The following is a 72,089-nucleotide window of genomic DNA, read 5'->3' as shown; positions in this document are numbered from 1 at the left end:
GATGTGAGGGGGAGAGGTCAGGACCAGGTGTTGGTAGTTGTCAGGTTAGTTACTAACAGCCTGTGTGACCTTGAAGATGCCTGTGCATTTTTCTGAATTTCACTTCTGTCAGGTGTCAAGTAAACAAAGTAGACTATGTTACAGACAAAAAGCCCCTTACAGAATTAAAAGTCTATACTTTCTGGGTTTTATTTAAAATAGGAAAAATGTTTTATAGTTATTTTTAAACAAAGCAAAATAAAAGTAGTATTTGTGAACACACTGTTCTTCCTCCTGTCTGGAATATCGTTACACCCTTGTTTATCTGGCTAGCCTTTATTCATCTTGAAGAATCATCTCAGAGACCTGCTTTTTCAGAATCATTTATTGACAACTTCATGTTTCCCTCGTTGATCCCATCTTTGTGCTCGCAATCCTCCTTTTTATGTCTCATCCTAGACTGTTAAATGAGGTCAGGGACTATGTCTTTTGTTACTTTGATAACTCTGATACATTGTATAGAATCATCTACATAGTAGATAGACAATAAATGTGTGTAAATAATTGTAGGAATAAATGAATGCTAAGTAGGAACAATAAGGAGTAGAAACTGAAAATGTCTAACATTTTTAGAGTGTTTTTAATTTTCATATATTGTCAAATGGCTTTGTTTTGTTTTGTTTTGTTTTGTTTGGAGGAGGAGTTGTTTGTTTCTTTTCTTGGCCCCTTTTACAGATAAGGACATGGAGGATCAAAGACACTGAAAGTCACTCAAGATGGTGGAAGATCAAACCCAGGTTACTGGCAAAGCCTTCTGCCAACTCCAGTCATCTGGGGCAGAATCTGTTCGCTTTCTCAACACCAGGCCATTCACAGTAGTTCTCAGCTTACTAGCTTCACAAGAATGTATATAGTATATTACTGCAAAGTGGAATGGCATCTGTCTCACGAGGTTGTGGAGGGCAAAGGATGTGCTGGACAAGTTTCTAATCTGGTTGTGGAAAACCGGGAAGATCAGAGTTGACGTTGGAGGATGAGGTCAAATGCCTGAATACTTAAGCAAGCCCACAAGCCAGGAATGTTGAGGGCTGCCACCAGGGCTGCCAAGTGCCTAAGGTATGATGTGGATATGAATGCCTTCCCCTTTTACAAATGCTTCCAGAGACAGCAGGGCATGCATGTAGAGGGCATTTTCAGTGACCTATAAAGTAAGAGCATGGCAATGAAGATCTTATTAAAAAAAAAAAATAGGTACTTTCCCTCTCACACCCTTAAGAATGAAGTTCTAGGCAAGAGAATCAGAGTAAAAAATTATTTAAATCAAAATAGAAAAATCAAATATTGATCTGACGCCACATGTGAACTGCTTATATTTGTTCATAAAAATATTTTTTATACCACTAAGCTTTCGGTGATTTGGAAGGAACTAGACTAGCTAATCATTCAATGAATCATTCATTCTGTTATTATTTCAACACGCATTATTGAACATCTATTATGTGCTGTCTTGGCAAGGGCTGGAGATTTCTTCATGTGTAAGACATGCTCTTTTTGAGGACAGGACAGCAAAACCATGATTTAATAAGCTTATATGGATGTTCTGTGCTGTGCTAAGCACTTTATAAGCATTTCATTTTAAAAAATCACAATGACCTTGTGAGGCAAGTTTTGTTACACAATTTTTAGAGATGGGGAAACTGAGACCTAACTTAAGGGAGTTGCCTAACTAACAGTTGATTAATGATAGAGTCAGGCAAGGAATCCAGGTCCTTTAGATAGTGAACCTTTATGCAAAACCATGAGCTATATGCTGAGCAATTGAAATCCTATTAAAATACAGATTATGATTCATTTGATCTGATATAGGGCCTAAGGTTCTGCTTTTCTAGCAAACGACCAGCTGATATCTATGCTTCTGATCTATGGAACATACTTTGAGCAGCAGCAAGACAGAGGATGTGCCTGTCCAATCAGAGCCCAGTTCCTCTCTGTTCCCTCCTGAGCAGAACCTAAATTTCACTCGTGTCTCCCCTTTGCCTGCTACAGCCCATGTCACTCAGGAGAATCTGACTATCTCCAGCTCCAGGCTGTACTTGATCACTCTCCTGTTTGGTCCAATGTGGTAGCCACTAGCTATTCACATTAATTAAAATTAATTAAAATAAAACCTTAATTTTCTCGATTGTGCCTACAGGCTTCCAATACCTAAGAGCCACATGAGGCCTGTGACTGCTGTGCTGACCAGTGAAGAACAGTGTGTTTTTTCATTACAGAAAATCCTATTAGACATTACTGAAAGTCCAAATCAAACACAGTAATTCTTTTTTTAAGATTTATTTATTTGAGAGAGAAAGAGAGAGTGGGGAAGCAGGGAGGGGGACAGCAAAGAGGGAGAGAGAGAATCTTTAAGCAGACTTCCTGCTGAGCCGGGAGCCATACACGGGGCTCAATCCCAGGACCCTGAGATCATGACCTGAGCCAAAATCAAGAGTTGGCTTCTTAACCGACGAGCCACGAAGAGGCTCCAATCACAGCAATTCTATTCCCATTTTTCAGAATTCTCTTTCAAGAGCATGACATTTTTGTGGCAACTGCTATTGGTCCATACATGCATAGTTCAGCTAAACTGACACAACCTGGTTGAAGGACAGGACAATAATCCTTGTTTAGGAGAGAGATTTCCTTTTTATTTCTGCATGTGCTAAGTTAAACAAGGAAATGTATGTATCTAGTTTCTGTTGGCCAGCTCAGTGGTCTTCCATGACAGGCCTTCACTAGGGACCTTCCTTACATTCTGCTTCTGCTTGCACGAGATAATAAGTCTCTTTATGATTTAAACCAATTTGAGCTAGTTTGTTACTTAAAGCTAAAAGATTATTGAAAGACGTCTATAATCTAAGTATTTGTGAGTCAATGGTGAAGAATAAGGCCAAAGAAAAAGACAAAAAAGGTGCAATTATTGCTTTCAAGTGCTATCCAGTTTCACGAACAAGATACCTCATGCAGAGAAGTACCTTGTAACTGAAGGGTTGGGAAGACAGAAGAAAATTGGTGCCAAGGGTGCTTGGAGCAGGAAAAGTCTCTTCTCTGTAACTGAATATCCAGGAAGGCTTCCCAAAGGAAGTGATATTTCAGCCTGATGTTGAAATAAGTAGATTTTGAGACAAAGATAAGATTAAAGGCATTTCAGAAGAGTGAATGGCATAAGAAATCATGAAAAGGTGGGAAAGGCCAGGGATTTCTATGAAAATGGCAAAGGCCTAGCCACTGTGCTTGACATTATAGAATATATTAAAGTAGAATCAGGCTGTCTTGCTGATTAATGCATGAATATCCATAGACAAGCCTCCTTAACATTTGTTTAGCCTTTTACACTGTTCAATATATGGTAACATGTATGTTTTTTTGTTTGCTTTGTTGTGTTTTCAACACAGCAACACTGCAGAGAAACTAGGCCTAATGTGGCCAGGGTCACAAACTAACACATGGCAGAGTTAAACCTTGAACCCACACATCTCCTGGCTCCTGACCCTACCGCTTTGTGGCCTCAGAAATTGCTGTGATCTGAGGGTGATATTACTTCTCCATTAACCAGGGACAATCTTGTTCAGTATTCACTTTTAAAAGTGTCCCAGTGTGGGTGACAAATTATTTTCTCACCCAACTACTTCTGCAGATGTTACTTTTGTGAATTTCCCTTAAATTTTAGGAGGAGTGATGGAGACAGTCAGACTGGCTTATAGACACAGGCCCCAAACTACAGGAAGCAGTTCCCAGTCACTTTCCCTGAGCAAAAGGGCCAGGAAAACATGTTCACATCATGTTATACAAATGGCTTTATGGGCGCTTGGGTGGCTCAGTCGTTGAGTGTCTGCCTGGCTCAGGTCATGATCCCAGGGTCCTGGGATTGAGCCCCACATCAGGCTCCCTGCTCTGTGGGAAGCCTGCTTCTCTGTCTCCCATTTCTCCTGCTTGTATTTCTTCTCTTGCTCTCTCTCTATCAAATAAATAAATAAAATCTTTTAAAAAAATGGTTTTATTTGTGTAGCTAAAGGTTTACTTCTGTAGTCAAGTAAAGGTTTCAGAGGAGGGGGTTAATCTAATCTGAACTCTACAACTTCTTTCAAATTGTTCAGAAGAATTTTTTTGATAAGTGTATTTTTGTATGTGTGTGTTCATGTGGCCTGGAGAGAGAGAGAGAGAGAGAGAGAGAGAGAGACTGAGAGATGTTTAAACCCAATATGTCAAGATGTTCATGATTGGTGAAACCAGGTTAAAAAAAAGGAAGAAAGAAAAAGAAAGGTGGGCGCCTGGGTGGCTCAGTCTTTAAGCATCTGCCTTTGGTTCAGGTCATGATTCCAGGGTCAGGGGATCGAGTCCTGCAACAGGCGTTCTGCTCTGTGGGAGGCCTCCTTCTCCTTCTGCCACTGGTTTTATTCCCTCTCTCACTGTTTCTATCAAGTAAATAAAATCCTTAAGAAAAAAAAAAGAGAAGTACTGTTGTGTTTTCAACTTTTTTTTAGATTTGAATGCTTTCAAAATACAAATAAAAAATTAACAACTAAAAATATAATCTAGACCAAATTACTTGGGGTTGGGCCATGGAGCCAGTGAGGCTCACCCACTCTAAGGTGGACAATTAAAAGTTAATGAGACAACTCTTGATACTTACAGACTGGTAGGCCTGCATGCAAATCTTACCTGTAAAGTGTTTGACCCAACAGAGCTGTGCAAGTAATTCTGGGCACTAGAGCCTCTACGAACACTGCCGTCTCTACTTTGCAGGCTTGAATCCAAATCTCCACTTTCTCAACCCGTTGCACCTAACATATTTAACATTGAAACTCATTTTGTCTGACTCCAAAGTTCATTGCATACCACTAGATTAAAGCTTTCTGATAAGGACACACTGGCCAGAATTTTATCTCAGCCTGAGTAACTACTTGGGGGTTGGGGTGGGGAAATAAAGCTAAATGGTAGACACAGAATACAGATACTGGTGTTTGAAAAGTCTGGGAGGAGATTTAGGTTGGCTGGGTTTTGAGAGTCAAGTGAGCTCCCAAAGTTCAGCTCTGGGGTCACTGACTCCTGACCTGGCTGCAACAGCTGAAACCTGGGGTAGGTGTCAGGGAGCCACATAAGACAAACATGTAGGTTGGGAGCCCCAGCTGAGTGAATTCTTGCTCATAAGAAACAGGAGAGCTGAACCTTCTTGTGGCTGGGGATAAGTGAGGAGCAAGTGGGTTCAGGACCACCATAGGCCCCAGTAAGGGAATGCACAGGAGCAGAAGGTGGAAGACTGGCTGATGCTAGCTGTGTGAATACAGAAACCATCCTCAATGAGGCAGTTGGCCTTATTAGCAAACAACATTTGGGTTGAGATTCTTCAGTCCTCTCTATCTTACTCCATTATGAGGGAATGGAGCACAGAATAATACAGAACAGGGAACAGCCAACTTATCTAAATGTTAATGACAATAATTACTGGCCTGGAGAAAATCTTTTAGTTCAACTGAAATATTTCACAAACATCATTGGGAGGATTTGTGTGGGGTTAGCAGTTCTTCCAGCAATGAGCAGCCTTTATTAAGGCTAGCACAACTTCCCAGAGGAGAATTAACACTCTGCAGGCTGACTGGGAAGTAACTGTGGGACTCTCCAATCATGGTGGCAAAGGAGAGAAGGAAGAATGTAGGTGAAGGTCATGGTGGCAAAGGCTGAAATTGGGGAGGCTGGGTGTCTACGTGTGGTGCGATTAACCTAGACTATGTGTTCTTGACTTTCATCAGCCCGTCTCCCCCTGACAATGCAAGGCTCGCTCAGCCAACAAACTATCAACTTATTTGGGATGATTTTACTGAGAGGAAAAAGGTCAGAATGCAGAGAAGAGGAAATGATGCAGACTGTGGGGAAGGAGGGAGATATACAGCCAGCCAGCCGGGGACTTTCTTAGTGGTGAGAGAGAAGACGGGGCAGCAGATCCCTACAACAAAGATTCCCAAAGTGTGAGATCTGGCCCAGCAGCAGCGTCACTTGGGAACTTGTTAGAAATGTATCATCTCAGGCCATGGACCAAGACTGAGATGAGGCCCAACCATCTGTAATTTTTTAAAAAAAGATTTGATTTATTTATTAGAAAGAAAGAGAGAGAGAGAGAAAGCATGAGCAAGGGGAGGAACAGAGGGAGAATGAGGCTCCCCGCTGAGCCTGATGTGGGGCTTGATTCCAAGACCCCAGGATCATGACCTGAGCTGAAAGCAGATACTTACCCAACTGAACCACTCAGGAGCCCCAACCAATCATCTGTACTTTTATAAGCCCTCCAGGTGATTTTGACATCCTAAAGAAAAAGCACCATGGGTTACACTTCATTTCTCCTGAGTTCCTACAAGGGACCAGGGGTGGTGTCCGACACTGAGGTTCAGAGAGATCAAAAGACAACACAGGACTAATAAAAAATGGATCTTACTCACCATGAGCTGGCAAAAATGAGCCAAGTGAGTGAGGAAGGATAAGACAGGTATAACACAAATAAGTGCTGAGCAGAAGGCAATATGCCTGCTCCAGAAGAGAATAGCTGGTTTGGCCAAAGGGCAATTTCAAGAACTTTTCAAGGATCTGGTGGTGGATTTGAAACTTGTTCTACCGAGGAATCACAAAATGTGGGATTTCATACTACAGAGACTGCTGTTCTGTATACATTTTCTTCTTTCTTTTAAAGAAAAACGGTGACCCTTTGCATTTGGGAGGGGCAGCAATATATCATAGGAAAAGACTAGATTTCCTTTCCTAGTCACCTTACATCTAGAGATGGTCAATGAGACATGCAGGTGAGCTGTTAGGTATGTCACTGGGGAAGCCTTCTTAAATGGATCCAGTTACACAGTATGTCGATTATTACATTTGTATCTCTCCCCCTTCTTCTTTCTGCCTGAAATGTATATGTGATGACTGGAACTCCACCAGCCACTCTGCATCCTTGAGGATAGAAGCTTCTTGCTAAGAATATGGATACAAAGATAGGAAAGTTGGCGTTCCTGGTAAATCTGTGAGATCAGAAACAATCTCTGGCCTGTCCATCACCTGGACTTCTATTTTTTAACATGAAACAATAAATTCTTACATTTTTAAACCACTGTATTGAGCCTCTGTTACTACCAATTGAAGATGATCCCTAACTCATAAGGTCAGGAAGGTCACTGTGGACAGAGAGAGCAATGGAATCAAATGCACAAGTCATGAACATGCACGGCATGCTTGGAGAATGAGCTCAGGACAGCAGGAGAGTGAGGCGTGGAGAGCAATGTGGAAAGAGATGAGGCACAGTGAGCTTTCTGGGCTGACCAGGGGGAAAATGGGGAATTTTCTTAGAAAGTTGAAAGGTTCTTCGCATTCCAGTATGTCTTTTTCTATAGGCACCTTTAACTCAGAGAGCCTCGAGGTGAATCTGACATCTCCCATCATCCTCCTCTCCACACCCACAGCTCATTCTGTGAAATGGCACCATCGCTCACCCATTTCACAAACCAGGACATGAGAGGCACACACGTCCCTCTTCATGTCACCAAAGCCTGTAAGTGGTCAGATCGCAACACATCATCTCCTAAAACTTGCCCATATGCCCCTTTACCCACTTCTGTCACCAGCACCCAAATCCCACTTCAATTCTCCAGTTAAAGTGCTATGACAGCTTCTCTGTCATCTCCTTGTTTCCAAATTGAAGGCTTCCTCTCCACGTCCCACACTGTAGCCAGAGTGGCACAAATGATCTCTACAAAGGCACAAACAATCTTGCTACAGCCTAAAGCTTGTTTGCACCCGTCCATTCCAAACAATTTGCTGCAGTGATATTCTATAGGAGTCAGATGCTGAAAGGGGAAGAAAGAAATATTTGTGTGTTTTAAGGATTTTTGGAAAATGCTGGAATTAAAGTAAGTTAAACAACTTCCTTACTTTTCAGCCCATTTAATATGCTGATGTACAATATGTCCCAAGACAAAGGCTTTTTCAGTTACTTGTTGTTGGCTCCTTGTGAGAACTGGGGACTGCAGTCCAACCACATGAAGGCCAGGTTCCTTAGCCTCTGAGGCCTCTGTAGTCTTGCCCCTGCCGGCACTGCCAAGCTCCTCCCACAGCCCTGCTAGGATCCTCGGCTTTCCTGAAAGCATACTCAGGCCTGTCCTTTGATTCTGCCGTTCCTCTGCTTGAAATGTCCATCTTTCATCTCCATATGTTGAAGCCTTCCCCATAAAAGACCGAACCCGAAAGTCATTTTCTTTAGCAAAACTTCCTAGATCCATTCTTCACAGTTTCAAGCAGAAATGTGGAGCCCCCTCCTTTACTCTTAAGTATTATGTGTATCTTTACTAGAGAACTACCATATTATAGGGGAGTTAGGTGTAGACTAGTATGTTTGTTTCTATGACTAGGGTGGGGACATCCTGAAGCTAAGGAGTGTTCATCATCTATTTGTTTATCCACCCATGCTCCATCCACCCATCTACCTAACTACCTACTATTTGAAATCTTTCCTTTCATCCATCCATCCATCCATCCACAAGGATGGGTATAAATAGTATTCAAATCAAACCTTCAAATTAAAAAAAAAAAGTGGTATACATCTTAACCTAGCAAAAACCCATTTGTATTACAAATTTAGTTTATTCAGTTTAGGGTGGATTTGTACCCAAGTGTAATAGCTACATGTCAATATATAAAATTAGGTCAACATTTTAGGAAGAATGAAGAAAAAAGTTTTTACAGGATCAAAATACATCACCCTTTCTTTTCTCTAATATCTCCATCTCAATACTCAAATGTTCATTTAGCAAATGTCCACTTTAGATGTCACATTCCTTGTGTTAAGGACTGTCATATGTTCATGTTTGTACCTCCATGCCTATTCACTGTGTCTGGGAACAAAAGGCACTTGTACAATGCAGTTCTCTGGCCTTCTGACCTTAATCTTTCTTCTCTTTCTAAGCCATGTCTATAAGCCAAATGGTCTAGAATCCCTTTCCTGCTTTATAGTCCAAATTTCCACTTTCTGAGGACCCTTTATATGCACTACCATCTTTAACCTATATTTAGATTCTATCTTTGCCATCTGGTAAGCAATACAGGATATCAGTAAAGACTCTGCTCTAGGGAACCTGGATGGCTCAGTCGTTAAAGCATTTGCTTTCTGCCAAAGTTGTGATCCCAGAGTCCTGGGATCTAGCCCTGCATCAGGCTCTCTGCTCTGTGGGGAGTTTGCTTCTCCCTCTCCTGTTGCCTGTGTTCCCTCTTTGTCTCTCTGTCAAATAAATAAAATAAAATCTTATAAAAAAAAAAAGGTTCAGTCTAAAAGGGGCACCTGGGTGGTTCAGTGGGTTGGGCTTCTGCCTTTGGCCCAGGTCACGATCTCAGGGTCCTGGGATCGAGCCTGCTTCCCCCCCACCCCCCGCTCTGCCTACTTGTGATCTCTCTCTTTGTCAGATAAATAAATAAAATCTTAAAAAAAAAAGACTCTGCTATAGACTAAATATTTGTGCCCCAGTCCCAAAATTCATAGATTGAAATTTTTACCCCCAATGTGATGGTATTTGGAGGGACCTTTGGGAGGTAACTTGGTTTAAGTAAGGACATGAGGGTAGAATTCCCACGATGGGATTAATGATCTTCTAAAGAGAGGAAGATCTCTCTCTCTCTCTGCACCCACAGCAAGGAAAATGGGGAAGATATAGAGGGAAATTTTATCAGAGATCTGTGGCCAGGTTAGGAGTAAGTCCTATGGAAAGCAGTGAACTCAGTTCCCTGATGTAGAAGTAGCCCAAGCAGACCCGTGTGGATGAAACAGAATAAAGAGGGAGAGGAGGACAAGATAGGGCATTACAGGTGACAAAGTAGAGGCCTCACAGACTTTTATAAGGAATTGGCTTTTGCTCTAAAAGAAGTGGAAACCCACTGGGGAAATTTGGGCAGAAAACTGCCATGATTAAATTTACATTTTAAGGAATTACTATGTTGTGTTAAAAACAGACAGAAAGAGGCAAAGTGGGAAGCAGCGAACCAGGTTAAGAAACTTTAACATTGATCAAGGTTAAAGGTGACAGTGGCTTTGTCCAGAGTGGTAGAGATAAATCTGGTGAGGAGTGGATTTGTTTTGTAGATGGGAACACAATAATAACTGATGGATTGGATGCAGAGTGTGTGAGAAAGAGAAGAAGAATCAAGGATGACTTCAAAGATTTTGCTTGAGCTGCTGGAATGACAGACTTGAAATTTTCTAAAAGGGGATAGATTGTGGAAAGAGTCAGATTATGAAATGGTGGGAATAAGATGTTCAATGTTGGATCTCTGTCAGACAGCTGAGTAGTGAGGTCGGATAAGCAACTGGATGCACACAGACGTCTGAAGTTCTGAGGGCAGACCTGACCTGGAAATATAAAAATGACAGAGTGCTACAGGTAGTATTTAAAACTGCATAACTGAATGACATCAGCTAGGGAACCATGGATGGAAAGTAGATGAAATGGAAAGTAGATGAAATCTTCCAACTTTTGGGGATCTAGGGGATGATGATGAGCCAGCAAGAAAGAAAGTGAGTGAAGAGGAGAAGAAAGATTGGTGTCCTAACAAGATAAGTGAAGGAGATGTTCCAAGGAACAGAGAATTATGACCTGTGTCAAATGCTGCTGACAGAACAAGTAAGGCAAAGACCAAAGACTGATCTCTGAGTCTATCAACTTTGCAGTTATTGGCGATATTGGTCGGACCTACTTTAACGGAAGGGTGGACATGGATATCTGAATGAAATGAGTCCAGAGGGAATGAGAGGAGGGGATTACTGACCACATCTTAATTACCTCTTTTTTCTTAGGGTTATAGTTACATTATATGAAATGAATTATATGGACTATGAGTTATGTGTGACCACACATTCATCTTAGAGACCAGGGGTTTCTCTCCAAGACAGCATGTTTCCCTCCATTGTTTTCTGAACTATAAAGTAATCTGGAACCCCAAAATAATGTTTTTATCACTATCATCTCAGTAATCATTCATTTGGTGGCCTTTCAATTTTTAACACAACCCCATAATGAATGCACTATCTGTATGCTCATTTTCATAGAGGGGAAAACTCAGACACCAAAAGCTTAAGTAATTTGCCTGAAGTCACATAACCTAGAAGTACCACTACCTTCTAAGGGAAGGATGGATACTTGGGCAAAGTCAGGGCTCCCACTTCTCAATCCCTTGGAGCCACAGTTTCCCCTTCATCAGCCTTCCTCTGACAGTGGCCTCAGCAGTGGGAATGCTTTCATTAGAAATGAGGGGAATTTCTTAACAGATCCCTGCCGAGATGAAAACCTTGGCTATTGCTACAAAATAAAAGGTATAGTGTGTATTCCTGCATCAGTCTACTCCTGGGCTTCCTGTATGTTGGCAAATAATTTTTTTTCTCAGTCTTTCATCTTCACTTTTCTTTTAAAAACTGCAAAAGAAAGCTTTCTTTTAGTAGAAAAAAATGGTATCTCTTTTATGAAGAATCTGGGTGTACATATAATGTGTCATGGTAAAGTAAACACAGCAGCAAAGAAAAAAAACTATTGAATGCAAAATATCTTGTCTTTTGAATTTGAATTCAACATTTTCTGTCCCCGGAGATAATTTTTTTTTTCTTTCCTTCTTGATTCACTGTTGTTACACACTGTGCTCTCTGACTTGCCCTTTCACTGGCTCCTTATCATCCTATGATAATAAATAATAACATGGCCATTATCTCAGGCATGTCTTGTCCAAGAGGATGGGATCAAACTTGGAATCAAGTGACCAGCTCAACTTTTGCTCCTGTATCTTGGTGGCTTTTCCTTGGCCTATCATAATGAGCTATGCCCATAAAGTAAAATTAGAATAAAGAAGATAGTCTGGGGGCACCTGGGTGGCATCTGCCTTCGGCTCAGGTCATGATCCCAGAGTCCTGGGATTGAGCCTCGCATCAGGCTTCCTGCTTACAGGAAGCTTGCTTCTCCCACTCCCCGTGCTTCTGTTTTCTCTCTCGCTGTATCTCTCTCTCTCTCTGTCAAATAAATAAATAAAATCTTAAAAAAAAAAAGAAGCTAGTCTGTTATTTTGTCTCCTTACTACTCATTCCTATTGTCTCAGCTCCCATTTTTCTCCTGGGCCACTGAAATAGTCTCTGAATTATTTCCCTACATCTACTCACATCCTCTTTCAATCCATTTTCCCCACAGTAGACAAAGTGACTTTATAGAACATAAAATTTCATCATGTTACTCTTCTGATTTAAATATTTAAAGGTTCTCAATTGCACTAAAGAACACATTTCTTAAACTACTCATGTTTCTGCCCTTGCATACCTCAACTACTAATTGTTTATCATTCCTTCCATCTTCTCTTTAGGACTCTGCCTACACTGGCTGTGTTGCATTTTCTGACTTTTCATGCTGTTCCATCTGCCTGGAATTTTCCCTGGCCCATCCTTTATTCGTTAACTAACTGCTACTCATCTTGTAGAGCTCAACTCAAATTCACTTCCATAGGGTGATATTCTTTCATGCTCCCTCAGCACCAGGATAGGCCCATTTCCTCTGCTATATGTTCTCATAGGTCCTATTAAAAATAAATTGTGTATGTGTTATATAACAATGTATCTGATGACTGTAATCCCTGATAAAAAGTAATCTTAAAAATTAAAAACTGTTATTTTCTACCACTTAGCTCCATGCCTGGCATTCAGTCAGCATTCAATATGTATTTGTTGAAGGGTTGAATTCAAGACTCTCATTTTACATGTCTGTGAAATGGGAAATGACTTCTACCTTTCTAACTTGCAGGGATCTTGTGGGGCCTAGACAAACCATATAACCTTTCTAGATATATACTCTGTTCACAATGTCACATCCTTCTACTCTGGAAATTATAACTTTGTTTCTTGATAAAATTGCTTTTGCAGAGGTACAATTTCAGTGTTTACATGTGTACCCAGACCACTGTTGGGTGGATCCCAAACTGGCCAAACAGGAGAGCATCATTAGAAGTTTGGACTTAGGGGCGCCTGGGTGGCTCAGTGGGTTAAAGCCTCTGCCTTCGGCTCAGGTCATGATCCCAGGGTTCTGGGATCGGGCCCCGCATCGGGCTCTCTGCTCAGCGGGGAGCCTGCTTCCTTCTCTCTCTCTCTGCCTGCCTCTCTGCCTACTTGTGATTTCTGTCTGTCAAATAAATGAATAAAATCTTAAAAAAAAAAAAGTTTGGACTTAACCCTGCCATACATTCATTCATTCTAGACTTATCTTCGAATGGAGGGATATATGAAAAACAAAAGCAAAAACAAAAACAGAAAAACACAGAAAATAAAAACTTTGCCATAAACAACAGCAGCAGCAACAAAAACCAAACTAAAATTAAACAGGTGGAGAGTGGACATTTAACAAGATTTAGAGCAAGTAGCAGAGAAAGTGGATATGCAGGAAAATAAAACAGTAGTGCCGATGTGCAGAGAGAAACTGAGACAGAATTAGAGAGTAAAGTCCCTGAGTTCCTTATAACTTTTTCTACTTCTGACTCTGCTTCCTTTGTGAGGCTTGGCTGTCTGCCTGCCCTTGAGCTGGTTCCACAAGATAGGTCTGTATCCTTTATGATAAGTTCTCCCTTTCCCTGCATAAGCCAGCTCATTGGTGTCTATTGCTTGCAATGAAAGGATTCTAATGAAAAGAATATTTAAAAACACTGATAGAACACAGTAGACACTCTATAAATAACAATTGATAAAATTATGCTTACTTCAAATGCCACTGCTCAAATGATACTTATACTGGTTGACATTTATTGAATTTCTGCTACTTGACCTATACAAGGGCTTTTTACTACACCTCAGATTTTTGCAAAATACCCATGAGGTAGGATGCTTGATGGTTTTTGTATTGCATTAGACAATGTTCTATATACCTGTGTCTTTTTAAAAAGACTTTATTTATATATAGAGAGAGAACGTGAGCATGGGTTTGGGGGTAGGGCAGAAGGATAAGCAGATTCCCCACTGAGCAGGGAGCCCAATGTGGGGCTTGATACCAGGATCCTGAGATCATGACCTGAGCTGAAGTGAGATGCTTAACCGATTGAGCCACACAGGCATCCTTGTACCTGTGTCTTTTACCATAGGTAAACATGGCAGTTGCAGTGCCTCTGCCATTATTCCTTGTCACTGGCACCTGGAATAGCTCTTAGTCTATTAATATGTAAGAAGCACATGTATGTTGACTGAACAACTGAATGGCCTTCTGTAAGTTCCTAAAACTCTCTGAGTTATTGTTTTCTAACTTTTAAGTAGGAATTTATACCTATCACATAGAATTAAAGTGAAAGTCAACTGATGTATGTGAAATCATCTGAAAATATTGAAATACAGCATCATTTGCTACTACCACTTGCAGTACACTGGTAGGGCAGGTGCCATCAGCCCCATCTTACAAATGAGAACCCTAAGGCCAGATAGTTCAAATGGCATGTACAAAGTTAACCAATGTTAAATAGTAAATGGATCATTAAAAAAAAAAAACCCTCTTTGTCCTCCAAATTTAAATATATCAAGTATGGTTTAGGCAAAATAGATCTGAAGGAAAATTTTAGAAAAGAGAAAAGATCTATGTCAGTAAAAGCAGAATGTGTTAAGTCTGTGACACATAAACAGATAAAATGGAAGAGCATATGACAAAGTGAACTAAGCCAAAAACAGAGGACAAATTCAACTTATGAAGCTGAGCTATATCAGTAGCACTACAGATGCCCCAGCTATGGGACTCCACCTCATTACATTATCACAAGACCAGCCAGGGAGCAGCATGTCTCAGTAGGTTTACCTTGAGGGACAGTCTGGAAAGAAATGGGTGGATTTTACAAACAAGGAAAATGATGCTGAAGAAGAAGGGATGGACTTGGGTTTCTTGAACCTGGGGTAGAAGGAACATTCTGGCTCCAAAGATCTATTCAGTGGCCCACTAATCAGTTCTCAGTCAGTATAAATAAATTACTTGATCTCTTCTACCTGATGACCACCCACTGATCGATGATTATCTCTTCTTGAATATAAGGTCTCAAATTTAACATGACACACGCATATTTCTTGGTGATCACTACCCCCTACCAACACAAAACAAACAAAACTCTCCTTCACCTGTAGTCTGCCCCATGTCAGCAGCTGACCTCCTTGTCTTTCTAGTAAATAAGGTCAAAGTTTTCCTTGATTTTATTTCTCTCATATCCATAGTCAATCTATCAGTAAATCCTACCGATCTTTAAACTATGGCCTTGTCTCCATAATCCACTGCTATGACTCTGCCCATGCAACTATCATCTCTTGGCTAGAGGCAATAGCCCCCTCGCAGTCGTCTGGCTGCTTCCCTTCAGTTTATTCAAAATATAAGAGCCAGATTGATCTTTAAATGTTAGGGAACTCTCCTTCCCCAGTAGTTTTTCATCTCATTTAGAGAAAATGTCAAAAGTCTTACAATGCCTTACAGAACATGACACAATCTACCTAAATACAGCCTACATATATACATTGGAATTACAGTTTAGGGCTTTATTTATTGGTTTGAAAGAGTATCTTCAACCTACTTATTTTTATTTAAGAAATAGCAGATTATGACAAAAGCAGGGAATTGTACATAAGCGCTATACTCCAGTTGATTAAGTTTCTTTTGCATGTGGCTGGGGGTTAACAGTTCTGAAACCATTCTGCATGTATACTGGAATTGAACAATTAATAAAATGGATGGAAGGAAGTGAGAGTTGGGTTTCTCACAGTTAGAGTGGAAGGACAACAAATGAGAAAGAGGAGGAGACTATGAAGATCTATGTGGTTACAGATTATAGTGGAGACATCGGTATGAACTCATGTTTAGCTTAATATCGCTAATACAGATGATTATGTATAAAAGTATTTACTGGGGCACCTGGGTGGCTCAGTGGGTTAAGCCGCTGCCTTCGGCTCAGGTCATGATCTCAGGGTCCTGGGATCGAGTCCCGCATCGGGCACTCTGCTCAGCAGGGAGCCTGCTTCTCTCTCTCTCTCTCTCTGCCTCTCTGCCTACTTGTGATCTCTGTCTGTCAAATAAACAAATAAAATCTTTAAAAAAATAAAATAAAAGTATTTACTGGATATGTGCCTTTAGCTGGGTTTTTATATGCACATATATTTCTTAGCTCTGTTAGCTGGGAGGGCCCGGAAACAATGATAACCCAGTAGCACCAGGTACACACACTGTTCAGAACTTAGTTTATAACATCGTTCTCCCATAAAGGAAACCAGGGCTCTTTGGGGAAAGAATTAATTCTAGGACTAGGGCTAGAAATATACGACATGAGCCTGGAGCATCTTGTAATGCCAGAAAGTAAGAAAGTGCCAAAACACATGCACATACACACACACACTCACACACAAACACACTGACAGGTATGGGTCAAAAGGACAGGGGAACCAAGTGACAGAGTTTTCAAAGGCCAAAGCTGGAACAATCTGAGCAAAAAAACCCCTAAAATAAAGTAGCATTGGATATATAAAATAAATATCCATAAGTATATACTAATGAAAGAGGTGATTAATGAGAAAGAAAAAGTAAATTTACCATTTAGAAGAATTTCAAATAATTTATGTGGATATTCTATCTCATGGAGGTGGAGCATATCTCTTCATTCTTTAACCATGTGGGGCTTTGCAAATAACTTTGTCTGAAGACTACAATATGGATTGGGGATGAGAGGCATGGGGGAGGGACAGTAACTTTATAATGGAGAAACTTGAAGAATACGGTTTTCAAGCAAGTGATCTAATTTAACATTAACAGTATTAAACCATGTTGTTAGTATGATAGGATGGGATGAAAATGGCATTTTACTTTTATGCTCTTCCTCCTCACAACCCCAAAGTCCAGTGTAATTATTAGAAAAGGAATCAGACAAATCCTGATCGAGGGGTACTCCACAAAATACCTTACCAGAACCCCTCAAAACTATCAAGGTTTCCCAAATCTGAGAAACCATTGTAGCCAAAAGGAGCCTAAAGAAGCATGATGAATATAAACACAATGTACTTTGGATGGCATTCAGAAATAGGACAAGGAAATTAGGTAAACCAACAAAAAAGAACCATATTAGTCAACCTGAAAAAAGTATGGACTGCAGTTAATAATGTATCTTATTGGTACATTAATTGTGACAATGCACCATATTAAAAATCAGATATAATAATAAGGACAACTAAATATGGGGTATATGGGAACTCTCTGTAAGATTTTTATACTTTTTCTGTAACTCTAAAACTATGTCATTGTTTAGATATACAAAGATATCTTTAAGGATGCTCTTTCATATTTTGAATGATATGATTTGGGAAAATGCTTTCCTTAAATTATTTTTTATTCTATTTTGATTACTTTAAAATGTTAGTGAAGTATATGCTATTATATTGAAAAGTCTATCTATCTACCAACCTACCTAGCATCTATCTACCAAATTCTTAAAGGCATCCTGCCACTTTATTCCTAAAGTGTATTTTTCTTGATTGCTAAGAAGAACCAATCCCTTTTCTCTTTGCAGGAAAGTATATAGGCAACCCCAGAAAACTGCATTTTTTTTGGTCTGAAAACATGCCCCAACTTTAACTTTTTTTCCCTTCTACTGGGACAGCTTCTAACAGTCTGAAAAAGCTCATCAAAATAATTGGTGAATCTTGATGACCAGAGCTTCACATGTCAAGCATTTTCTCCCAAACTGGGTTATTTAGAGTCCAATGAGGCCAGGAATAAATATAAAAAGCTAAGTAATTTGGGGAGATTGGAGAATTTTCGGAAAATGTCTTTGACTTGGAAGCATGAAATTACATGCACTACAGTAGAATGAAATCAAATCAATCAGCAGCTTGGAATCTCCCAGGCTCTATAATCAGCAGGGGTTCAGAAGCTTCTCACTAAGAAGGAAGCTGAGGTTTGGTAGAAAAATCCTTGACACTGGAATGCAAAGAGACTGAACCCTTGTCCTCTGGGAGATCCAGCTTTGATAGCTGATGATAGGTACGGATGGGTAAATACAGGTTGACTGGAGGTAAGATAGAGAAGCCGGAGTGACTGACTGCCCTAATGCCCAGCTCTATGCTGTACTTTCCTGCAGAGTAATTCAGTGGCTCCTCATTTCCTTTTGGATAAAACCCAAACTCCTTAGGGTGGAATATAATTTTCATGAGGGTCTCATTCTTATCTCCCTCTTGAGCCTATTTTTATCCCTATCTCTATTATACCCTAGGTCAGCCTTACTGGCCAGAACTTTCTTGTGAATTTCTGAATGACAAGCTCTCTTGGGCCTGTGGCTTTGTACCAGCAAGACCAAAACACTCAGAATGCCCATCCCCTGACTCATCACCTGACAAACTTTAAGATTTTACCTCCTCCAAAGCAATTTCCTCAGTGCCTTCATTCTAAGATACGTGCCTATGTCTGTGCTTTCAAACACTTTGCACCAGATCTATTATAGCACATACAAGTCTCACGTCCCACAATACTGTAGAACTTCTGAAAATGCTCTATCTTTTGTCAGGGTTGTCAGGGTTTCCTGAGCATATCAGAGAATCCAGAACTTAGTAAGCACTCAAAATCTGCCTGCGGAATGGTGAATGGACAAATGAATGTGGTTAGATTACAATTTGGAACAGAGGACTTGGTTTTTAAAAACACAGAGTGAGGATTTCAAATAGTGAGGATACTTTGCTGAAAGTCATCTACAAAAGCATAGAACACTGCAGCCTGAAATGAATGCAAAACAAACTCTAAAGGAAAAACAAGAGATGTTTCTAAGATGAACCTATTACAAATGTCAGTTTTTCTAATACTTTTCTTATGATTTGCAAAAGAAAAAAAAAAGTCCCAAATGTATCAGGGAAGAAATGGAAGCAGAGGACATTCACAAACACTGTAAATCAGCACAGTCTCCCATAATCAGGCAGTTATCTGTCTAAGAGAATGCCTCTTGGATTGCATCAGTAATTAGGGAGCTAATGGAAAATTACCAACCAACAAAATCTATGACCGTTCCGAGGACAATGGAATCACAGGCTGAGAGTACCACAGGTTTATTAAAAACAAATCATGCCCGAACATTTTGATAGCTTTTTTGATAGTGGCTGCCCAATTCCTGTCACATTTGCTCCACTGGCTCTCCATTGCCTTCTAAATCAATTTAAAATGACTTCTTTTGAGTTGACCTTCAAGGCTGTCCAATACTCAGTTTATTACTTTTCTTTTTCTTTTCTCTCCCTAATTCTCTCCTGTTGGTCCCTTTCTCTTCTTGGTTACCTCTCCTGGCTCCTTGTCCTTGATCACCTGCTTTGACTTTGTGTAGACTCTCAAGTAATTGTGACCTCATGCATGCTACTTGCTCTACTCCAGAACGGGCCTGCCCCCTCTCTAGGCTATGTAGTGAACTTCTACACACCCTTCAAAGCTCCTATGGCACCTTTTCAGGAACCAATTCTCTCAAAGTCTTTTTCCAACAATAAAGTAAATCTCTCACTCCTTGGTATTGTTTTATACATGCATCTATTGCTAAATGATAATTAATTTATTTCTTACTTGAATCTTTCCCCTATTTGATTGTGAGCCTAGATCTAGAATGAGAATTCCAGCATAGCAGGGATTTTTGCCTGTTGTGTTCACTCATGTACCCAAGCACCAAGAACACACCCTCCCAAATACACACCTTGGTAAATGCCTAAAGCTCCCCATACAAGATGGTGTCCTATGTAACATCACAATACATGATATAAAATAAAAGAGCTACTCAATAATTGTTTCATTGATGCCATGGTGTATAGTGGAAGAGAACAAAAGGGAATAAACTGATTCAGATATCTGAGCATTTACCAGCTCTTCTTACAATGCAAGTCTCCACCCCCCACTCAAAAAACCCCCATGTGAATAATTACTGTTTCTAGGAAATATTTTGAACACTATTAATTTCTTTCATTTTTCTTTTCATTGATTTACTAAACAGGATGAAAATAAGGATAGCTGACAGTTCTGAGAGTTATGTGTCTAAGTATTGAGATTACATGATTAATTTATTAATAAAGGGGAAGTTCCTCTGAGATAGATTTATTTTAATCATTTTTATTATTATTAATCTAATTTCAAAGATGAGGAACCTAAGGTATAGAGAGGATAAATATCTCGTCCACAGTCAGTTATTCATGGTGGAATCAAGAGTTGAACTCAGGCCATTTGGTGAAGCATGGATTCAAAAACTGAGCTGAATGCATAGGTGAAGCCAACAGTCCTAATCCTATTAAGACTAGAAGTACTGGTCTGAATAGTAGTGTAGGTGGATTATCAGACCCTCCAGCACTTGGGGGCCAGAATTCCTTGCTTGTTGGTATTAGTAAGTTATTCAGAATTATCCAGGATTCCATTTTTTCACTAATACTTCCACTCTGGCTCTTCTATAGATTGACTTTGTATCACAGACTCTGATCAGTTTTTCAGTTCTTTCAAACAAGCCCTGGGACCTAGCTTACCTTTGACAGTCTTTATTCCCCAGGGATGAAATTCTAGCAACTGGGTCTCTGGTAACCACCTGTGATCCAGCTCCAAGCCAGACAGGTTATCCAGAACCTCATGCACTATGTTGAAGATCAAGATGGGGCTTCCTTGGGGATGGGGTGCTGGCCTAGCTCAGGTCTTTTTTGATAAGCTCTTTTCATACAAATGTTTGACTTGCTGGTCCCACCATACTTCCCCATGTGGGCCTCCATTCAGATTCCACTTGACTGCCCTCATCCTCTTGTTCCACAATTCCTGCAGATGAAGGCCAAGGGTACTGCACAGCCAAGCCCACTGCGGTAAAAACCCTGATACCAATCACTTCAAACTATGCATTCTTGTTGTTACTTATTTATTTATTTATTTATTTATTTTGTTGTTGTTTTTAAAATAGAATCATACATCGTTAGTGCTAGAATCTCTCTCATATATATATATATATATATATAAAACAAACAAACAGCTCAGGTTGATTGGTTTGGGGGTTGGTAGGTTAATCCACTAAGCAACATGCCCAAGGTTACCCATGAAGTTAGTTGTAACCGTAACTAGAAATGAGGGTTCCTGATACTGGCCTTTGATTTTGCACTGTGGCCTCATTAGCAGACTGCTTTATCTTGTTCTCAACTCCTGTCCACACTAGCCTGAAGAACTCCTACCACAAAGAAAGAATGTTCTAATGTCACTTTTGTGTAGTTATGTTAATATCATTTATTCCAAATGGTTTTTCTTTTACATAGGTCAGGATAATGGAGTGATAAAGAGTACAAGATGAAATGACATAGGCCTGAGTTCACTTATCAAATTAGTGGGACAGAGGAAGCATGTACTAACAGGCAGATTGTAAGACTTGAATGACACTTTCTAAAGTACTTGGCATATCATCTGCAACTTATTAACTATTAAATAAAAAGAAGCCAGTAGCAATATTGTCATGTATATATATGTTTTATCCTAACCATTAACTTGCAAGGTAGCTTGAGAAAATGAATTTCTCTCTATATTACAGATCAGAAAACACATATGTTATGCTTGAATGACACTTTACAAGTGTGTATGGAGGCTTTACACATGGCTGTCTTCAGAGACTATTCAAAAGCTCCATACAGTCAATTGTATTATTCCCATTTTAAGGATGTCAATAACAAGTGAAGTGATAAGTTTATAAAGTGCTAAAATATAAATTCTGTGAAGACAGGGACTTTAAGAGTGTGTGTGTGTGTGTGTGTGTGTGTGCTTATTTCCATTACATAGAACACTATCTAACATGTAGTAAGCACTAAGAAATATTTATTGAATCAAAGAGCAAAGAAATAAAATTATTCTCAAACAATACTGAGCATTACATGAGCATAAATATGTGTCACTGCCTATGATTTGCCTTCAATATTCTTTCTCTAACAGTTTTCTCCCACTGATGTTGCATATTACTGAGAGATTCCTTTATCCAAAAGGAATGCTTATAATTTCTAATTTGCTCTAATAAATTTTTGGCCTTTAACAGATGCATGCAATTGTACCATACTGTGTTGTGAATTCCAATTATGTATAAGACGATGCCTGCCCTTTCCCGTAAAGCTCTCAGCTTTGTGAACTTTTTTTGTAAATCGCATTTCAGATTCAAAAGTGGACATTTTTACTTGTGTGAGTGTGTGCGTGCGTGTTTAAGTCACTCAGTGAATTACATGTTATTTAGACTTCTGAGTTGAAGTACATAGCAAAACGACAAGTTTATAACTCTATTATGTGGCAATCATCAAAGAAATAAACAACAATAATAGAATTTGGATTTTGTCATTGCTGATGACCACCAAATGTGAGCCATTTATTGCCCAGGAAGCCAATTCTTTAAGATGAGGCTTTGTGAAAAGGTAATTTAACCACATATTCAGGATTAAATCCTGGCTCTACCCTCATCACTGATTGTGTAATCTTGAAGAAGTTACTTAGCTTGTTTTCCCTTGTTCATATGAAAATTTAGAATAATGATGATGTGTTTACCATGCCAGTCAATGCCTGCCTCCTTTTGATATAGAAAATTATTTAATATTAACAACTCTGAGGTAGATATTGTTTCCTTCCTAATTTATAGGTCTTCCTAACATGTAGAATTAAATGATTAAGCATCTATAGAAGAAGCTATGCAATCACAGATGTTATACATTATTAATTTAATATCTTCTTTGTAACAGTGGGGGAAAGCAGGCTCCCCATGGAGCAGAGAGCCTGATGTGGGGCTCAATTCCCAGACCCTGAGATCATGACCTGAGCCAAAGGCAGAGGCTTAACCCACTGAACCACCCAGTTTCCTCAGAGTTCATGGAGAAAGAGAAGCCCTCTGATGGGAGCCACTGTACAATTCTACAGAATACTGGTAACGGATCACAAAATCAAGAAGAGAATCATTAGAAGTTATCAGTATATTAAAAAAAAATCAGCTCAGGTTATGCCCTCAGGGTTGTAAGATGGAGCACAGTGTTGGGCATGGAGCTTGCTTAAGATTCTCTCTCTCCCTCCCTCAAAAAAAAGGTGTCAATATGTGGCTTCATTTTAGGGTGGACATTAAATATGTACACAGATTTAATGAAGCTACTTGTAATTATTGTCTGAGTAACTTACTTTATGGTCAAAGTTCTAAACAGTATTTCTATAGTCTTAAGCTAACAAAATGAGTTTAGGCCCAATTATAAGACTTTCTATATCCCTAAATTACTGTGATGAGTTTAGATCTGTAAAAAACTCTGAAAATAAATCCTCCATCCTTGTCTATGCTTGGTGAAAAAAAAAAAAAGACTGTGCCTAGTAGGGAATACAGAAAGAGGGGGCTCGCGCTGCCCCTCTTGCACATGGCCACAGCCCATTTACATGGGCTATGACAATTTTAATACAAAACAATATAGATAAACCTAATATAGGTTCAGATGCCACAACTTACTATCTTATTTAATATGCATTATAAAATAATCCCTACAATAAGTCTAGTTACCACCTGTCACCATACACCACTTTTTATCTTTGACCTTTTATAATATACTTGTACTTTCCAAGTCTCAGATTTCTCTTCTTTAAAGTGGGTATGACATAGTGCCTACTTGTAAGACTATTTTGACGATTTACAGAGATAATGCATAATGCCAAACATATTTGCTCAGTAATTGTTAGTTACCATGATGATAGAGATAATGGCAAAGATGAATGCATTCCCTGGGAAAATAGAGTAGAATATCTGAAATGGTGGTAACTAGCTCCTTAATTTACTTGCTTGATAGTAAGGCAGTATTTGGGTACATGCCCCACTATCCTTAACTACAGTACTGCTAGGTGTTTAAATTGTGCTTTACGTGTACTTCTTCTAGCCCCAAATTTCATCATCTCTGTTTTTATTTTATTTTACGTTAGGTCTTTGAAGGCTAACAAGGCTAGGGCTCTTGTTGGTATAATATATTATCAATTGGTTTAACTAATAAGCTTCTAAATTCCAAGAGAGCTCAAATATTCACTGGAAATGTCTGCAAATAAAGAAGTTAGTATTTATTCAGTGCACTAATGATACAAGTTTATGCACAGAGGAAGATAAGTTCAAGACACAAGGCAACTACATCTTCAACATAAACAATGTAATAATTTGTAACTGGAGAGAAAAACTAGAGATATGTAGACCATTTTCTTTTGGAGGTCTTACATGAATGTCAGAACATCCTCTTCCTACCCAAACTAACCTGTCCTCCGGTGTTTTGCACCTTAATAAATGATTCTTATTAATTCAACCAGAAATGCTGGTGGCTTTTGTAATCCCTGTCTCTTTCTTGTGCCACCATTGTGCCTCTTTTTCTCAGACACATTTGCTTCTCTCCATTTGCACCACTACTCTCCTCAGTGTGGCCGTCATTGTTTCTCTCCTGTACTGTTAAAACAGTATCTCATTGAACATTATCCCTTCCAGTCCATTTGACATCTTATAACTAAAAAATAAATCTTAGCTTTTTTTTAAAAAAGCAAGTCTTATCAAGTCATTCCCTAAAATTCTTCAATGATTTCTACTATTCCTGCAAAAACGTTAGATTCACCAATATAGTCCATCTGGCCTACATATCAACCAATCTGAAAGTTCTTCCTTTGCCTCACTTTCTTTCCCCTTAAAACACAACATTCTAGCCACACTGAGCACCTTTCAACTCTTTAAAAGTGCCAGTACTCCCATTCCTTCTCTGACTCTGTGAACTTGGTCTTCATTCTGCCTCAGGTATTGTTGTCCTCATCTTCTTCACTGAGGTAGTTCCTACCCAACCTTAAAGTGTCAATTTAGTGACCACTCCCTCAAGATGCCTTCTCCAAACCACTGGCCAGACACTGGGGCTCACTTCTTGTTCCCACAGCACTCTTTGTGCACCCCATTGTAGCTTTTAAATCACTGAAACATCGTGTCCTTTCTTTTCTGTATTCCCTACTAGACACAGTTCTTTGAGGACAGATTCTGCCTCTCATCTGCTTATTGTTGCATCCACAGGACTCCTCTCAAAACAAGGCAAAGATTAGCCACTCAACACAGATTTGTTAAATGCACGCATGCATTGGATGAATGGATAAATCCCGAACAGAAAGGATTCATGAATAAAAATAGAGTTGTGTAAAGGGGTAAAGTGGGAGCAATTATAGACAAAGTGGTCAAGGAACAGAATTTTAGGAGGTGTCATCTGAGCAAAGATCTCAAAAATGGAAAAAGGGAGTCATGTGGAGATCTGGTGATACAATCGTTTAAGCAGAACAGATTAGGCAGAGTTGGTGAGGTTGGAAAGAACAACAGGCATACTGGTACAGCTGCGGAACACTGAACAGAGGGGAGAGTGGTAGCATCAGGGTTAGATCATGCACCGATTTGTAAGCTAAGATATGAACTTGGATTTTATTCTTCGTGCATAAGAAAAACAATTGGAGAGTTTTAAGCAAAAAATGTCAAGATAGAACCTAATATTTATTTCTTGAATATGCATTATAATAAAACACATTGGGAAAGCATTCTGAGATATCTAAGTGAAGGCATTTGAAATGAATGACATTTACAAAGACTAAAGATAAAAAGTAGCCAATTGTTTTAGATATAAATAATTTAATCCAAGGGAAGCTGATTATTTTACCAAAGGTTATACAGCAAATATATGGCTATTAGAGATGAGAAGCCATGCCTTTTATTCCCTTCCTGGTTTACTTTTATATGGAAGAAGAGATAAATGTGTTACTTGAACTCACACATATGAGCTCCTAAACAGCAACTGTAGATATGGAAAGTATCTTAACGTTGAACTTTTACACATTTTAGTGATCTCTTTCCTTGATAGCTTCCAATTAAAGAATATAAGCATTTTCAAGGCAAGTACATAGTTAGATTCAATCTTTCTGTATCTCACAGCTTGTGACACAGAGATGGAGGTACTACAGAGCATCAGCAACAAAGGTTAAAGTGCAGTGAATGTGTCATTTCACTCACTCTGAATCCTTCATAAAATGATCCAAAAATCCTTTATTTATTTACCAAGTATTTCTAAGCCCCTACTTTGTGCAAGACACCATGCTGGATACCATCATGACAAAGATGAATATGAATGGCATCTGTCTTCAAGGAACTTGTTATCTAGCTAGTATGCCAAACATGGAGGCAAGTCATCATTTAGTATGATATGAGGAGGGTCATAATGAAGACAATATGGTTTATCAAAACAATTACAGCCATACTTCATATTTATTGCCTACTTAGTGGAAGTGTTTTAAATACCTAATGTGTATTATCTCACTTAGACCCCTTAACAATCTTTTAATATCTCATGGATCATAAAGCTTGTCCCGCCACCCCGCGCCTTTACTTCTTTCATATGAAGAAACTGACTACAGAGAAGTTCGGGAGCTTGCTCACTGAAGCAGAGAGTCAAACACTAGCTGTTGGACTCCAGAGCTGCACTTCACAACCACCTGCATCACTGCGAGAGACACTGGCTTACTTTTAATTCTCACAGCAAATCTATAAACCAGCTTTTATTTTCTCACCCTATCATAGGCAAAGAAACTGGCTTAAAGGGGTTCAAGAACTACCAAGGTTATTCTCCAGCCCAAAGTCTTACAGTTCTAAATCCTACCTTACCCGCCTCAGAATATGTTCCCTCTGTTCACCTTCCTGCATCTTTCAGAGACCTGAAAGAACATGTTAATTCTGACTTGACATTTTGGAGTGGAGGTGAGGGGCTTAATTAGGAGGTGATACATTCCAAATAGGACCACCCACGCTTTTGTAAAATGTCACCAAAGTAGGATATTTTGCCAATGTGAAATAGCAAACTGTTTCTAGATAAATACTACTCTGGAAAAGGAAAATAAACTTTTCATTTAGCTACTATATTCTGAATCGTGATTCCAATTGATTTGATTTGAGCATTCTTTTTCCAGCATTGCCAAGCTATACATTTTTAAAAAAAATGTACTCAGAGTTTCTCAAAAGGAGAATTTTCTACCATTTACCCAAAAATTTAACTAAATATTGAATATAATCCTAACTGAAACAGGCAAAAATAATTTCAATAAACTTACTACCTCATCTTTTTTTTTTTTTTTTTTTTACTACCTCATCTTATTGACAAAAATAACAACAGCAGTATTGTTATCTGCAGGCTCATTACCATACCACTCATTTTATAAACATTAAAAATGCTAATCCTTATAATAATCTAGGAGATAACTATTGCCATTTTGCATAGGAGGACATCGAGGATGTGAGATATTAGATCACAAAGAAGTGGGGAAGATAAGAAATAATTCAGATCCACATAAAACCAAAGTCATTACTGTTTCACTGTTTCCTATGCCATGCTGAGTCCACAAAGCAAAGCAATCCACTACACTGGACAAAGTTGTGGCAGGGTATTAACTCGGTACCTGGTATGGAGTCATGGGCTCTTCCGTCAGACTTATAAATTTAGTTACATATTCCTGTGTTATAAAGATATGTTACAGGTAGGCTTCTTTGCCTCCCACAGAAAGCATACAGATGAAATTTTTCCCATTAACCCTAACCTTGCAAACTTCTAAGACTTAGTAAATGAAGCTAGAAATTGCTTCCCAATTTACAAGTTCCAATTTATAAGCTGTCTCAATTTACAAATTCAACAAAGTGTAGGCAGGTGGGCTGGCTTTTGGAAGTTCCCACCAATAGACATATTGGAAATTTGTTGTTCAAATCTACTGTCTAGTTGATAACTGCCCACTTTCTCTCCAAGTTACTTAAATTATTTGATAGGCTCAAAGTGAACCCTCAGGTAGATCAAGCATGTCTGACCCTCATGCCCTGAACACCTTAGTTTAACAAAGAGTATTTTTTTCTTTATGGATGGATGTCCCAACAACAGCCAGCATTCAATCTGAATGTTCTTTGTTTGCAGTCATATGCTTATTATTTTTTTAAAGATTTTATTTATTTGACAGACAGAGATCACAAGTAGGCAGAGAGGCAGGCAGAGAGAGAGATGAAAGCAGGCTTCCTGCTGAGCAGAGAGCCCAAGGCGGGGCTCGATCCCAGGACTCTAGGATCATGACCAGAGCCGAAGGCAGAGGCTTTAACCCACTGAGCCACCCAGGTGACCCTCATATGCTTATTTATGATGTGAGTTACCCCAAAATGTTATAAGGAGTGTCGAGTATTCCGGAAATTGCTGTGACTTCTGTTACCTTCACATAAGAGTACTTATTTGCTTAAACCAAATGAAAATAGGACCTAACTCAGAGAAGATTAAATGAAATAAGGTAAATAAAGTATTTAGAATAAATCCTGAAACATACTTTGGGGGAGAGGGAGATCCTGAAACATAATTTTTCCCAAAATAATTCAATCCATAATTTCAACACATATTTTTACTGAGCACTTACTATATACAACATACTGTGTTAAGTTCTGTATATGTATTATATTGTATATAAAGTTACCATCTATCGAGGAAATATGATATGCCAAGCTCTGTGTTTGGTAATTTATATATAATCCCATATCACCTCCACAATAAAAACTCTGGAATCTAATTCTTCATTAGAAATGAGTAACCTATGGTCAGTTAAATGATATCACTTTCACAATATCATGTGGTAATTCCTCCATATGAATATTATAAACCTGGCTCTGGTCCAGAAAAGGGCCATTCACCTACAGTAAGGCATTGAGGATGTGGATATTCACTCAACCTCCATCCCAAATTTATTTATTTATTACTTCTTTAAAATTTAATTAATTATCTCTAATTAATTTTTTTAAAGTAGGCTCCATGCCCAACATGGGGCTTGGACTCGTACCCCTGAGATCAAGAGTTGCATCCTCTACCAAATGAGCCAGCCAGATGCCCCTCTTAGAACTTTAAAAACTAAGTCCCAAACTACACTTGTTATGTTTCTTAATTTGTAGTATTCTGGTTGTAAAGTTGTACTGGATGTATTTGCCTGAAATCTGAAGACAGAATTGAGACAGGAGGCATTTGTCCTTCTCTCGTATGGCTGTCTCTAAAAGTGTACACTGGGAGCATGAAGTTTCTCTGCAGCAGCAACCTCATGCTCAGCTCTCTGGGTGGCTGGGAAAAGCAATGGCAGCCATGATGGGAGACGTCCTTGACCCGACTTCTCCTTCCTTGGTGTGTAGATAAAGGTTTACTTTCTCCATCCTGTGGGTGTCTGCAGTGGAGATGGCAGTGATGGCAAGTTTGAGGTGTGGTAGAACTCTAAAGGTAGCCCAGAGGTGGTAGCTTCCTTCTGGGTGAGGTGTATTAGTTGGGATCTTTCTTGGGAGTCCCAGGTTAGATTTTTTCCTTTAAACTATGTAATGAATTTGTAAGCCTCTGATTATCTATTAAAAAAAAAAAGAAAATCCATTCTCACTTAAAATATCTAGTGCAACATCTGTCTTCTATACTTAATCTTGAGTGATACATTGAGTAATAGACCCTACTTGTTAAAACATGTTTGCCTGAGAACCTGTTTTGCAATTCTCTTTCAGTGAGAGAGGGAAGTATTTTCAAAATCTTGCCTTGTTCGTCCACAAAATAAATGTGAATTATGGGAGAAATAGGAAGGGACCTATGGTGAGATCCCACTACTACCGTACTTATCATCAATAAGCAAATGAATGAATGAAGCCTCCATCACCAAGAGTGCATTCATATTATTTCTAACTTCCCTTTCACTTAAATTAAACATGGAAGAAGCTCCTATTTTTTGAGTGTCTATTATATACCAGAAATACGGATAAAAATTTTGATAAACCACTGCCAATCCCCATCAGGACTTTACAAGTATTTTTATCCCTGTTTTATTTACAAGTATTTTTATCCCTGTTTTATTTATCTGTTTCTTAAGAGGAAGAAACCCTGGTTCAGAGTGGTAAATGTGGCTGACTCAAAATTAATCCATGTTCCTTCTAACATATGCATCCTAGTCATGAATCTTCTCTTTACCTTTCACTTAGAAAAACTTTGAAAGTTCCACTGGCTATAACAGGTGAAAAATGCACTTGGAAACAGAAGACTTGGTGTGAATTCAGCTCCAAGACTTCCTAGCAGTGAAATCTGGGGCAAGTCACTTGCATATCTATAATTTCAGTCTCCTCCTCATGGAACAGGTAAATATCAGCATCTGCCTTGAGGCTTGTATAGGGTTCTTATAAAATTCCACAGCTTTCCAGCATCTACCAGAATGCTACAACAATTTAGAAATTTACACATCATCTAAGAGTAAACACAAAGGCAACTCATTTCACCTCTTTAAGACTATCTTCCAAATAATGGGTATGTTAATTATAGCACCCTCATTATTAGGAGAATTAAACAGGATACAGTAACTGAAGTGCTCAGCACCAGTGCACTGCACGGTAAGCACCTAATAATTTTAGCTATTAATTTTTTAAAATATAAATAACACAAGCACAAGTGTATCTGAGACATTTAATCCAAGTAATGCCTCTACTACACTGTTCAAGATATTTTAAAAGAAGGAAAAAAAATGCTGTTAGTTTTAGCAGTGCTCTGAGAACTGTTCACAGTTCAACCATACCAGGTATGGCTTGGTATCCTAAAGAGGAGAAGTGAAGCCTTCTGCCAGCTGGTGGCATACTCTGGTTGGAAGGCTGCTCTCACCCTGTCCTCTTGGATGCCAAGGCAGAAGGGTGGATTTTCCATCCTTCAGTCATTGCCAATGACTCAGGCCAGAGGAACAGATGTGAAGGGCAGCACCACCCCAAGAGATGAGTCTGATCAGATGTAAACCTTTTCATGGGACCTCTCCCTTCATGTCTGGCCCCACTAGAAAGCAGAATGGATGAAAGGCAGCAGCCATATGCCTGAACCGATGGGAGATACTCCAATAATTACAAATGTACCACAAGGTTACTTTGTGTTTGATTGCCTCCTTTAAGTTGGAAAGGGTTCTGAAGTCTATACAGAATCATAATAAAACTCATGCCTAACTGGGCATGAAATAGATTCTTGAGTGGGTATTTGGGGAGAATGTCTGATTGAACTAGTTTGTGAGTTATTCATTTATTCGCCAAGTGAAAGCCTTTTATAGGTAGTAGTGAGCACAGAACTCATCTTTTTCATGCCAATCTCTCTCTCAATAACCAAACTACTGCAAAGAGACAAGTCTATTCCTGGAAAAGGCAGCAAGCATGTATGTGGAGTATATACTAGGGAAGGATCTTTCTTGAGTCCCAGCCCTGCACAAACAGAAAAACAAGTAAGCCACAGCAGGAGCTAGCACTGTAGAAATGCAATCACCAAGGATTTATATTTCAAGTCTGAAGCTTGAGTAATTGTAGATAAAGAAATTAAGATTTCTTTGTAAATTAGTTTATCAACACAGTTAAAAGGAGTCCAGTGAAAGGCACTGTAGGACACAGAAAGTGATCATAGACTTTAGAATCAGTGCTATAAAAGAGCTTCTGAGTTGGAACAACACAGTAACCTTTTCTCTTAGATACTCTGGGCTGTGAAATTCACCAACTCTTCCATAAATAGGGAGTAGGGTGAAGAAACAAATCAGAGGGTTGGGTGGTTGCTGGCTTTTTCATTTTGTGTGTATGCATGTACTGAATTTGCATCAAGTCACCTGGTGACATTATCTGACATTATTACTAGGCCTTTGGAGACTCTACATAATTTTTACACTAAATAGGATTTTATAATCTTTCTTGATTTCATAAGAAAGCACTTCAACCAGTTCTATTGGAAGACTAATTTAGAATCAGGATTCTTATGCTCAGAGTGTAAGATCTCAAAGGACAAAGTTTTTACATAATACTCATTTTCTGTTTGGGTGGTATACAAATTACAGCAATCTTCTGATATCTAATTTTCCTTTAGGGTTCCTGGTTTCTTAAACTTTGATGTACTTCACTGAAACATTGTCCAAAGACCCCAGAAAATATGAAACTAAAATTCAATTTATTTTAAAAATTCAATTTATTATTTATTAAGTATATATAAAGTTCTAGGTGCTTTTAATGGAACACAGACTCAGCCATGCCAAAAAGCAAGGCTTCCTGAGAAATTCCTTGAGGGAATGAGCTAGTCAAGTCCAGTCTCAGTTCCTTGCTGCCCTCTATTGATTTGGAAAGGAACCAATGAGCAACTGGGTGATGGAAAGGTTGATCATCTCCTATGTAGACAACGGCAGTAGGAAAAGAAAGTAATAGTGTATTTGCAGTTATTGAGAAGCTGCTTGTATGTAAGGGCTATCCGACTTAAGTGTTCCACTTTTTTTCTCAACACATCACTGGAGCTATGCATGACCCTTTTTACTTGACACAAGAAGAAGCTGGCACTCAAAGTGTAGGTCACACAGGCAGCAAGAAGCAGAATAAAGATTTGGGTCCAACTGGAGTGCTAAGTTTCTTCAAGGCTGTGTCCTCCCAGGTTGAAAGTTACATTTGATCCTTCTCTGTTTCTTGTCCCCCACCTCCAGTTAGCAATTCCAACAACCAAGAGAGTTGACTCTTAGGATCGTTCCTACTAACTTCTCAGGATTACTTTTATCTAGAGTTACTTCTCCATTTCCACTAACTGTAGCTAACTCGCTATATCTCAAACCAGCTGAGGCACCTCTCAACTACTCTTCCATTTCTGGTCCTTCCCTAACAAACACTGTTTGTGGTGCTGTAAAATTAATCTTCTTAAAGCCAATGTGATCATACTTCTCTATAAATAATTCATTATCACATTATCATCATCATAATAGTGGTTCCCAATTACAGTCATGATTAATATATTGCATACTCTGACTTTTAAAGTCTTCTATAACATGGTCACAGTATGTGCTCCAAGTCTAATCTTGGACTTCCAAGTCTAGAAATCCAAGTCTAAGAAATTACATCAAACTATATACCACTCAAAGTAGAGTTGTACACTTCCTAAATAATCTTACACTTGGATTTTACTCATAGTATTATCTCCAGAAGCGTTACTTTGCTACCGTCTTTATCTATTCAGATAATTCCACTCTTTTGAGGTTCATCTCAAATGTGACTTTCTCTGTGAGTCATTCTACATACTCCCAACCAAATAATATTTTACTTGTTTGGATCTATATTTCTCTAGTTTGGATGATGGAAGAGAAAAAAAACCTGTCAAATGTGTGCTAAACTTGTATTATCAGCTTTACCTATTTTATCTAATTTAATCTTCTCCATAAACTTAACAGATTTAATTACACTCTCTACATTTGGCAAATGAGGAAACTGGCACGCAGAGACTGAGTTATCCCAATTTCCTAATGCTAGTAAGTGGTGATGTGGAAATAAAATCCAGGCCAATCTAATTTCAGGTACACAATATTTTCTCTATTCCACATGTATTTACTAGAAAACCAATAGCTTAATCTGTCTCATAGACATACTTATTTTCACATGTATAATACTTTATGATAGATATATAGACAAACAGACTGATAATTATTTCTCAACTGGAAAAATCACATAAAAATCTGGATTTTTAGCTGCTTTTGAATAAAATCAGAAAATACAGACACTGTGGATCTGCATTCCTTCACAACACCAGTTGATTTAATTTGCATATTGATACCTCTCTTTCCACAGGCCAATGTCCTCTTATTTGCTATGGTCCCACTCTTCTCACTCCACACTGTACCACTCTGATGTATATACATTTGTTATAGTTTCCCATAACAATTTATTTTCAGGATCTCTCTCTTATTTCATTTTTTATTCCACATACTAGCATAGTAAGTACGTATAGCAGAGATGAGTGAGGATTTTTTTTTTAAAGCAGCATTTAAAACCATAGATTTTTGATTTCAGAGATATGTGAGTCTGAATTTCAATTTTATTCCTAAATTTTGGGCTGATTACTTATACTCCCTTTGTTTTAATTTCTTCCCAGAGTTAGTGTATTAATTAGATAATGCCTATGGAGTGGTTACTAATGCAACTGGCACACAGTAAGTGCTCAATAAATATTAGGAGAATCATGATGGCTATTATTTCTGAGGTTTAAGTAAATTGAAGTTCTCTTCCATTAGCATTAATAGAAGTAGCAAAATTAGAAAAAAAACTATTAATGGTCTGCCCTCTTACTGAATAGATCATATAGAGCAATCTTTTTCTCTCTTTTTCTTCATCTTTCACAGGAGAAAAAAGTCAATCAGAATCTGCTAGAGCAGAGAAAAGCAAATCACTTTGGCACCTGAACAACAAAGCAATGTTAGTTTATTTTCTTTGTAAAAAGTCATCTGTTCGCAAACCTCTTTTATGAAATACCTGTCATAGTCCATTTTATTGAACGTTACTCACTCCGCATTTTTTGGCCTCAAGGTCATTCCATTATCAGTTCCTACATCACCTTCAGTATTGGAAATGGACTGGGGGAGATGGAAAGGAAAACACAAACACAAATACACAGCACACTCACCAGATAGACAGCTCAGATAATAAAGGTGATTTCAATCCATGGCAGGCGGAACTCAGATATGTCCCTACTTCAGATGAAACCAGCCCCAGTGACACTTACTGACAGATCAGGAAAGACAGCTCGCTATTGAAGGGGCCTGAAGCCAGGAGCAGCTTTCAATCTGATCACCAGGTCTTACACAAGATAACCCAAATATTATGTTGTTATTTTATTTCCTTAACACATTTGTTTCATTTCTTTTCCAAATAAGTAAAAAAATAAAACAATAACAACAACAGAAATATTCAAATATCCCTCTCCACCCTGAAGAACACTCCAGGATCCCAGCACATGGTTCAAGATTGCTGCCACGCTTTGCTACTTTCAGGTCTTAAAAGGCTGGCCCGATTTCCCAATGTTTTATGTGGAGCTCTGATCTTTATATGGGGTGTCTAAAACAAATTTGGAGATGGACGAGTTTTAGAGTTTGTCCCTAGTTCTTCATACTTCTCTTTTCCTCTTGTCCGACAAGTAGGGAGTGACTTTCAAAGCATGCACAGAGACCTGCAAACATGTTACACATAAAAATCTCCTTCTGTCATTTAAGAGGAAGGAAAAGGAGCCAGCCAGCCTCCTGTGTTGTAGGCATCAGGCTTAACTATTATATGTATCCTCTCAATGACATTGTAAAAATCCTGTGATAATGATGGCAATAACCACACAGGTAACAGCAATGAAAATGATGGTGGTAAAGGTACTATTGGCGATGGATGTTTTATAAATTGGGAAGTTTGAGCTTACAAGGAAAAAATAACTATGGTCAAGATTATGCAGCTTGTAAGGGTTAACCCAGCATCTCAGTCCAGGTCTTTCTCACATTCTCTGATGCTCTCCAGTCTTTTCCCCACCTGCCTGTCCAGTCATTTCTCAGGACTCTCCATTGGAAGCTTCTGCACAGCCACTGATCCCCAAGCATCCTTTGCACTTTCCCATTTCTGCCTATCAATCACCCCTGTTAGTTGAGATTTTATGACAATAGCTTTTTTAGTAGTTTAGGATCTGGTGCAAAAAGGGAATTGATGCATGCAGGTAGAATTGAATTAAATTCAGGAAAGAGATTGACTTTCCGAGCCTTTTGACTCTGTACATATATGAATGAATTACCATCCAAGCTGCACAAACAGAACCAAGTTATGGAGATAGAACCTGCATCTTAAGGTTGCAATAAGGTTTGGGACCTATAGGAATAATATTCTGAAATAATGGATAATCATTATAGGCCAGGTAAGACAGATGTATGTTAAGTTATTCCTTTAAAAAAAAAAATATATATATAATAATGACTTGATACACACATCTGAATGATTTAAACACATGCCCATGGTTATAGACAACCCAAGAATATCCTTTTTTATATTGGAGTTGTCTATTTATTGTTACAAAATAGGAGGGACCATGATAGATAACTGATCCTACTGCCTGATTAGTGTTTAAAAGATGGGCTTCAGACTAAGTATTCTATAGTGACAAGCTTTAGTTTTGGCAGATATCTTCCAACATTTAATAGTTTTGATTACTAATGTTAACAGCAAATCAGTTCTCTTAGTTACCGGAAGTATATTATCACAATGAAGATGTCCAAGAAAGAGAATATTTTCTTTTCAATCACCAATCCTGGCAAATGCCAGTTCTCTTATCACATCAACATGAAACTGTAATCTTTTTCTTTTTTTAAATAAAGCTGCCTCGGTGTGCCTGCAATATTAGTTTTTTTTTTTCAATTTATTTATTTTCAGAAAAACAGTAGTTTTTATTTAGAAAATAGTACAAAGTAACTCATTAGTTACCTTTACCTTTTATCTACTTTGCCCTAATCTGGCTGTTAAAAATACTAGAATAACTCCAAATAATAAAATAGGAAAATAAACACAAAAAACAAACCTCCCAACAATTCTTAGTAGGATACAGAGACTTGAGCAGCTGTGGAAGATTTGCTCCAACCAGCTGCTAATGACAATGTGACTAAAAATTTTTTCATTTAACTAGCGCTCTAAAGCTTACAAATTATTTACACGTTATATAATTAAACTTTTATCAGAATTCATTTGACAGTGTAAGTCACATTATTTTTCTTATTTAAAAGATGAAGAAATTGGCATTCAGAAGGGTCAAATGCTTTACTGAAGCACATACGACTTGGTATATTTTCTGAACTGGCTTTTTAGTTATCCTAAATAAAGATTACTTCCAGCTCTATAACTCTAACTCAAATGTCTATCTTGGGATTGAGATTTTATCCAACTGCCTTTCAAACCTCTCCATCTGGACACATCACAATGACTTCCCTCTCAATATGTCACAAAACAAACTTGTTATTATCCTTTAAACCTGTTTTCCCTCTTGGGGGCCCAAATTCAGTGAACATTACCTCCAAACACTGAGGGGATTAAGTCACAATCTCCTCCTTTATGCTTCATACTATTCTAACATCCAATCAGTCACCAAATTCAGCCAATTTTATATTTGAAATGTCCTAGAATCTGTTTACCTCCCTCTACCTCTAGGTGACATCATAATTTCCTCCTAGTTGAACAATTACAGTGATCTTCCAGTTGGTTTCCCTACTTCTAACCATACTGCAACCCCAAATCCTTTACAAATAAAGTCTGAACACTTTGTTCTGAGTTTCTCCCTTCATAAAATGAAGATAATGTGTGTCACCCAGAGTTGTTGTAAGGAAATAGATTATGGATGTAAAAGTAGAAGACATTGTAATCATGTCTTGGGTAAAGTCAAGGAATGCCTAGAGAATGTGTGTAAATTAACATCTTTCAACTTAGGGGGCATCACGTTCATTTTAAATGTAGAGAAACTGAGGTTTAAAATAATGAGAAGATCTGCTCACAGCCAGCTAATAAGTGATGTTTGGGAGACTATTCCGTATAATTGTCTGATTCCAAACCTGTGATCTTTTATTTATGATATCCTAGACTTAATCCCATGGGAACTTTGGAAGTAGGACTGACTTGGGGTCACGTGGCTGCTCAGGAAGTGATTTGATACATATTTTCAGGCATTCAATACTTCTTTCCTCTTGGTAGTATTTTCTTTAAGCCTAGGGTAGTAGAGCTGAGTTGAAGCTGTGGGGAAGTTATGAGGTGCTTGACTTAAGGAAACTAATGAAAATGATACCTCAGGGCCTCAGGGAGGAGCACATCAGTGCCACTATTAACTCAGACGGGTTTTTCTGCCTTGAATCACATATTTGCGAGTAGCTGGATTATTTTTCCCCTGTGTCTCTCATCGTTTTTTGACTAATGAGCTTCTGGAACATTTTCTTGTCACAGCAATGGCAGAGGTATGAGAGAACAGGTCCAATCACAGAAAAGCATTTCAGTCTCTGATAAATTTAAATCTGCTAATAACCACTGGCCAAAGAATGCCACATGGAAGAATTCAATGTCAAGGAACAGGGGAGTGCACTGTGTCCACAGAATTGGTCAAAACTGCTAAGTCAGATCACAAAGGCTGTAGACACAGGAAGAGGTAAATACTTAGGGCCCCAAATTCAATTTAGCACATGGTACCTTCTAGTTTGAGGCAACTAAAAATAGTGCTACCAGAAACATCTTTGTACTTCTTTTGATGAACATATGTATGTATTCCTATTGGGCACATACCAAGAAGTGGAATTACTGAATCATAAGGTCTGCATATGTATAGCTTCAGTAGATGCTTACAAATAGTTTTACAAACTTTAAAAAGTGGTTATAGCAACACACACTCCAATCAGCACTGCATGACATTTGAAGTTGTTCTATATCTTTGTCAACACTTCACATTATTTGTCTTATTCATTTTAACGATTCTAGTAATTACCAATGATAGGGCATTCTGGCTTTAACTTGTATTCTCTAATGACTAATAATGTGAGCATCTTTTCTGAAGTAACTAGTCCTGACTTCTTCTATTGAATTGTCTATATTTTTCTTAAGGATGTATAAGAATAGTCATTATATATTGAATACAAGTCCTTTTTAATGGATAGCAGATAACTCTTCACATCCACTCTCTTAAGACTCGAAGCTCTTAATCAAAAAACTAAGTTACTGGCACCTTTTTTATAGTTAGTATGTTTTATGTCCTGTTCATAAATGTTCCAGCTACTTAAGTTTATGAAGATACTCTCCTGTGTGTCTGTGCACGTGTGTGTGTGTGTGTGTGTTTCCTAGCTTCTTTTCTGTTATTGGTTTATCACTCACATTTAGATCTACAGTCCACCTAGAGTTGCAATTTGTGTGGGGAGAGGTAGGAGGTTATGTTTCATTTTTGCAAGTGTGTGTGTGTACCAAACAGCACTATTTAAAAGATAATCCTTACCCCCACTGTACTACAATGTCATTTTCATTATAAATTAAGTGATTTTGAATGTGTAGATCTGATTCTGAGCTTTCTATTCTGTTTTATTGATCTATTTTGTCTTCTTTGAAATAATATCATATTTTCAATTACTTTAGCTTTGTAGTAGGCCCTCATACCTAGTGGAGTAAATCCTTAAGTTTTGTTTTCCTTCACATTTTTCTTAGCTGTTGCTTGATCTATTTGAAACAGAATTGACCACATTAAATGGGATACACATTTAAATGATTTTCTGCTGCACTTTGGGGAGAGACTGAAACTTTTTACAGGGGCCTACGAAGCCCCACTTATGCTGATTCTACTGACCTCTCAAACTTTATTTTGCCCCATGTTTATTCTTGACCTCTGTTAACTGGCACTTGGCCTTTGGAGTCTTCTAACATCAGTACTTCTTCTTCTTCTTTTTTTTTTTTTTAAATTTTTTAAAAATTTATTTTTAATTTTCAGCACAACAGTATTCATTATTTTTGCACCACACCCAGTGCTCCATGCAATCCATGCCCTCTATAATACCCACCACCTGGTACCCCAACCTCCCACCCCCCACCCCTTCAAAACCCTCCGATTGTTTTTCAGAGTCCATAGTCTCTCATGTTTCACCTCCCCTTCCAATTTCCCCCAACTCCCTTCTCCTCTCTATCTCCCCATGTCCTCCATGCTATTTGTTATGCTCCACAAATAAGTGAAACCATATGATAACTGACTCTCTCTGCTTGACTTATTTCACTCAGCATAATCTCTTCCAGTCCCATCCATGTTGCTACAAAAGTTGGGTATTCGTCCTTTCTGATGGAGGCATAATACTCCACAGTGTATATGGACCACATCTTCCTTATCCATTCATCCGTTGAAGGGCATCTTGGTTCTCTCCACAGTTTGGCGACCATGGCCATTGCTGTTATAAACATTGGGGTACAGATGGCCCTTCTTTTCACTACATCTGTATCTTTGGGGTAAATACCCAGTAGTGCAATGACAGGGTCATAGGGAAGTTCTATTTTAATTTCTTGAGGAATCTCCACACTGTTCTCCAAAGAGACTGCACCAACTTGCATTCCCACCAACAGTGGAAGAGGGTTCCCCTTTCTCCACATCCCCTCCAACACATGTTGTTTCCTGTTCTGTTAATTTTGGCCATTCTAACTGGTGTAAGGTGATATCTCAATGTGGTTTTAATTTGAATCTCCCTGATGGCTAGTGATGATGAACATTTTTTCATGTGTCTGATAGCCATTTGTATGTCTTGATTGGAGAAGTGTCTGTTCATATCTTCTGCCCATTTTTTGATATGATTGTCTGTTTTGTGTGTGTTGAGTTTGAGGAGTTCTTTATAGATTCTGGATATCAACCTTTTGTCTGTACTGTCATTTGCAAATATCTTCTCCCATTCCGTGGGTTGCCTCTTTGTTTTCTTGACTGTTTCCTTTGCTGTGCATCAGTGCTTCTTCTTGTCACAAATTCTTTCTTTGCACGTGCTATTCCTTGCCCAGACTGCTTTCCTGCCTCCCTTCACACTTTGCCTATTAATCCTTCAACTGTCTGTCCAGTTGTTACTTCTCCAAGAAAGCCTCTTCTGACCTTATCAATCTGGCTCATATTCCTCTATCACATATTTCCATAGCTCAATGGACCTCTCTTGCCCACTGGTGAGTAGCTTGTACAGATAATTATTTAGCTACTATCTATCTTTCCTCTTGACTTGAGGTCAATGACCATGTCTACACTTTCCATTATTTTACACCCAGAACCTATCATAGCTCCTGGTACATAGTAGGCACTTAATAAATATTTTGCCAAATTAAGGACTAAACAAAGTGGGACTGCATGGTATACTGAAAGCAGTAAGGGATGTGTAAGAAAATATCAGAGCCTTTTGAATTTAAAACTGGGTAGGAATTTACCAGTAGCATGATCCTAGACAAGTACTTTGGGTACTCTTTCTGTACCTCAATTTCCCTATGTATAATGTGGGACACATAGTTATGTTCTAGAACATGGCATATAGTGGGGTAGTAAGTCAAAGACAATTTTTAGAGAACAAAGCTCAAACTATATCACTGGCCTCCTGACTCCTGGTTCAGTGGTCTGTCTACCCACTACTGTGGTGGTTATTCACATCCAGCTCTCTGACAAAAGAGAACTGACAAAAAGACCAATACTTTTCTGAATGAGCCTGGAAGTTTCCATATGCTTGTACTCTTGTTTGGGAGGAATAAGCCATTAGATTCAGGTTCCCACTCATTTCTATTCTATCACACTTCTGTTTTTAAACCTGCAGTATGGGAAAATGACCTTCTTGGAGGACAGAATCATACTGAACTATGCAAGGCTGAAATTATATTTCATTAGGCTTTGGCTATTAGTGAGAATGAGGGCTAACCCACAAGTGAGAAAGAAACAATGGTGAGGGGAAACTTTGTAAGAAATCATTACCTTTAGCACTTTCCCAAGTTTATATCCTGTATCTGTTTCTATACAATAATCAGTAGGAGATAGGTTACAATACAAAGAATTTATCAACTGTCTTTAGAAGTGGTAAAGAGTTCCTGCTCCTAAAGAGTAGTGTTTGGGATAATAGAAGCATAAGGACAGGAAGGATGGTGAAAATAATTACTTGAATTGTCAAACTGGGACAACTCACAGGAAGCCAGTCCCAGGTGGAAGGCAGCACAACCCTGAATGGCACCGATGTAGCTTCTTGAATATAACCTTGATAATAGTATCACTTTCATCAAAACTACAATGAAATGTCAACTCATACCTGTCAGAATGACTAGAAACAAAAATACAGGATATAACAAGTGTTAATGGGGATATGGAGAAAAAGTAACTCTTGTGAAATGTTGGTAAGAATGTAAATTGGTGCAGCCTACTATGGGAAACAATATGGAGGTGCTGCAAAAAATTAAAAATAGGAATATCACACTATACAGTAATTACACTATTAGGTAGTTACCCAAAGAAAATGAAAACACTATTTCTAAAAGATTCATGCATGCCTATCTTTATTGCAGCATTATTTATAAGAGCCAAGATATGGAAGCAACCCAAGTGTTCATTAATAGATGAATGGATAAGAAAGATCACACACACACACACACACACACACACGATATTATTTAGCCATAAAAATGAGAGATCCTGCCATCTGGGCCAACATAGAGTACTGGCTAAGTGAAATAAGTCAGAGAAAGACAAATACCATATGATTTCTGTTATACGTGGACTCTAAAGAAAACACAAATAAACAAATAAACAAAAAGCAGAAATAGACCCACAAACAGAACAAACCAATGGCTAGCAGAAAAGAGGAGATTTGGGGATGGGCAAAATGTGCAAAGGGGAGTGGGGCATTATAGGCTTCCAGTTATAGAATGAATGAATCATGGGGATGAAACGTACAGCATAGGAAATATTGTCAATGATATTGTACTAGTGTTATATGGTGACAGATGGTAGTTAAACTTGTGGTGAGCATAGTATAATGTACTGACTGTTCAAATCATTATGTTGTACACTTCAAGCTAATGTAACACTGTGAGTCAACTATAATAAAAAATTAATAAAATCACTTTCAGATACAAAAGTCTACCAGATACAAAAGTCCACTCCATTTGGTCTTCAAATAGCTGAGTAAAAAATGACAAGGGTAAGTTTGTCAATGATCATCCTTACAGGTTCTAGACAATCACCTCTGGAGCTGGGATAGCGTCATGAATACTGCTGTAGTGCACTCAGTGAGTGAATACTTTTCTTGATTGGATTTTCCATGGGTATTGTGTAGCAAAACTCCATATAAGTTACCAGCTGGTGAAACGTCATAGTGATAAACTATTCTGTAGTGACAGAAAATCCTATCTTATGTAAAAAACCCTCACGAAGTGGTTTCACATCCTCTGTAGAAAACTCATGAGCTTCTATACCAGTGGGAGCTCTACGCAAATTCTGACTTTTCCACCAAAGACAGAGATGTAAAGATTGCCCTTGGCTTGTAATGTCCTTCTATGAATACTAAAAGCTATGGCTGAAATCTTGGTCTATAAACTACTAGTTCAATGTTTTTAGTAGACTATATTACATTGGTTAAACTCTCTGGTACAATTCCAATTGCCTGGATTTGAATTCTGAGTCTATCACTTAACACTTATGTGTCCTTGGGCCTTTTATATGGTATATCTGTTTTTCAATTTCTTAAACTATAGCCATACATATGTCATACATCTGTATCTTTATCTATCTATGACTTATTAACTAAAGTATCTGGGGAAATGATGAGTTAAGAACAAATGTTCCATACGTACATAGCTATTATAGTATTTCTCAGATGACAACAGTACAGATGTCCTAAAATGCTCCATCTTGCTCATGTCAACTTGTACCATTATATTTAAAAGAATATTACTTAAAAATAAGTAAGATGCCTTACAAATTCATCTTTAGGGATAGAGATCATAGTATTGGGTACCTCTAATGGTTTACAAATTGGAAAATGGCAAAAGAGAGCCTTTTAGTCACTGGAAATGTTCTATATCCTGATCTGGGCACTGGTTATATGAGTACACACACATATACACACACTCAATATATACCTGAGTATATACACATCCATCAAACTGTACACTTAAGAAGTATGCATTTGATGCATATGTTGTAAATGAAGAAAAAGAAAATTAAAATTCCTTGAAGCTCTATTTCTACAGTGGGGAATGCAAACTTCTCCAACTCTTACTTGCCTCTCCATGAGCATCAACCTCTCATCACCTTGATTTATTCTTTCCATCTAAACCTTGCTTTTCTTTCCAATTTCTACACTCTCTCACCTCTGTGCAGTTTGACTACAAAACTAAACTTGTCTTGCATGACTAGTCAATGTAATTTGACAAACTTTTTTTTTTTTTTTTGGACAATCTTTCTTTTCACCTAATTGTAGGCTGAGTCTGTCCTTGACTAGACTTAATCAGGCTCTTCTGAATCCTCTTCACTAGACGTTGACTTTTGGAATTCTTTGTCTCTGTGTCCATTGCTGCATTAGTCAGTTTTAGCAAGAATACTGCTAAGTCACTTTAGAACACCTTATCTTCAATATTTGATTATTCTTTTTTTAAAAAAGATGTATTTATTTATTTGAGAGAGAGAGGGAGTAAGAGAGAGAGTGTTGGGGGAAAGGTCAGAGGGAGAAGGAGAATCTTAACCACAATCTACACTGAGCATGAACATGATGCGGGGCTTGATCTCATGATACTGAGATCAGGACCTGAGTGAAACCAGGAGTGGAATGCTTAGTCAACTGCACTCCCTATGTGCCTCAATATCTGATCACTCTGATATTGGGTCAGGTTCCTCATGTTCCAGGTAGTGTCTGATCACTCTGGCCTACCTTCAGGAAGAAGGTCAGGTTAGTTTAGCCAGAAATTCCTTTTATTTTTGATGTTGCCTCTTATTAATTTTCCATCTACCAACCTCCTCAGCCTGTGTTTTAGCTTCAAATTTCTGCTTTTTCTTGTTGTATTCAGAGGAGAATTCAATCTCTCTACACTCTTGAAAGATGCCATTGCAGTAGTCTCCATACCTACTGCAACAGTGCTTAATAAAGTCATCCTTATTGTTTTAACAAGTGTCAGCATATTTTTTTTTCTTTAACAAGGCCATGTACACAAATGCTGTTTATCTCCAAAACACCCTATCAGGGGTTTTATCAGAAGAGCAATAGATAAACATTTTTTTTAGGAAACAAAATCAATTATCCTTATTCAGAATACTATTATTGACAATTGTGCTACTTTTCAAAGAACATCACATGCTCACAGTTGGCGGTAATATTAATGATATATAGCCATGAACAAACCCATTTGATTAGTTTAACTATATGCTATATGCAGCTTAAATTATATAGACTATTATATGCTATGTGTGTGTACTTAAGTATGTATATAATACACATATCTTTAAAGATACCATTATTCACCCTCTAAAATATCTAATATTGGACTATGCTTTATAATATTTTGTGAGAAAGAAAAAAAAAAGCAGCCATTAGGCAGAAGAGTGTGGTGACATTCTTGTCTTTGCCTTTGCATATACCAGTTATCTACAATCATACTGTTGTTACCTGAGTTGGCTTACTTTGATTGTTAGCATTACACAGAGTTAAATTCTGACTTAAAATTGGATCCCTAATTGTCATTTAAAATGTCTTCAAAAAGATTATACAGTACTACGAAGTTCCATTGAAATAAAAAGTTATTTTGTATGTCAAAGATTGTCTATCATAGAGCAGGCATTGCAATTATAGTTAGTAGAAACTGTCAAATTTCTGAGAATAGATAATGGTATTTTCAACGCTATGAGAGGTTATTGTGACCAATTTATGCATCATGAAGGACTAGCACTCAGGAACATAACATCTATCTGTCAAAAGCCTCTGGCTGACTTGGAAATGGAGCTATTCACTTCCCATAATATATAATCCAAGTTACAGAAATTTCAAAACGCCAAGTTTATCCAAATGTGGGGAAAACCCAGGTATTTTTATTTGGTTCAAAATTATTATATCAGCCTGAAATATGACAAAATGGTCTGGATGACAAGCAGAGATTAAGGGAAGCAGAATGTTGTCACTGATATTGTGCACACTAGTTGGTGGCTAAAAGTGATTCATGCATAAAACTCTTTGGGCTCAATGCAAATAACGTTTAGACTAAATTTTGATGGTCATACTTAAAAAAGACTATTGTTTGTAATTGTGTAGATAAATGTTCATGTGTTGGTTTTACTATTGGTTCATTTTGTAAGAATCATGTTTATTTTATATTGTTTTCCCCTATCCGTCTCCTCTAAGCCATGGTTAAACTGATGATGCATTTTATAATCGCTGCCATTTTAGAATTAAATAAAGTTTTCCATATTAATGTTGAATATACATGACATGGTTGGGCAGGCCAATGAAGAGGTAGGTGGGAGGAAAAAAAGGAAGGAAGAGTACAAAGTACTTTTATCTTTATGCTTTAGTTCAGGACTTTTATAATCAATCATAACTCTATTGAAATAATTTGTATTATTGGCTATTTCAGTTAAATCCCACAGATATTGATTATCTGTGTTCTGCAGGAAATGTCTGTGTCCCCTCAAAATTCATATGCTAACATCTAATCCCCAAAGTAATGTTATTTAGAGGTCAGGCCTTTGGGATGTAATGAGGTCAATAAGGGAAGAACCCTCATGAATGGGATTCGTGACCTTACAGGAGAACTCAGAGAGTTGCCTAGCACCTGCTACCATATGAGGGCACAAATAGAAGGTGCCATCTATGAACCAGGAAGCGGGCTTTCACCAAGCATCAAATCTGCTGGTGCTTTGATCTTGTACTTGCCTTCTAGAGCTATAAGAAATAAATTTCAGCTGTTTAAGCTACTCAGAATATGGTATTTTTGTCATAGCAGCTTGAATGAACTAAGAAAGTATGGGAACACAGACAGTATGGAACACATTGTACTTGCCCATAAATAATATACATTGCTTATCCTTGGATTAATATACAGAAATACAGGAGATAGAAGTAGAAATGTGTAAGGTAAGGATTCACTGTTGATCACTGAGGTAAAAGCTCTAGGAGGAAGTTATTCCTTGAGACATTAGAAATGAAAGAAGGAGGGGCACTTGGGTGGCTCAGTTGGTCAAGTGTCTGCCTTTACTAGAGTCATAACCTTAGAGTCCTGGACTCAAGCTCAGCATCTGCTCTCTGCTCAGTGGAGAGTCTGCTTCTCCCTCTCCCTCTCTGTCTGCCCCCATCTCTTCCAAATAAATTTTAAAAATATTTAAAATAAAGAAATGAAAGAAGGAATAAGAAGATTACAGAAAATGTACACAAGGTACTTTTAACATATTTAAGTTGGAAGCAAGCACCATTATAGTTGGTTGGGATGATTTAAATAGACAATATTAGCAATTTCCTTTGGTGTAGTTAATCTGGGTCTATGTTTTTGTTATTCCTGGCTTTGTCCACAATAATAATGGGTGTATTTATTATATGCCATTAAATATTTTAAGTGACAAAACAATTTTATGAATATTTATTGATAATGACACAGAATATTTATTGATAAGTCAGCCACAGCATTCAGTCAATAGATAGCAAAACTACTATAACTATTATACATAGACTTCACCCCTGTCTGCACATTTTCTAAGCCCTCTTGAGCAGCAGTTCTCAAACTCTGTCCTCAGGAGGCTTTTACTTCTTAAAATTATTGAGGACTCCAAAAAACTTTTGTTTATATGGTATATATGGTCAATATTTACTACGTTAGAAATTAAAACCAAGAATTTTAAAATAATTTATTAACATATTTAAAAATAACAATGTCAATTATGTCAACGTGAATAATCTAATTTTATAAAAAATAACTGTCTTACAAAACAACAAGTGAAATTCATTTGAGTATCCTTGTTTAACATTTTTTCACCCTTTTTGTAAATGTCTGACTTAATAGAAGACATGTGAGTTCTCAAACCTGCTTTTGCACTCAAGCAGTTTTGATATGTTGTTTTCATTGAACTATATGAAGAAAATCCAGCCTCACAAATGTACATGGTTGGAAAATGAGAGATAATTTCAAGAGCTTTTTCAGTAATTGATATTGCACCCAAATGTGACAAGTGCAGTTTTTAAAAAGTTATTTGCAGTGTAGCATCTGAAAGCATGTTGATGAACTTTTTGTGTTACATAAAAACTCCTGGTCTATTGTGCACTTTGATGGATTTTTGACCCCTTATTTTATATTATGCATTTGGCAGTTAGATAAATATCGATTCACTGAGTTATGCAGATCTTCCAAATGTTGATGCATTTCACTACACAATATTAAAAAAAAAATTGCATTTGCTAGTAGCACCCTGATCTCAACAGAAAAGTTGCTTAATACGGAAAACTGTCAAGTTTAGGGTAGGGAATACAACTTTCCTAAATTCTAACTTTATTTAGAAGCTTGAATTTTATCATTGGCAATAGTTGTTTTCCTGTCAGTTGTTTTCCTTCAAATGACAGGTTCACTTTCTTCATTTTCCAGAAAATGTCTATGTCTACCAAGCAACCAAGTGTAAATAACCACATTTTCACATAAAACGATGTCTCTTATGGCTAGTTCAGCTTATAACTCAAACAATCAAACAAATGCTTCCGGTAGTGTGTCAAACATCATACTTAAGTCTACAACAGGACAGCTTTATGTGAGTATCTATTTCATCCTCCAGCATAACAAAAAGTATGTGTTCTCTAGGCTCAGGATTTGTTAAATTAATAACTTCTGGTATTTCCTCAAGGATATTCTTCAGTGAAATCAGCTTTAAAAGTGGTAACTCAAAGTAGTATTGGGGAACTCCATGACCCTTGTGCAGTCTGAGGCCCTCATCATGCTTCACACCAAAGGTCAGCAATTTTAAACACCACTGATTTCGCACCATCAGTACAAATGTCATACACTTTAAAAGGTTTGCTACTATTAGTACTATTGCTTAGTATGTAGTGCTATTATGAACCAGTCTGGACCTCATGAAATCCCTGAAGGTCACAGGGACACCCACAGGTCTGTAGACCACACTTTGAGCCCTTCTACCGTGAGTCTAAAGCACAACACATCCTATATATCTCTGTGTACAGATTCCTGTTTTAAAACTTTTATGGGAAGGAAACCAATAAATGATGTTTTAAAGGCTCATTAATCGGGAGAAGTGTGGATAAGAAGACAACTAGTATATTGTATATGTAATCTTTAAAACACCGATTAAATTTTTTAAAAAGTTGAAAGATTTAAAGTGAGGGAGACTTCAATATGGTATCTTATAAGATAGCCTATTTATAACTTAGGTCACTATTCTTTTTACCTATAAACTAAGCTATACTTTGAATCTATCAATATGGAAATTATGTCTGATAGAACATTTCAAATAGTTTAGAAAACATTTAGACAAGTTCAGGTATTTCTGGGAGCAAAAGGGATTAGTTTCTGTGCCATTTAAATAATAAATGACATTAAGAATGTGAATGGTTATTGTTTATGACTTTCTCTATATTATAGCTTCATCCTGCAGCCTCCTCATGACTTCACCCCAGAGGAGAAAGCTGATGTAAGCCATCTGCACTCTGTCCAGAGCAAGGAATCTATGAACCAAAATTCAATGGTATGCTTAACTCAAAGTGTCAGTCTGAAACACACAAAAGGCACGCACACTGCTGCCCTCCTCTGACTTCACATCCCATATCTGAAAGACACAAGACACAGCCACAATAGCTCCACAGAAGAACTGCTTAAAATCCTTCTTGAAATGGCAGTGAGCCAACTGTCCCTTGCATTGAAAGGACAAAGTAGAGTATTCCACATCTAATTAGGCATCTTAAGAAGTGAATTAACACCTTTTTTCCTGGTGTGCTGCAAGCCAGACACATTTGAGTCCCCAGTCTGGAGAGACTGGAGACCTAATATGCAGAGGTCAGTGATCGTTTACCGCCGGGATGCTGGGTGCAAGGCACTGCACAAGGCACCATGCTGGGAAACTAACCTTTCTCCACCAAGAAGAACCAGGAAAACAGAAGCAGGTCAAACACCAATGGTGATCAGTCTGCCCACTAGCTTAATTCCTTTTGAGCAGGAATGCTATGTAGTTCCTTTTTTAATTTCCCTAGTAGCAGAATGCATAAGGATGACATTCAATGCTTGCTTATTTTGAACAAAATTGAATGAGAACTGATATTTAATGTCATAAGGAGAGATAACCTGTGTATTTGTTAATATTTTCCAAACTTTATTCTAATTGTTTATCAAGCTGCTAGTAATTAGTAAATGCTCAAAGAACTATTTTTCTGGGAAACTGGTAAAATTATTCAAGCAGCATCTGCTGCTGTGTCTATATCCGCCTCTTAGAGCTTCTTATCAGTGAGCTAAACTATGCATTTATGTTTGTAGATTTTAAGAGACATCTGTCCCTGAGAGCTTTTTAAATTTTTTCCTCATATTAGAGATAATGTATTTTCAAGGTTATATTAGCTACTACACACATACAAACATACATATGGGTATGCATAATATACAGCTACATGATATATTTGCATATACATATACATGTACACAATGTATTTGTATATGCTATATGTGTATTTGTGTGTCTGTATTATTTTTTTCTATACAAATGTAACTCCTCTCTAACATACACACCAGTTAAAAGTCATTACCCAAAACTAAACAAAAACCAGATTTCTAAAAATGTAAACCAAAATGTAAACCAGTTTCTCTGGTTATCCTGGTCTAGCAAACGTCCTATCAGGCAACTCACACAACCATACGGAATTACTGCCATGAAACTGGCAGGAGTGACCTGAACTGTGGCACAGTAATAACAAGGGAATGAGCATCTTCTATCCTGTGTCTGTCCCTGTCCAACAAACATAAAAATCCATATTAACTGAAAATATAAAAGAAGACACTCAGGACATATTTTCACAAACCCTATTCTTACCTCCTCTAATTATCTAGTTCAGTAGATTTTCCCTGCCCACAGAAGCATTTCATAAAGTTGATCACATGGCAGTTTTTCTGTAGCATCACTGAAGACAACATTTTCCTTGGACACAAGCTCCTGCATATACCCTGGGTCCACCTTGGTGGCTTCTGAAGAGCCTGCCACCATGCTTCACTCTGTGCTCTCTGTTCCTTCTCCACAGAGGCACCCCACAGCCCAAGTCCTTTGGTGAGCAGATAAGCAGAATCTTCTACTGAGATCTCTTACTTACTAGCTAATGATCTACTTACCTCATATGTGGAAAGATTACCTCCTCATATTGTGGGCAGACTCTAGAGACACAGTCCTGAATTCAAACCCTAGTTCAGCCATTCCTAGCTTCTTGGATCACAGACACATCACTTAACTGCTCTAGGTCTCATTTTTCTCATCTGAAAAATGGCTATAATAGTAATGCTGATTATTTATCTCTGTCTTGAAGATTAAATTAGATATGTCGACTGCTTGAGATAGTGCCTATATACAGTCAGTGCTCAGTGTTAGTTGCTGGATTAGCCAAGATAGAATAGTCTAGGCTGTGGAAGCATAGTGCCCCTCAAATCTCAGAAGTCTAACCCAATAAAGGTTTGTTTGGCAGTCATAGTACCATTGGTAGAAGTTTGTAGGCTCTTCTTGCCCTCAGTTCTGTGAGTGCTGAGTCCAGGACCCTGTTTTCTCCCATCCTATCAATATATTGTTCCTATTTTGCCTTCCATGATCACCAGGGAAAGCAAAAATCAGGTTGAGGAATTGTTTGAGATTTTTCTAAGACCTGGTCCATACGTTATTTGAATCTATTTGACACTCATCCTATTTGCCAGATGTCATACAGCCACATGCAAAAGATGCAAAAGGAAAGGGAAAAAAGTTTAGTCTTCCCGTGTGTACTACAGAATGCAAGGGATGTTACAAAATGTAGTCTGAGGGAGTGGGTCCCAGCAATGAGGTTATATGGTAAAGCAGTGTTTATCAGAGTTATGGCAGAATCTCCCCTGCCGTAGTTAGTATTATTACCGCTGTTAGAGTTATACCAAATGTTATTTTTTTTTAACCAAATGAAGTGATAACTACAGCAACGTCTTATAATAATGAGCCACACATAATGAAAGTCCTGACACAACTGAGTGGTCCATTCACTCATATTCTCAACAGATGGCCCATGCTGGTCATTTTAACACCCTCACGACAGTGCAACCCTGTATTTTTTTCAAAGTTTTAGCCAAGTTATATCGCTCTGGCTAGGTTTTACTGTGTTTAGAAGGTCTGTTAGGATATACTGAGTTTCCAAGAAGTGCAGTCAAATTTACTCTTCTAATCTGAGAGTCCCGAAAAGGGATTGTTGAGGAACTTTAGGTGGGTGGAGAAACTGCATTATATAGAACCATTTTGTGATGGTGTGTAAAGGATGAGTGAGATAAAGCAGGAAGTCTGGAATTCACATGTGATTCTACCTCTTCTTAATTGTATAACAACCAAAATCTGTGTCTCACTTTCCTCATCTGCAATTTAGATCTTTATAAAATGCAAATATAAGGGGCGCCTGGGTGGCTCAGTGGGTTAAAGCCTCTGCCTTCAGCTCAGGTCATGATCTCAGAGTCCTGGGATTGAGCCCTGTGGCAGGCTCTCTGCTCAGTGGGGAGCCTGCTTCCCTTCCTCTCTCTCTGCCTGCCTCTCCGCCTACTTGTGATCTGTCAAATGAATAAATAAAATCTTAAAAAAATGCAAATATGGGGCGCCTGGGTGGCTCAGTGGATTAAAGCCTCTGCCTTCAGCTCAGGTCATCATCTCAGGGTCCTGGGATAGAGCAGGGAGCCTGCTTCCCTTCCTCTCTCTGCCTGCCTCTCTGCCTACTTGTGATCTCTCTCTGTCAAATAAATAAATAAAAATCTTTAAAAAAATGCAAATATAAGGCAAAGAGTGCTAATGGTTATCATCTAGTCTAATATCAAGCATTGCGTATATACTATCATATTTAATTATCAGAACAGCCCTAGAGATAACAATTCCTATTTCTCTTTTATGTAAAAGGAAGCTAACATTAAATAGCTTGCCCAAGGTCACAACAGGATTCCAACATGGGTCTGCATACCTCTGAAGTCCAGAATCCCTCATGCTGCTCCTTGAAGAGCTCTGTCACTGTTAAAATTAGCAGTGCTGTTGTTACTGTTATGGTTATTACACTATCAACCTTGGCTTTTTTCCATTTATCTTTGGAAGACTTTCTTTTTCAGTCATTTAACGTAGGATTTTCTAGAAACCACTTAGAAAATGAAAAGGCAGACAATTCAAGACATTGATACAATTTAGAGAATCAACAGAACTATAGAGAACATTTAATTTGCAATTCAAATACCACTTGTGTGTTACATAAGTGAGGTACTAATAAATGCCCAGTGCAGCCAGGTTCCCTCCTGGATTCCACCAGTCTTCAGGGGCTGGTGGGCAAGAGTTCAAAGCCCGTTGAATGTTAAGTCGGATTATAATGTTTCCTTTCCTTTATAAATTTGAAAGCCCCAGTTTTAAGCCATCCTTTTTAATATACCTCACCAACACTTTTCCCCTCATAGAGCACTCATTTTATTGTGAGCAAGCAAGCAAGAGAATGTGTTATACGAAAACGTTTTTCTTTTCTTTTGTAAAGTCTGACTCTGACATTCTCTATCAACACATTTTTCCTCTTCTTCTACACAAGGACAGTTTTTAAGGAGGGAGAATGATGTGAGGGTGACAGAGATGAGAGGGAGGGAGAGAGAGGAAGAGAGGGAGAGAGGGAGAGAGAGAGAGAGAGACTTGTTTCAAAGCACTCTGACCTCTCCCCTGAATCTTATCAGCTTGGTACTACTGCCTGTCTCACCCATGCTGACATGTGGCAGGACAGCAGATGCTCCTCAAATGCAAATGTTGAAAAATTCTTATTTTTTTTTAAGATTTTTATTTATTTATTTGAGAGAGATCACAAGTAGACAGAGAGGCAGGCAGAGAGAGAGAAAGAGAGAGAGAGGGAAGCAGTCTCCCTGCTGAGCAGAGAGCCTGATATGGGGCTCGATCCCAGGACCCTGAGATCATGACCTGAGCCAAAGGCAGCGGCTTAACCCACTGAGCCACACAGGCGCCTCAAATATTGAAAAATTCTTTTTTTTTAAATTTTTTTAAAGATTTTATTTATTTATTTGACAGAGAGAAATCACAAGTAGATGGAGAGGCAGGCAGAGAGAGAGAGGGAAGCAGGCTCCCTGCTGAGCAGAGAGCCCGATGCGGGACTCGATCCCAGGACCCTGAGATCATGACCTGAGCCGAAGGCAGCGGCTTAACCCACTGAGCCACCCAGGCGCCCCAAATATTGAAAAATTCTGAGGGTGAGAATAGTATAATATTATAATAAAGTATAACAGTATATTTCATAGACTGGTAAGATATGAAAGGCTAAACTCTGACATTCTTGATAATATCATTATATAAAATACTAATAGAATCAAGCCAATATAATTTCTTTGGCAATGATTTTATTGAGCCCTGGGTACTTGTATGTGCTATCAGATCCTAATGAAAGACCAAATTTAGGTATTTCATTAGACTAGGAGCAAAAAGGTGGAGAGAAGCAGTTGAAGAAAGTTTTTAACATGCTAAAATATGAGGTTTTGATAGTTAATGAAAGTATACTTTCCTTTACATAAAGACACAAGTAAGTGGGAACCTCAATGAATCTAGTCCTCAGGTGATTAGCCTGAGGTTCAGAATAGGTTAAGTGTCCCCTTAGTGGGACAATAGGGTTTCCATTCCCCTCACCTCATACCTTTGCCATCTGATCGCCCCCATCACTCTAGCAGCCACAGCAGCCACAGCCAGCCTTGCCGCAGTGAGATCCATCACATTTCCCCATCTTGAAAAGTTATTTTTCATTTATTACCATTATTTTCATCTTCTGCATCCTCACTCTTTTTTTGATAAGATTTTATTTCTCTGTTTGACAGAGAGAGAGAGCGCGAGCGCACAAGCAGAGGGAGCAGCAGCAGGCAGAGGGAGAGGGAGAAGCAGGCTCCCTACTGAGTAAGGAGCCTGATGCAATGCAGGGCTCGATCTCAGGACCCTGGGATCAGGACTTGAGCCGAAGGCAGACTCTCATCCAACTGAACCACCTAGATGCCCCGCATCCTCACTCTTTAACATTCAACAATCTTTAAACAAATATATACATTTATATATACATACACATACACACATATCTGTGTGTATGTGTGTGTATATATATGTATATATTGTATACACGCACATAAACTTTTGTTCAGTAAAAGTCTTCACAAAGTAAGCTACCACATAATGTTTTCATGTGGGAAAATAAAGGGGGGGAATCTTATGGCTTAAAAAATTTGGAAAATGATATAGATGATCTATAATGCCTGATTTTATTAAAATCTACTCAAGAGAAGGAAAGCAGTATTTATGGAACATATTCCATGTGCAAGCACCATGCTTGGTACTTTGCAAACATCTGTTGTTCTGTCTTAACAACAACCCTATAAGTGAGGATTATTATGCCCATCTTTGTCAGCACGGGAACTGCGAATTGCACACTTAAGCAACATCTACGTGGCAGAGCTGGGACTGAAACCCAGGTGTGCCTGATTCTTTGCAGCAGATTGCACTGTCTCTTCTTTCTTAAATTTGTAAGTGATAACACGGCTGGGATTAATGAGCTCCTTAACTTTATCACCTAGTAGGTGAAGCAGCACATTTATTTAACTACCTCAGTTCACCTCTTTGAGCTTCATTTAGAATTTTTTTGAAAGTAACAAGGTACTATTCATTGCACCTCTTACTTCATGCATTTATAAATATCAACCTCTAAATATCTGCAGCACTTTTATTTGAACTTGAAAGAAAACTGGGTGCTTAACATGTGGAGAATAAATGGAATTTGTATTTGAATTAGATGAATCCAGATTTCATGGGCTAATATCATCTAGTCTTGATAATCTATGGTTCTTGCAAATAACAAAAAGCTATAAATTAGATCAATAAATGCCATGAGTTTCTGTGGAACACTCTGGTTTAGGGTACTTTAGAAACAGGATATTGTGAACAGTGCAGTGAACTAATTATTTCTGTATTTTATGAATGAATTTTATGTTTGTAATTTCCCTGTTTTTATTAAAGAGACAGATTGCATTTCATAATTTTTGTTGCACCCAGTGCTCACCTACTGAGCCATGGAACACAGTAAAGTTGAACCAAGGATTTGCTGCTGAAAAAGAAACACACAGGGGAGGTATCACTGGTTTCCAGCCAGTTTTATAACAATGTACAAAGAGGTGGGAAGGAGGAAATAACTGACTTAATTTGGTGCCCACTATGGACCAGGTATACAGAGCTTTTCAAAGGTACATTCTTTAACCCTCCCAATACCAGCGTTGACATTTTTTATCCCCATTTAACAGGTTCACAGTGGTGATATGACATGTTCAAGATCATCTGTTTTGTAAATATACTTAATTCCAAAGTCAAGAGAACCTATGTGTTTAAATCAGAGCTTCTCAAGTGTCTCCTTGAAAGTACTTCCATGTTGGGGGAGCACAGGTGTCCACACTCAGGATCTGGAACCACAGCTCAAAGAGGCAGACTCTAAATTCAAAGTGTCTTTATGGTCTTAGCTATTGTTTAGACATTTACTATAAAATTTTCATTGTTTACACAATATATCCAGGTTTTTAAAATATAAACCAAACATTTTAAATCCTCTTTCTCAATAGACTCTATAGAATTAGTCATCTTGCTTTTTGTGGATTCTTAAACCTGCTTTTAACAGGCAGCCTCCATCCCTGGCCTCAACCTCTTCTCTGTGCAGCAGGTACTCCCTCCCATATCAACAGTCTCCTGGTAGCTTTGGATGTTGTCTGAGAAGCCCTCAGTCCCAGCCTCCATCTTAGCTTGTGGTCATTCCTTCAGGTTCCAGTTCCAGCCGCATCATGGTATCTCAGTTCTATCGCAGCCCCTCTGTCTCTGTGTCCTTGTCATTAAATCAGGGGCAACTCTGAGGCCTTTGCATTAAGTCAAACTTAGGTCTTATATACTCTGGCTTATATTTTTATTATTAAGAAAACCGTAACTGCAGTGGCTTTTAAATTACTACACACATTACAGGTGTTTTCATGTATAATCCTCACAGCAACTCTATAAATGTTATCATTGCCTCCATTTTCAGATTAGACATCAAAGCTAAAATAAAAGCTGTCACTTAAAATGCTTTTATAAATTCCCAAGGTCATAGGCTAGTAAGTAAAAAGTCCACAAGAAACACACACACAGAGACATCTGTCTGGTCTGGATTCCTATATCCTGGCTTGGTATTCATTGTTCTTGCTAATCTCCTAAGTGAAGAGATGTTGAGTTTGATCCCTAGCTAACAGGTAGGTTTTTTCCTACCCCTTTACACACCCTGGCCTTCTTCCCCACACCCCAGCCATCCAGGAAGCACAGTCATAGTTCTTCAGTCCCAGAGCCTACCAATGCTCTTGAATTATGAGTTCTGGTTGCATGAAAATCATTGGATATAATGGTGCTAACTAACAGGGATGTCTATCAGATATCAATATGGAGGTCTGCCCTCTAACTTTGGAAGAATTTCTATATCTATATTTCATTTATTCACCAATTCAGTATACATTTTTGGAGTACTTATGATATACTATCCTGTGCTAGCACCATAATAATCTACTTCCATCTTTGTGCTGCCCCTGTGGATGTTCTTGGGTACCCCTTCCTAGATGAGAAAACTTAACTTTAAAGAGGTTCTGCAATTTTACATTGAAACAAAGTCTCTGGTCCAATTCCAGTGCTTTTGCCTTCACCAAGTTGTCTTTCTACTATAAATAACATAAAATTTCCTCAAAAAGCACATGAAATGTATTAAATATATACAATACATGTTAAAATGGCAATAAAAGAGTGAAGTGGTAATAAAAATGCTCTAAAAATAAACAGAATTAATGTAATTGATTACTAAATTTTGCTTTAAGCTTTCTAGCAGTCAAGATAAACACAGTTTAGATTTTATGGAAATATATATATTTAAGTCATTTAGGGACCACTAACATTCCTAAAAGACATCAGATAAAATTTGGGAAGTGATTTTTTAGGAAGCTACTCATGGCAACTTGTATTGCTCAGACTCTAGCCATTGCCTAATTTAAAATGAGATACTTGGGTGGAGCTCTCATTCTCCCATTTGGAACCCCAGGGAAAAGCAGTCCACACAGGGAAACAAGTCACCCTCATCTTTGGAGGGATTAAAATATATCAAACAAAACACTAGAATATAGTGGCTAGAATTCCACTCAAGAGGGTATAAGTCAAGGGAACTGAAAGATGACACAATTTTCATACAAGCAGGATAGGCTAAATAGAACAATAAAGAATTCCGAGGTGTCCAGGGAAGGACAAGTAAGAGTAATGATATTTTCTCACAACTACTTCTGAGAGGTCAAGGGGAGAATAGACTGGTCCCTGGGGCCTGGGAGAACCAGAACCATGCATCTGGTTTCACTTATCAGCAGCTGTAGTCACTGAGGTGAAACTACTGCTAAAAATCAGGTCTCGGATGTCTTGGAGGAAGGAGAGAAAATACTGTAACTCTTCCCTCCCTTTACTAGCCTGTCTCTTGTGGTTGCCTCCTATCAGCCAAACCCTACCACACACCAAAGAGCAAAGAACCTCTGAAACTGTCAGGAGGGATGGGGTTCAGGGCACAGGACAGGGCAGGACTGAACACTGACGGGAGAGGGAGGTGGTCATAGAGAATAACCAGTGAGCCTACATTGGAGTCTTGGCTCCTCTACTCACTACATGACATTAGGTGAATTACTTCACTTAGAGGAAACTTACTCTCTACAAGTTACTAGGAGATAACAGAAGGATTTAACATTAACATGAAGCGATTAGAACATAACAAATATTCTATAAACATTTGCCAAATATAAATCTGCATTAAAATTGTAGTGCCTTACGTCGCCTTCTTAGTGCAGTGGGCAGTGCGTCAGTCTCATAAAACTGTGGTGCTTTATGACAGTGGATTGAGAGAATTTGCAGCTTTGCAAGCAAGGTAAGGACTGTGAAGAGCAAAAGCTCCATTTCCTAAAGAACTAAACTAAAAGAGATGTATGCTCATTAGCAGCTAAATTATAGCCTCAGATATAAAGATCTAGTCAAGCCCCAACTGCAGTGAAGCTTAGAGTGATCATGTAGTCAGAAACCAAACAACACCACAGTTTTTAAGAAGTAACAGTTACATACTTAATCTACTGAGAACCTAAGAAAGATCCTTACTATCTTACCTAGAACTCACATGACATATATTATCTATATTCTCAAGTGACATTGCTTACCGGCTCATATCAGTAATGGATACAGGTTGGTGGTGAACTATCTTAGGGAGGTTGCTTTTTCTGGAAATGCTCTCTAATACACATGGGTAGACCACATTTGCCAGAATATACAGACAGTCATCTGACCCACACTGATCTAATCTGACTTATTTCTCTTGTAGAGGGAGAGAATAAATGCTAGAAGCTGAGCAAGGCATGTTTGTGGCTGTGTTTTAGGAAGGAAAGTCTGGAAATCCCTATTACTAAGATACTGGAACAACCTTCCAATCCAGAGGCTTTGGGTTGTTTGACTCACTTTTTAATGACACAAGATATTTCAACATGCTTCTAAGAATTCTTTAAAAATACAAAGTAGAAACTTTTTTTAATTTCTAGAATTAAAAAAAAATCTTAGTTAATATTTTATTTTTAATTTTCGCTTCTATTAGGGTTTTCCTCTAGGATATTACTGATATTTTGGGTCATGTTTCATTGTGAGAAGTTGTGCCGTGTATTGTAGTAGTAGTAGTATTCTAAACAGAAGCATCCCTGGCCTCTATTCCCTAGACGCCAGTAGCATCACCCAGTCATGACAATCAAAAATGTCTTGGGACACCTGGGTGGCTTAGTTGGTTAATCGGCTGCCTTCAGCTCGGGTCATGATCCCAGAGTCCTGGGGTCCAGTCCCACATTGGGCTCCTTGCTCAGCAGGGAGCCTGCTTCTCCCTCTGCCTGTGCTCACTCTTTCTGACAAATAAATAAATTAAAAAAAAAATGTCTTGACACAGTGCTTATTGTCCCTTGGGGGTATAGAATGGCTACCTGTTGAGAATGACTGACTTAGATTAAGAGGGAGCTGCAAGGTGATAAGAAATATCACTTACCTTTGGAGGAAGCTGCAAGGGTACCATTTTGACACAGCAAGGTCATTGGTTAAAATATCATATTTTAAAGTTGGGCAAACGGCTAAAAATTCTAGTTCGATCACTTACTGTGTGACCTTGGGTAAATTATTTAACCTCTCTGAGTCTTTGGCTCCTCCCTTTGAAATGGAGATAACAATATAATACCCACTAATAATCATTAGGATTTAATAGTGTCATATATGTATAAAGGGCCAACTACACAGTAGGATCTCAGCTAGGTCTTGGATAGACCCCTTTCATCAGCGCCAATCATACTGCATCTCACCCAGCAAGAATTCAATCAACTTTCTTAAATGAACAAATGATTTAAAAGCCTGTAGCAGCATATGTACATACACTTATGATCATTTCCAACACTTCTGTTTGCTTATAATGAAATTTCAATTAGGTAAGAGAGATGAAACTTCACAATACTGAATATTGAGTATTGCTCACAAATATCTGAGCAATCAATAATGATGGGAAACAAATACTCTGAAATTTAATAGCAAATTTAGCAAAATATTCTATTTTCCCTGTTTGCCACATGTAGATGTAGTTTTCTAGGCAAACGTAAAGTTGCACACAAATTACTTATGGACAGAGTTCTTCAAATACCAAAGTCATGATCTCCCCAGTCCCTGAGTACCTCCCGGGTAGTCTCTGGGTCTAATGACCTGTACTGGTCCCTGGGATAGAAGAACATGAGTGAGTGTTTTCTTGAAATATGTTTTTTTCATTTTTCCCAAGAAATCTTTTAGAAACAAAAAGGATCCTACAGAATAACTCTGGTGGGAAGTATCTGGATGTTGCAAGGGTGAATTTAAATTAAATTGCGCAATGGAAAAGCACAGAGGGAGGGGGTTTTCTGGAATGTTGGCCTGATCAAGTAAGCAGAAATTTGTTCTTCTCTCTCAACTTTTCTCTCTTCCCTTTTTTTGGAACTTCTGAAAACAGAGAACTATGATTGGCATTATGGAAAGAAAAGAAAAAAAAAAAGAAATCACAATTCCAATTATCCATTCATCCCACATTCATTGTGCACCTGCTTTGAGCTGATCATTCATAGGCTGCAGGCAATATAATTACCCGGACTATAGCTCCCAAATCCCAAAATTACATTACTACTTAACAAATACTATGAGTTTCTCTGTTATCAGGTATGTCTATCTCACTAGATTTTAAAATTCTCCCAGTAAGGAAATGGCACAAATTATCATTATATTTCTAAATCCTAGCACATTGCTGTGCACATATTAATGGCTCAAGAGTTTGTTTAAATAAATGTCTACATATCTTTCCCTATTCCTGGAATATGTATTTTTAAGCACTTGCATATTAGGTAATCATTAGGTAATTTAAACTCAATTTAATTTAATGCAACAAATATATATTATCTATTACCCCCTTCTGTATGCTATGAAATGGGAAATAGGATGAATTTAACAACTATCTTGACCTCAAGCTGCACTTCTGTGAACAGGGTGCAAAGAACAAGCAGCAACAAACACCTTTCTAAATTTTAGGGCTCCTACAAAAGATCAAAGCCATGGAATGGGTGTTTTAATTATTCAAAGAGCTAGGACCCTAATATGGCCAGTTCTGCAGAATGATAACATCTCTTAATTTTGGACAAGGCTCTCTGTGAGAAAGACTGCAACACAACTCTCATTATCCATTTTCAATACTGGAACCATTGATCATGTCTAAAAACCATGAGAGAGAGGTCTCAACTCTATAGATAACAGCATAGCCAAGGGAACTTGCACCTTGTGACTTTTCCCTTTGGGATGACTACATGCTTTAGAGATAGTCTGCAACCTGCTTTGAACAGTTTGTTGGGAGAGCTGGGGTAAGGAGGCTGTTTTGCTCATATAGGTGGAGGGAGGTGCCATTCTCTTATTTACTCTCATTTTCATTTCACAGGCTCCTTTCTTCTTCTTTTTTTTAAATTAATTTATTTATTTTCAGAAAAACAGTATTCATTATTTTTTTCACCACACCCAGTGCTCCATGCAATCTGTGCCCTCTATAATACCCACCACCTAGTACCCCAACCTCCCACCCCCCCGCCACTTCAAACCCCTCAGATTGTTTTTCAGAGTCCATAGTCTCTCATGATTCACCTCCCCTTCCAATTTACCCCAACTCCCTTCTCCTCTCTAACACCCCTTGTCCTCCATGATATTTGTTATGCTCCACAAATAAGTGAAATGCAAGTTGGTGCAGCCTCTTTGGAGAACAGTGTGGAGATTCCTCAAGAAATTAAAAATAGAACTCCCCTATGACCCTGCCATTGCACTCCTGGGTATTTACCCCAAAGATACAGATGTAGTGAAAAGAAGGGCCATCTGTACCCCAATTTTATAGCAGCAATGGCCACAGTCGCCAAACTATGGAAAGAACCAAGATGCCCTTCAACAGACGAATGGATAAGGAAGATGTGGTCCATATACACGATGGAGTATTATGCCTCCATCAGAAAGGACGAATACCCAACTTTTGTAGCAACATGGACGGGACTGGAAGAGATTATGCTGAGTGAAATAAGTCAAGCACACGCTCCTTTCTGATCTGATAGGGGGAGCAACAGAATTGCTCAGCCCTGTTTCTTTTTCCCTGTAGCCTAGAGTAGCATTTAATCTTTGCACTTGAGTAAAGGGAGACCTCTTATGTGTCCTCCCACAAGCAATCCTACCCCCTTTCTAGAAATGTAATTGCTGTCCCCCCCACCTTTGCAGGATAGATTTATTCATTAGATATTTTCAATAAATAACTTATTCACTAAATAATCTCTGTAGTCCGGCTTCTGTGCCAAGCATTAAACCTCAAAGAATATGGTGAGTGTGGAAGAGGCACAGGAGGACGGAATCTGTGAAGAGTACCAAATAAGAAAGAGAAATGGGTGTGAAGAGCATGGAATATTCCAGTGTTTTGGAACTTGGAGAAGTGAACAATGGAACTAGAGATATAAACAGGGACTTCATCATCAGGCATTGTAAGCTATGTTAAGGAGTTTAGACTTTGTATCAAAGAAAACAGAGAGTCCTTTAAATTTGAAGAGGAATGTAGGCGTTTTTTATCGCACAAGCGAGGTGCACTGTGAGACAGGGTAGTGGGCAGCCACAAGTGCCTGTTATACCCTTAAAATGAGGTTAATTTTAATTGAAATGTGTTATAAATGTGAAATACGCACTGGATTTCAAAGATTTAAATGCAAGGAAATATAAAAAGGGATATAAAATATATCATTATTAACTCTTATGTATAATAATATTTTGCATATAATGGGTTAAATAAATATTAATAGTGCCTTAGAAACTATTTTATATGACTACTAGAAAATTTAAAATTGCATGTATAGCCCACATTGTATTTTAGTGTATTAAAAAACTCCTGGTTTGGATGAGAGATGACAAAGGTCTACACAGAGTAAAATATATGAGGATAAAGTAGAGAGAGTGATTATTTTACATTTATTTACCATAGGAAATTTTAACCTACAGCTTGTATATCCTTGGGTCACCAAAAAAACAAAAACAAAAAAACAAAACAAAAAACCACAAAACCAACTTGTGAGAGAGGCAGTAGGGTACACAGCTGTTTTAGTTACAACTTCCCTGCAGATCCTTCCTAAACCCTAACTGTCTAAGCAAACTCCTAGGATTAAGGGAGACATCAGGTAAGTTCTCTTATTTTTCCTTTCCTTGAGAAAACCCCTTTCTCTACAAAAGAAATGGGACCTCTCACCTACCCTAGGCTACTTCTCTAGCAGGAAACACCTTAGGGCCCCCAAACGGAAGATAATTTAAAAGACTGGTGAAGAATTGAAGAAGAGAAAGGCCAGAGCCTAGGTAATAAACCCTTTGGTAATGGGGGTGCTTCTTTTGTTCTCAATGACATTAGGAAAGAGGTCTAATAAAAGTGACAACTATGTATCACTAAAATGACTTTTGATGAAAGATCTTGCTATGATCTTTGGGATATTAATCAAAAGGAGATTAAAAAAATCAGGAAAGTTGCTATAACTAAATCTGTCTATTCCCATCCAATTTATATATGTGAAAACAGTTTTCTAATTGCTTACATTTGAAAAAAAAATAGAAGAATAAGAAGAAAACTGATGTTGAATCCTATTTTATTCTATCCTTAAATAATATTCATCCATGGATATGTGCACTAATCGAAAAAAAATCATCTCTCTGAGATGCGCTTCTCATAAAAATCTGTATTTATCTCTAGTAATTATTTGTTAATGTTAAAAAATACATGTATGTAGTTTTGATCAATGTATGAATGATGGCTGTAATAGTAACTCAATCTAGAAGAAAAAATTAACACTTAGAATTTTATGTCCCAGGAAATGGGAGTAATCTAATTTACATATGTATTTTTGTTTCAGATACATCTGATAGGTTGATCAATAAAAGACTTTGAAGCATAACAAATACACTCAGATATAATTCTGGGGGGAAGTGGGTTGGAAATACAATTTCAAGGGAAAAAAGTGACAAAGTGAGATTTCTTGTTGTTATATATGAGCTTCTTCAGGTATTTTTAAAATGGAGGATGGTGGGTACTAAAATCACCCTAGTATTTAGATTCTGTTGAATACATTTAGAAGAGTGATATAACAGTTTTACATTTAAATGTTAGTTTTTTACAATATGCCATAAGTTACATCCTTTACAACTATTTACACTTATGATGAAAAATTGTAGATGTCAACTAAAAATGTGTGAGGGGATATGTAGCTGTTTTTCTTAATTCTCCATAGGGTGTGTGAACTAAATGGTTGGAAGACCATTGATTGAGATGATAGATTCACAGAAGGCTTGGTGACCTCTTCAGGATCTGGGGTGGAGGAAAGGGAGTCTCAGGCATTGCTGTGCATGCCCCAGGAGATCAAGCCTAGTTTAGCTACAAAATCATATTGGCATTTTCTCTGGTGCAATTCTCCACAGTGAGGAATGGTGCTCTGGCCTCCAGATAGCTAAATGCCAGCAGCAATCCCTTTTTCTTCAAGACAACCAGAAGTACCTCCACACATTTCCAAGCAGTGCCTTGGACAGACTGATTCCTGCCCCGGCTGAGACACCCTAGAGGGAATAGTTACACTTCTGTTTTAGCAGATGAATTGTAGAAGCCTTAAAGAAGCTTGTGCCACAATTCTGGGCTCCAGCTTGGCTTGCCAGGTGTCTGTCAGGAGCCAGCTTATCACTCTGTCATTCCAGAACCATAATATGACATGAGAGAGACAGCTCCATGTTTCCATCCAGAGGATAGTGGAATTATGTTCTTGAAAAGGACTTGAAGTTCAGACCATCATTTTATTTGCACCCCAGGAAGCACACCTGCTCCACCCATCAATATTTGATGGCTACTGAAGAGAGGACAAAGCTGACATGCTGTCAAAATTTACCAAGTAAAGAACAAGAAGCAAGCTTGAACTTGCTCCGGAGTTGCCCATGGGGAGTCTGGGTAATTGGGAGACTGCCCTCTTCATCTAGACCAGGATTTGTTGTAAAGCACCCTGCAGGAGTGAGGGATGTCTATGGGTGGGCAGGAGAGGTGGGAAAATGGGGAGAAGGTGACTCTATGTCCTGTGAAATCTGACACAGTGAAAACATGTTTAAAATAATATGCCCAGCTTCTATGATTTCTGTCTCCAGCTTCAGCAGTGAAGGCTCATTTCATATGTTATGATAAATACAGAGACTTCTGGCCTTTTCCTCTAGATTATTTTCCCTAACATCCCTACCCATGCCTAGCTGACTTAGGGGTCCTTCTCCTGCACTTTTAGATCACCCCCTGATTCCTTCTATAATAGCACTGTTAATACTCTTGGTTGTGGCCATTCTGATGAGACAAAAGAGAAAAGAAGAGAAAAAGGCAATGTTCTGTAAGGTTGGGGGGAGGTAGAGGCTGGCACAGAATTCAAAGCCTGTAACTCTCCCATGAGCTTTTCTTCTGTGGCTTTCTCACCAGTTGTCTCTATGCTCATGTTCTGTTGTTTTTGGCTATGGCTTGACACATACCCAGTCTTCACATATAATTTGTGTGTTTCCAGTGAATATAGTAACCCAACTGAGTATTTTGAAATCAAGGAGCTCAGGGCAGTAGAAGTCTTTGTTAGGACTTAGGGCTCTAGAGACTGCATTGTGAAGGAAGGGCTTATGAAGCCAACAATCCATATTTACATCACACAGATTCTGTGCCAGATGAACCCTGTACTACACAGAGGACAGCAACAAAGGGAACCCATAAGCTCCTGAGATGTTCTGTAACAGGGAAAGACAATGCATTAAAGAGCTTTATAGAATAATATGTCTAGGAGTATCTAGTAGAAACTTAGCAAAAAACTATGAAAAGGTTCGAAGAGTCAAATGATTGTGAATATTTAGGAAATAAAGTAGGATTGAAGGCTACTGTGCAAAAGGTTGAGGGAGTGTGCCCAGTCCATGCCTCCTTCTTGGGAAGGGCTTCCATGATTCCACTCAGGTGTGTTTGTGTCCAGTGATTTTTGGCCACCATGCCACATCTTCTTGAGCACCTGATCCAAGCTAAGTGAGTGAGATTCTTCCCCTCTTCAGTATAGGAATCTAAAGAAAAACATGTACAAAGGATTCTGGGAACTCGAGTCATTATGCCCCAGCAGGTTCACCAGTTAAAGCCAGTGTCTGTCTGTCACTGAAAACCAGTGGCGGGGGGGTGGGGGGACCAAAACAACCAAACAAACATAAAAACAGTCTGCAGAGGGAAAGGGCAAATGAAGCAGAGCCAAAAAGAGTGGCAGAAACGAGAGACAAGAGGCCCCAGAGGCACAAGTACACACACGCACACACATACATACACATTCATGATTTGAGTCGCAGTCATGCCACCTTTAAAGAATTTGACAAACTTTTCCTGTACTTTTCAAATAAACCTCTTTTACTTGAAGGGCACCTGGTGGCTGAGTCACTGAAGCATCTGCCTTTGGCTCGGGTCATGATTCTGGGGTCCTGGGGTTGAGCCCCACATCGGGATCCTTGCTCCAGGCATCCAGGTGTCCCCAGTGAAGTGAACTGGGGAGTCTGCTTCTCCCACTTCCCCTGCTTGTATTCCCTTTCTCACTGTCTCTCTGTCAAATAAATAAATAAAATCTTAAAACAAAACAAACAAAATAAAACCTTGAGATTTGCTTGAGATTGTTTGAGGTTTTTGTTTGTTTGTTTATTTGCTTTTCACTTCACAGGATCCCTAGACAAGGTTGTCATGTCATTCAAATTCTTTATTGTCAGAAAAGAACAAGTCCTAAAAAAGAAAGATAATTTATTTAAACTATAATTAATGAGAGAATCAGGCCAGGCATAAAGATCTGAATTTCCTATGCTACCAGCTTGATTTCTGACTAAGAGGGCAATCACCTTTGAAAGAGTTGCAGATGTTGGTTCTCCTGATTCCCCATTCCAGGTCCAGACCACTACAGTTCAAGATTCTGAAGTGATGTGTAATCATGAAGTCATTTTTTAAAAAGTGTGTGTGTGTGTGTGTGTGTGTGTGTGTGTCTACATTTTCACTTACTTCATTTCAGAATCTGGCATTTACAGTCATAGGTCACTTTAAGGTACAGAACACAAACATCAGTTATCCTTTCATAAGCACTTCCTTCAAACTTTGGGCCAAAATCTGACTATTAAGAACCCAACCCCATGATGATCTGATCTGAGAGAGTCCTTTTCTCTCTTCTCATTTTTGCCCGTATTTTAGTCCTTTCTGTGACCCAGGTTCCGAACTGAAACAGGGACCTGAATTGCCCTCTACAGAATAGGAGCCCCTAAGCTAACTGGATCTCTCATGGATGTGAACAACCAAGTCTGTACTGGGAGTCTGCAATCTGGCACCTGCTCTTGCTCAGACCAGGGTTTCCATGGCTTCTTAGAAAATCTCTAGTCAAATACCATTTTTTATCTGTGGGGCTTTTAATCTCTTTCTGACCTTTCTTAGCTACTCTAGATCTTCTGTTGATCTGGGTCCTGTGTCAGAAGATGCTTCACTCCAGCATCTTTAAATCCCATTCATTCCAGTCTCTCTGCCATTCCTCACCCAAAACATCTCACCCTGAACGAGTACTGTCATCCACCTTCTCCACACATACATGTCAGCACAGAAGTCCAGCTGTGCAGATGAACACCCATGTATTCTTAAGGCCTCTGCTCTCAGTTGAGTCTTTGGCAATGCCCATCAGTCCTTTTCCCTATGCTTATTAGTACTTGATTTTATTCCAATCTGGTTTAACTCAGTTCCAGAGGATAACTTAAGCCTCTTACTTCACTGGGGATACCTGAGGATCCGATACCCCATTTGCTTCATTTCCCTACTAATACCACACTCCTACCACACTATCTATACCCATACTTTGTGCTCTCTCCAAGCCCAGAAGACAAATAAGTATTATTTATTAAGTCTTCCACATAGGACAGATTATTTATTCAAAGTATTTTAATAATTTCAAATCTCTAGGGTAATTTTAGTCTCTTCTTGCCTATTGATTCACTTACCAGAGCCCATAGCAAACTGAAACCTCTTGTAGCTGGTCTTCATCCATTCCTGAGAAGGAAGCCCAATGCCCTAAGGCAACACTTGTATCTAAGGAACTACCATTTGCTCCCATGGATCTAAGCTGAACGTATACTTCTAGACTACCCATGACCAGATCCCCATCAATAGAGGGCTCTCCAAGAAAACAAAAGAAGACAAAACAACCTTTACTTGGAGCATTTGTCAGTTCTCATGATAAAAATAGTCCTAGCATGGCCGGTTTCAAGTTCTCAATATAGTATCACTGAACATGGAGCTGGGAAGAGAAATGCAATAGCACACTCTTATAGTATTGTCATCATTACAGATATCAGACATAAATAACCTTGAGATCACAGATAATAGGAAAATTGAGTAAAATAATTAGAAAATAAGATTTGAATATTAATTACCTCTGTTTTAAAATTATTTACTTTAAGTTTATATCATCAATTTTTAGTAATGGCTACACTTAACAACTGGCTTGTAAAATTCTAAAAATGTAACGATCAGTTCTCACAAGGCAGTACTAGCAGCTCTAGGGGCACCATGTATACCACAGTGCACTCTGCTCTTCTTGAAACCCAATAGTGCTATAAATACTGTATTTGTACCACGTCGAAAGTCCCTTCATATCTCCCTAATGACATTTCTTCCCTGGCTCTTTCTCTTCTCTCCATCTAAGGAAACTGGTGTTACTCAAAGTTCTGTACTCAGTCAACTGACTGTGTCACATTGTACACACTTGTTGATACCACTTCTTTATTACCTTTTTTTTTCAATTTGGTTATTAATATCATCATCCACCCAGACAATGGAGACACACCACTGTAAGTCATCCTCAAATCTTTCTTCACATTCCACAATCGCATCTGATGTGGTTTACATCCTAACTATATCATGTACCCTTTGTCTTTTTCATTCCATTGACCACTGCCCTGATACAGGTGCTAACCTTACTAAAATAGTTTCCAAATGAATCTAGTTTTTCCAATTCTTGTCTATCCTTCTCAGCAGCTACTGTATTGATTTAATAAATTTCATATATAATCATGACATTCCTTGATTGAATCCTTGCAATGGCTCCTCATTTCCCACTGGATAACTATATTGCAAAATAAATTCATTCTTTATTTGGCCTCTGCTTGACCTCACCAGTCTCACGTTTTACCACTTCCTGCCTTATTTACTTTTCACACTCTACCAATATCAAAGTGCTAATAACTAACTCCATAACCAGCTCTTCCACTCCTCTGTGATTTAACTTGAACTATACCTCTTTGTTGGAATTACTTGCCCCTTATCAGCCCTCATCTGAACATCTCTGTATCCACTCTTAAATCACAGAGATATCACATCTCTTTTAGGAAGGTATTACTCATCTCCTATAACGGTCTAAGTATCTGGATCCACCATGAAAATGAGCCATTCACATTTCTAGCTCTGGAGAGCTTGCTTGACTGACAGCCACAGCTTCTGTCCCTTTGGATTCACAGGTGCATTCCTGTCAAGCTCACGCTTTGTGCAGGTTGCTCCCAGCCAGAGACAGAACACATATGGGGTATAACGGCCGGCCTATTCTAACAAAAAGTAGGACTCTTCCACTGAAAGACTTGGGTTTGAGGATTCCCCATGGTCCTGAATGAACTTTTTTAGAATTCAGATGCATTGAGAGATGCTTCCTATCTCAAGTCTTCTTTCTCTCTCCTTCCACAGGCATCACACCTGCATCCTGATCTAAAGCTTTATCCCAGTCCTCCCTCAATATATCTCCTGTATGTCTAATGCTGTCTTGATTCCTGATTCTCTGAAAGTTCTAAATAATGTAGTTCTCTGCCCTTCTACCAATTTCTATCAATTATCCAACAAACTGTTTAAATATTCTCTTTGTCTGTGGTATGGATATGTGCACACACATACATACACACATCCCCTATGAGAGAGTACAATCTGGAAGGCAGAAGCTCTAGTATTCATCTTTATATTAAAGCATCTAGACACATCCTAGTTGATCAGTAAATGTGCACTGAATGGATAAATAAATTTGATGAAAATTTCTGTTCTGTAAAAAAAATAGGTGCTATGTGATTCGCACAGTAATTTACTGTGCTAGAGTTTTCAGAGCATGAAAATATGTGATATGTCAGAAGTATGGCAATTTCATAAAAGGTATTAAACCACTATATCATCATTTCAACTTAATTGCAGTGTATAAAATAACTTCAGCTCTGAATTCGGAAGCAGTCAACATAAAAAGAGTGACTTAAGATATTTTTCACAAGTCTGTGTCTTATAGAAAGTAAATTATTTCTTCTAAAATTGATCTTGAATAAATGCTAGTTACAATTATCCCAAGGAACTTTGGGGAGAATAAATGAAAATGGAAAATACTTTCACTTAGGGACTCCACAAATACACAGTAATTTAGAAAGCTGCATACAAATACAGGGAAACTTCTCTTTAAGTATACCTGTTTCATTTCACATGTTATCAAGTGGTATGTACTGAGTGTTTGTGTTCTAGGTTTTATTTGAAATATGGAGGTGGCATATGCCCACATAGTTTGAGAAAATTCTTGAGAGACTTTTGAAATAAAGTGATCATTTTTGGTGACTTCATGTTTCTACTCTCCCTCTATTTTAAAATATACCTAAAGAGCTTTGAGGACATATACTTAAAACATATTCTCAAAAAGTGAAAACCAGGGGCACCTGGGTTGCTCAGTGGGTTAAAGCCTCTGCCTTCAGCTCAGGTCATGATTCCAGGCTCTTGGGATTGAGCCCTGCATCTGGCTCTCTGCTCAGCAAGGAGCCTGCTTCCCTTCCTCTCTGTCTGCCTGCCTCTCTGCCTACTTGTGATCTCTGTCAAATAAATAAATAAAATCTTAAAAAAACAGAAAACCATATGGATAAACTGTTTATTTGATCATGGAAGGATGGGCTTCTGAATAAAAGAAAGGGAGAAAAGTCATTGACATACTTTTCTTACTAAATAGATTTCAAATCTGGCAGGGAGGAGGGTTACTGCTCTTCTTTTATTTTAGTGTGTGTGTGTGTGTGTGTGTGTGTGTGTGTTTTCTTTGTCTGTTTAATTATTGAGCTAAAGAAGAGATGAAAAAGAGTCTTGCAAATTTATAATCCTGAATGCATAGGACCACAGAAAATTAGTCTATAAGGAAACTCTTTGGTCACACTATTTGCAAACAAACAAAAAAAGATCCAGAAACATAGTTACTTGCTCAAGAATACTTAGTTAAATCCAAGATAGAGCTAGGATTTTAATGTATTAGCTGACTGATTGTCTGATTCATTCATTCATGTTTTCTGGCACTCATGTAAATATCTGTGGAACACTGGGGATATCCTAAGTGTTTTGATAATTGTGAGAATTTAAAGAATTGCTACATAATGACAGAAGTGAATGGGCTGGAAGCAAGAATTAAGTGCTTTAGGGACACTCACTGGGAAACAACTTACTCTTTAAGAAGGCTTTAGAAAATTTATTTATAAACTGCTTACCCTGATCTTTTGACTTTCTTTTTCCTATGGAAATGTCTCTCCATAAAGCTTTTTGGTTCTCTGATTAGGTGTATCCTCTTGGAGGACACTCCAAAAAGCAGGATCTTTCCTGATTTCTTGTGAAAAATAATGGGCTTGTCCTGCCCTATCCCAGATTTAGAAGAGTATTGGCATGCCTCCTCACTGGAGTGAAATGTGTGTGCTAAGGCACTCAAATGGAAGACAAGAGAGAAGCTTCTAGAATTATATACAATATTGATTTCCAGCATCTTTACACATCTCAATTTTAATA

This window comes from Neovison vison, chromosome 7 (assembly GCF_020171115.1).
Source record: "Neovison vison isolate M4711 chromosome 7, ASM_NN_V1, whole genome shotgun sequence".
NCBI lineage: Eukaryota > Metazoa > Chordata > Mammalia > Carnivora > Mustelidae > Neogale > Neogale vison.
The sequence above is the reverse complement of the archived record's forward strand: the minus strand, read 5'-3'. Positions refer to the sequence as shown.